Source organism: Lytechinus pictus, chromosome 13 (genome assembly GCF_037042905.1).
Source record: "Lytechinus pictus isolate F3 Inbred chromosome 13, Lp3.0, whole genome shotgun sequence".
Lineage (NCBI taxonomy): Eukaryota > Metazoa > Echinodermata > Echinoidea > Temnopleuroida > Toxopneustidae > Lytechinus > Lytechinus pictus.
The window spans coordinates 3,554,026-3,620,652 of NC_087257.1; the positions used below are offsets into that span (position 1 = coordinate 3,554,026).

At 37.7% G+C, this 66,627-nt stretch overlaps 1 protein-coding gene across 5 annotated transcripts; it reads left to right on the forward strand.

Moving 5' to 3' along the window:
* Positions 1 to 20,825: 20,825 nt before the first annotated feature.
* LOC129274935 (ketimine reductase mu-crystallin-like) lies at positions 20,826 to 48,595 on the forward strand. Of its 5 annotated transcripts, none has more exons than XM_064108619.1 (9): positions 20,826 to 20,921; positions 28,353 to 28,556; positions 32,790 to 32,940; positions 38,902 to 38,964; positions 39,928 to 40,029; positions 40,656 to 40,833; positions 41,657 to 41,778; positions 43,558 to 43,642; positions 44,598 to 48,595. In XM_064108619.1, the coding sequence occupies exons 2-9, from the start codon at positions 28,372 to 28,374 to the stop codon at positions 44,675 to 44,677; spliced, it is 966 nt and encodes a 321-aa protein (XP_063964689.1). In that variant the 5' UTR covers positions 20,826 to 20,921; positions 28,353 to 28,371; the 3' UTR covers positions 44,678 to 48,595. The 5 variants fall into 5 exon arrangements, with proteins under 5 accessions (XP_063964689.1, XP_063964690.1, XP_063964688.1 ...); XM_064108620.1 differs by having other exon boundaries at positions 28,356 to 28,556; XM_064108618.1 differs by lacking the exon at positions 32,790 to 32,940 and adding an exon at positions 34,524 to 34,677 and having other exon boundaries at positions 28,356 to 28,556; positions 44,598 to 44,779.
* Positions 48,596 to 66,627: the final 18,032 nt, after the last annotated feature.

The following is a 66,627-nucleotide window of genomic DNA, read 5'->3' on the forward strand; positions in this document are numbered from 1 at the left end:
TTTTTTTTTTTCTACCAAGAACTGAAAACATTGGATTGACAACTAATTAGTGCATTAGATATTTATTGCTGCAACTTATTTCGTTATAAAGGAGACACATTCACACATGTATAAAAAAAAATGAAATAATTATGATTTCATGCAATAACGTGAGAACAATAAGAAATAGGAAAGCGGGGATGTGACACCATCAGCCCAAATAATGAATTTTCATGATGATGTGCATATAACTATTTTCACAAAATATTGCTCAACTTTTAAATTCAATAACTTCGTTATTAGTTGTCTGATTTTGATGAAATTTTCAGCATTTTGCAATGTGAATTTTACAATGTGAATTTATTTAGATAAAAATATTTTTAGCCCGGAGTACCCTTTTAAGAATATCCTGATAGAGGGCATGATCGAATGACCTGTTTATCTTTCAAATTAATCATAGAGATATCGAGTTACACGGCACAGATCTCTCCTATTCATACTCAATCCCAGACTTTCTCCTTCCGATCTCATCACTTTAGAGAGATAATCAATAATACCGCCATTTTCCATTCCCGCAAAAAAATCATCCACTCCTCCCTTTCTTGTCAGCCATCTCGAAAATTTCATATTTGGTTAACCTCTGTTTTATTTCTTTATTTCTTTTTATTTTAGCTTATCGAAATAAGGGCCTTTCGCATGCAACCACTTTAGTTCCATTTTGTTCACACGATCGCATCTTTATATTGGCATATATGACTCTTATTCAAACAATCGATGACATTGCCCAATGTGGCATTCTAAAAATGCAAAAATTTCTCGCGCGGTCGTCATGGTCGTACCGCTCCCGCGCTCATTCTAATCTTACAAGATTTGGGCCTTGGCAAATCCCTACATTAGCGTATTGCAAATGGGAAAATGTTATATCCCCTGCATCATGAGAGTAGGCCCTATGGTGACAATACGTCAATTTATGAATTGTATGATACCAATGACTGGTTTTAACTTTGATCATAAACCAATCAAAACATCCTTTGAATACACTGGCGTGAATTGGAAGGGAAGTGGGGGGGGGGGTTCATATCCTGGAATCTTCCTGAAAGTGGAAGATTTAAAAAAAAAAAAAAAAAATTTTCATACCCTGTACTTCAAGTTAAGTATACGAGTAGTAACTGCTGACATACCAAATCAATGTCGTTAATAAAACACAGAGGTTAGTTTGGACAGCAATACTTCTTCACACGTTACAATTTCATCCATTATTTTATAGGAGACTTTGAAAGACATATCACTTCTATAACAATAAATATTTCTAAAATGAAATTAAAAATGAAGTTCAATATTTTTAACGTTGCATCATCTCCCGATGTAATCATAAAGTTTATTAAAAATCTTTCCTTTCTGCAATATATTTCTTTTATTTTCCATCATTGTGCTATTTCCACGTTTTAGGAAATTATATAATGGCCTCTGATGGTCTATAATAATTTCATTAAGCACCCTTAATCCAGATTATCATGATCCCATTTTTTAAATTCATTCTCATCTCAACTTTAACCAGTGAGTAAATGTGTTCTCATTGAACCAAATATGGACTTTTTATACTTACTTATGGCGCAGATAATCTACCAAATTAAAGAGCACCAACTTAACTCCAACACCAACCAACCTTACTTCCCCGTGTGAACTGTGAACACACTGTGAACACACGGTGAACACACGGTAAACACACTGTGAACACATTGTGAACACACAGTGAACACACTGTGTATACACTGTGAACACACTGCATAAACACGGTGAACACACTGTGAACACACAGTGAACACACTGTGAACATACAGTGAACACACTATGTATACACTGTGAACACACTGTGTAAACACTGTGAACACACTGTAAACACGCGGTGAACACCCGGTGAACACACTGTGAACACACGGTGGACACACTGTGTACACCCGTTGAACACATGGTGAACACACAGTGAACACACTGTGAACACACGGTGGACACACTGTGTACACCCGGTGAACACACTGTGAACACACTGTGTACACACGGTGAATATAAGAAAGTTATAGCATTTCAAATTTTCCCTTAATGTCACGAAACAGTTATATGCACATCCTGGTCAGCTGCAGCATGCAAATGAGGGGACTGATGATATCACTCACTTTTTCTTTTGTTTGTCATTATATGAAATATTTCAATTATCTCCTCATGTGAAACAGAATTTATTCCTCCCTGAACTGTGGAATTACGATTGTTTAACTATTTTTGGTTCAATCAAGAGGTTCCTTATAGTCAAATCTGTAAAAAATGAAATGTTGTATAATTCAACAATGAAAAACAAAAGAAATAGTGAGAGAGGGATATCATCAACTTTCTCATTTGCATATCACCAAGTTGTGAATATAGCTGTTTTGTCATAACTTTCTTATTTTACATCCGATTTTTCTCTATTGATTCAAATCAACATTTTGGGGGGGTGGACTTGACCTTCTTTATCGACATCAATTTCATTTTTTTACTATTCTTTTACATCTCATCAGGTTGCCTTTCATCTCCATGCCAACATTTTGAGGAGTGCACGGAAACCAAGTCTGGGTTTGTCTGCAGCACTACGGGTAGGCGTAATCGCATAAAATAATTGAAACATTATTTTCATATTTTGAACAAGGGAAATATTTTTTTCACATATACTTTTGTTCATATTTAATAATCCCCTGCATCCTTAAACCATTTGCTTAGGCAGCAATTGCTCAGATAAAATCGAAATGCTTGATACGGGCGCATATTCTTAATGCAATACATGCTTTGGCCACAACACACTCATGTATCATCGTTCGTTATTACTATTATTGTATAATGTCCTGTTATCTTGTAAGGACAACACCGTTCTTGTTACCAAAATGAATTAATTTCATTTTCGGAAATACGAACCTTATTTAATTTTCGGATTAACGAACCTTATTTTGTTTTCGGACTAACGACCCTTCGGATTAACGAACCTTATTTCGTTTTCGGACTAACGACCCTTCGGATTAACGAACCTTATTTCGTTTTCAGACTAACGAACCTTCGGAATTACGAACCTCATTTCGTTTTCGGACTAACGAACCTTCGGAATTACGAATCTCATTTCGTTTTCGGACTATCGAACCTTCGGAATTACGAATCTCATTTCGTTTTCGGATTAACGAACCTTCGGAATTACGCCACAAATGTTCGGATTAACGAACCCTTTTTCGTTTTCGGAGTAACGAACATCGAGGTATAGGCAATTTACGTGCTTCGGAATTACGAACCTTCGGAATAAAGAACCTTCGGAATTACGAAGTGTAACCGAAAATATGACCCATTTGTATGGGTGTCCCACTCTGAAGTTTTCGAGGACGCGGCTGCATTGTAATATGTTGGTTTTTTTTTTTTATGAACTGACATTATGCATTGGCGTCATCGTGTAGCCATTCTAACTGTCTAAGGCTGATGTCATTGCCAAACCGTCATGATTAAAGTCAAAGAGTTAATTTCACAGATTTAGTTGAAGTGAGTGAAGGAGATGTAAGAAAGATAGTTTCCAATTCAGATAAGACCCGATGGTAACTGGGAATGTCAACCGTAATCTAGATGTTCATCTGTCTTCTGCTACGAAGATGATTAATATCTCATTGCAGTCTACACTCTAAAAACAAATCAGTCAAAAATGACTAGTTAATAGGGTCAGATGGGAGCAACTGTTATTCTAGTCATATTTGACTATTTATTGGCAATATCATCAGGAATTACAATACCAAAGTCTTATTAATGCTGATGATATTCAAAATTATCATAGTGTTTATCCTATCATTCATGATACGAATTAGTGCTTGATGATGAACAAAGGCATTAAGGCAATGTAACCAGTCTCTTCATCATCTTCCACGTACTGACAACAGTTTTCTCTGTCTATCGGTATGATACTTCAACTCTGTAAAGGCTTTAATTAGTTTAGGTGTAGGGGAAGGCGGGGTAACTTGTGACACTTTTTGCATTTTGCATGTTAGAATTAATATGAATAATAATATTGTAGTATTAAGTACCTTGCCTTTAAATTGGATTCTTGGGAAATATTTTCCCCCCTATATATAACTTTCTACCCCCACACTGAAAGTCATTGTGACCTTTGAAAAAAAAAGGATGTCAAATGGCTCAACTTGCCCCATCTGTGGGGTAAGTTGTGCTACCTTCTGGGGTAAGTTGAGCCACAAAAACTATGTACAAAATGTATGCAGGAAGAACCGGCATGTCAACTTTTTATTTAAAGACTTTTCACTTGCTAATTCTCTATAAATGCAAACATCCTCTAACAGTAAAAGAACTGTCATGTGAATTTGCTCTGTTCTGCCTCCATATCAATGGCTTTTAAGGTTTTTTTTATATTTTTTATTATACATTACCATAAGAATTACCATGGCACAACTTGCCCCATGTTGGCTGGCACACATGACCCCAGTCCGAACTTAATGCGATATTTTCACATCCACACATTTCTTATGCATCCATCATGTAAAAGACTATGACAAGAATGAGAATCCATACCTGGACTAACAATATTGTTCTTATTTCTTTGTTATATTTAAAGACGTGTGTGGGTAAAAAGCACTTTTCTATATCACACCATTTTTTACTTTTTTGGCTGAAATTTGTATTTTTCCCTCTATAAAAGTACTTTTTGTTTCAAAGTTGAAAACAATGTGGTGGGGTTAAGGGTTATGTAATGGGTCATCAATGCATGACACCACCACAATGTCCGACTCATTCATTATTGGCCTGGGGGTGGTGGCTCAACTTGCCCCTATGCTCAACTTACCCGCCTTCCCCTATACATTTATTTTGTATGTGTCACCGGGTAAATTCACCCGAATACCTCTTTATTTTAATGAAATCACCACACTAGCCACGTTACCATGGTTATAGTCTTCGTTCTAGTGATGACACATGCCAAGAGTTTTTTTTTTCAAAAATGCCCGGGGAAGCTAGCTTTGATTTTTATTGTCCCACATCATAGAACAGTTTACCAGCCCATTTACTGTCTAGTACATCGGTGGGATTGAAAGACATCTAACAACATATTTTATTTTGTAGTAGTGTAAAATTTGAGTTGTATAATTATGTAAGCGCATATGATAGTTTTTCAATAGGACCCTACGCTGTATAAGCACCTTAATTAAGTAACATCAGACCAACAAGAAACTATTACGTTATTCTAATTTCGTGCTATGGCTTGGTTTGGAGTCAGTTACGTTAGTGTCACAACTTATAGTGTGACGTTCGCATTATTAGCTACGGCTAAGTCAGTTTGGTTACGTCAGATCATTACAATATTACTAGTATTTCAAATGAAATTTAGGATCTCACAGGAGTCATACGACAGATAGCCGAATTCATGGGGAAGACCCTCTCTGATGACATCATAGATAAAATCGCAGAAGCTTCGACGTTCAAGGCAATGAAGAACAACCCTTCATCAAACCCCGATACTCTGATAATGGCGGGTATAGAGCAGGCTGGTATTGAGAAACCAAAAGACAAGTCATTCATGAGAAAAGGTAAGAGCTTCGATAGTGCCAAGGGACTAGTTATTTTGATGGAGGTGGGGGCGCATGATGACCTTAAGTTAATCGGAGTATTTTAGGGTTACAAGGCTCAGATCTATATTTTCATAAAACAATAAAAACGAGAAAATTATCAAATTAACGACATTTTCTGTTCCATCTTAATAATATTCTATTTCGTCTCTTATTTCTTCGTCAGGTGTGGTTGGAGATTGGACAAATTATTTCACTGATGAACAGAATAAACGATTCGACGAGCTATATGAGAAGAAAATGGCAGGATCTGGACTAGAATTCGAGTTTAAGGATTTCAGTTTTTATCGATAGGCAGCAAGTTTCAATTCGTTCCATGATTGATACAGCCCATACAGTGGAAACGGTACTTTGCATTTTTAACGTTAAATTTGGAGCTTATATTATTTTCATTTTCAATCAACAATGAACGGTAATTTACGATGGTTTCAAGTATAGATTTGAAATACCATAATTATTATCATGGAGGACGCCTATATATTTAAAGTTGGAGCTGATAAAAATGTGTGTTTTACTATAACGATGATGAAACTGTCGTTGTTGTAACTCCTCGAACTATTATGGTCGAAGTTTGAGCTCCGAAAAGGGCGAATGCTCCCGCATTTTTCCATATTTAACTCAGTTATAGAAACGATCTATAATAATCACCCATACTAGTATTTCAAAGGAAATACAAATAAATAAAAGAAATAAAGTTCAGTTCAATTCTGAACTGAAAAGAAATGAACGATTACAGACCCATAACTCGATCTATACAGTGCAGTGTAATTAAACGTTTAGAGAAAAGTTTTAAGGTATTTCATAAGCAGTCATTGTGACGTCGATCCACGGTGCGTAAAACATGAGCAATCAAAATGCGCATGAAACCCATTTTTAAACGTCTCGGAATGGTTACCGTGTTTACACTTAATCGGCTTTGGCATCTGCTCGCGGTTCTGAACCGCGAGCCGATGCAGCATCGGCTTTTTCATAGCGTGTAGACGCGATTAACTTGCATCGGCTCGCGGTTCAGAACCGGCAATTTTACACCACCAAAGTAGCAGGTTTAGAACCGCGAGCCGATGCAGAATCGGCTTTTTTACTACGTGTAAACAGAAAGTCGATTCTGCATCGGCAATTGGTGCGCATTTACTTTACCATTGTGAAGTAATTGTAAGCGCACGGATCCAGCGTTGTCTTTATTATGACGTATATTGTTGGTGTGGGTATCATTTCAGGTTTTTGACACGCGAGCCGATTCTGAACCGCGAGCTGTAACAGCGTGTAAACGCAGTGCAAGATAAACCAAAAGCCGATTCTGCATCGGCTTTTGGTTCTGAACCAAAAGCCGATTAAGTGTAAACACGGTAGGTATTACAAAAAAGCGCGCCAAAACATGAAAAAGCGTAATGGACTAGCGCGCACCCACATTCATTTCCATGACGTGACGTGAATGAAAATGTAAACAAATGCATACTTTCTTGAAGCTGCCTTTTTTAAAGCCGTTTTCTTGAACTTTGAAGTTGATTTGAAGATGATGAACATCGATCGAGAAGCAAAAAACTCTTCACTGTCAGTGATATAAGCGCCGTCATATCCGATTGAAATTTTGAAGATTTTAAAGAAGCAGTCATAAGGTAAACAAAGAACAAAACAACAAAGGGTCGGCTTCGGGCAATGGCTAGCCACGAAGAGGATGGGCCAAGCAGGCATCAGTTGGAAAAGAACCTTCGCCATTCAGCGCAGGAGGTTGAGAAAAGCGGGCGTTGTGATAAAAGGGAAGCAAGCCCAACGGTCTCTGTCAGAATGGACGGAAGTGAAGATAGTGGTCAGGATGTACCGCAATTAATTCGTTGTCATGATAGTCAAGTTGATGCGAATAATCTAAATGACACCAGTCCGAAGACAGAAGACGACCAGCCGGACGCTGGCAACACCATCGGCCGTGTCATCATGATAGACGGTATCAAGTTTGTAGCCGTAACCTGCCTTGAACCACCTAAAGGTGAGATGAAATTCTTTAGTTGATCCCTTAATGTTTTAGATGAAGAATGTGCACTTAAGCTCGTTTTAAAGTTTGCTCCGACGTTGCATAGTAGGCCTAGGTATAGTTAGTAGTGTTAGCCATCTGAATCCCTCTCATATCCTATTTTCTTTTAAGACTTCATGTTAGGCATTGCATATCTAATTATTACAATCTAAAATGTGTTTTCTTCTTGATTTCGTTTTGTGTCTGATTCGGCTTCTATTCTTCTTTCTACCTCCTGCGCATCCTTCATAGGCCCGTATTCTGAAGTCGGGTTTAACTTAAACTCAGGTTTAAAGTTGTGGTTTAAGTATGGAAAGCCAAAAGTATCAATTTTTGTATTAAGTTGTATGTTTCTTATGTTTACTGTGCTCTTTCCTGATTCATCGATGGTGAAGACAATAATCTTTTTATACTTCCTAGACAACTATGAATGATTTGAGAGCCAAATGAGCTGAAGTATGTTACTGTTAGTACCGTATGGGTACTAGTATTCAACCCGGCATAATTCAAAGATTTTGACATATTCCCCAAAATATTTAGAAATAGGGAATTTATCTTAATTTCACACCTTTGTTATTTCCAGGGTAATCTGTTGTCGATATTTTCTTTGTCAATCTGTTGACTGTATGCGCGGAGGATCGAATTATGCGGCGATGGCCTTTTGCACTGAATGGTACTAGTATTCAACCTAGTGAGGATTGATAGCAAATCTCAGAAGGGTTTAGATTGCTAAATTAGATCTAGATCTATGTAAATCTCTGGCTTCGATTAATTCCCTGTTTGGTCTCATCTCAAATGGTCTAGTCCATAGTCGGATGGGACAAGGGCAGATTGAGAGATAGGGCCATCTTTCATCGCTAGGTTGAATACTAGTGCCGACGGGTTGAATACTAGTACCAAAATCCGTCGCCGTATAATTCGATCGCCCGCGCACACAGTCAAGTGGTTGAAGAAAAAAATAACGGAAAAAGAATAACCAGCATTTGCTCTTGGAAATCAGACGGGTCTGAAATTCAGGTAAATTCTATATTTCTATATATTTAAGGAAACTCTCCAAACGGGTTGAATACTAGTGCCCTTACGGTAATTTATGTAACAATTGGCTCTCCATACTTAAACCACAACTTTAAAGCTGAGTTTAAGTTAACCCGACTTCAGAATACAGACTTTCTTCCATGCACCTGTCCATCTCAATGTCCTCCTATTTTCCCTACCCTCGATCCTCTCCGCCACCCATCTCTTCTGCTCGTATTCTTTTCTCTTTTTTCATTCTTTTTTCCTTCTATTATTTTATTCGACTTTTTCTTCTTTAATTTATTAATTATCTTCTCCCTCTGCTTCTTTATCATTCTTCTTCTTCATCATCATCTTTTCCGGCCTTCTCCCCATGCAATCATGGCTAATGCCGCTTTCTCCTACATCTGTAATCATCTGTTGTTACCCTACAGCTTGAAGGATGGGGGGTCGGGTGTCCGGACAGTTTATCTTTTTGAAGCCTAATTTTTTGTCTTTGGACTACACTAAAAATATGAATTCAATACTTGTAATCATCTTCTATTTTGTTCTTTATAATATTTCCTAAAATTTTGTACTAAAAATTGATGAAACTTCGCTTGTAATTTTTTCCAAATGACTTTCTAAAATTGATCGTCCGGACACACAACCTGTCCGGACACACAACAACTGGGTATCTAAATGAAAATTTCCAAACATACTTGGGAGTTGATCAATCTTTGCTGTTTATTCGTATTTAATAGGCTGGGGTGGGTCGGGTGTCCGGACATTTTAAAATTTTGAAGCCTTCTTTTTTTATATAAACTCAATACTTGTAAATCATCTTCTATTTTGTTCTTTATGATATTGGCTATCATTTTCTATACTAGACATTGATGGAACTTCGCTTGTTAATTTTTCCAATTGGCTGTTAAAGATTGATTTTCCGGACACACAACAACTGGGTGTACTTAACATGGACATATTTTCCATAGCTTAATGCTTTTTAAATGTGACACATACTGTTCACACACAAAAAATCCTATTCGGTTGTTTGTATTTTCGCCAGGTCATTGCAGGACTTGTAGCATCTTTGGTTCCCTGCTCTACTTCTCGGCTCGGTCCTGCTACATCCTCGAAGCAGCTGAGAAGTTCTGCTCTGTGCGGTGCGCCAGGAAGTTCATCAACGAGAAACGCTCCTGCCATACCCCATCTCGCCAGCCTTCCGGGGATATCGGTAGCAGTGTGTCGGTTCCGAGATCACGGGTAAGTCACAAATAATCCGGGGAGAGTTTCGTGAGACATTAAGATCGTCTATACGTGATTTCACTATTTGTTATAAGCTACTGACATTATTGTATCTGATTGGATCAGAGCACTTTAGTAAGTGAAAAATCAGTGACCAGGGTGACTATGAAATCACAAGCACCTCTATATTATTTGTAAAGAATAACTATTGGTACATCGACAATCCAAAGTGGTCCGTCGTTTGCGGTCCACCGCCTTTTTTCTGTTAGTTAAACAAATCGAATTTTGAATTTTATACTTAAGCTACAGAATATAAGAGGCCTATCTAGGGAGCGTTTCGTGAAATGACTTGATCCGACAAGTCCTGCTTTATCCGACAGTTACCATAGTAACAGCGGTTCTAAGCCAATCAGAATCAAGGAAAGTTGTCAGATCTGACAACTTATCGGATTAAAATATTGATGAAAAGCTCCCCTGACATCCCTACCCCAAACCAACAATAAGTCGGTCAAAGTGAATGTTTAAATATTTAAAGAATTTGAAAGCCGAATCTTGATAGCTTATTGATGTGGTATGTATTTTGTCAAAATAGATCAACAATAATTATATAGCCACTCTAGCTCTTGGTAAAGAACCTAGAAGAAATTCAGTGAGAGCTTCAAAGAATAAAAAGAAAACAAGGTTTGACCGTATTCAGTCCTCGCAAAAATATTTCCACACTACACCACTCTAGTAATGAGTCAATAACAAGTTGCATAGTTCCAAATATATATCGCTGAGTTTTAATTCAAGATCTAAAAAATTAAAATGTATCCTCATTTCCTTATAATTTTGCAGGTCGTAAAGGACCGCCGAGGTAAAAAGAATGTTACAAAACTTTCAGATTCAAAAGACACGAAGGGGCGAGGCATGAAATCCAATCAGGCTTCCCGCGATGTGGCGACTCTCACAGGAATATACGTCGATAGTTTGGTCATCGAGACTAACAAGAAGGTTGGAAATTCCATGAAAGGAATACGGAGACGAGACCACAAGAGCGGAGGTACAGATGGACATCTTACCCCACCTCCTTCTGAACAACTCGACAAAGTAAAACTGGAAGTAACGTCGGCAAGGGTCAAATTTCCGAGATCTATTGACCAAATGGAGTCGGCGTCTTCTGACAGGAAAGATGTTAACCCTGATCCATGTCAACGTGAAGATATTGGAGCCGCTCCGAAAGTAATAAAAAAGGAGAAAGAGAAAACTCTGCCGAAAATGACGTCGAGTGGACCGGGGGCGTCCTCAATGCCTTCAAAAAGTGACGCAGCAAAAATAGAAGAAATTTCGGTCAATGGGAAAACAAAAAGGAATAGCTTTCCACCAATATCATCATCAGTATGGAGGAATAATGACCTTTCAAATGTGTTTATGACCGGACAGAAAGGGGGACAAAAGAAGAAATCTAAAAGTATCCCATCATCGAGAAGGCCGTGTATAGTTGAGAGATTGTCTTTGCAGCAAGGCCACGTACATATAGGAGGAAAGGATCCAAAAGCAACAAATTATGTCTCGACCAAACCTCTTCGGAACGAAAAAACAAGAGGCCCGTGGAAGAAGTACGGTGCAAAGTATCAGACACATTCGTGTGAATTTCCTCAAGAGGAAATGACAAAGGAAGGCCTCTCTCGAGATTGCCACACGCCTGATCCGACTTCCAATGGTTTAGTGATGTCCACCAGCACAAGGAACATGCCAAGGGAAAGGGAAGACACCGCCCGGAGTCTGAACCAATTTCACGAACGCAGGAGATCACTCTTCAAAACGATGTTCCCCTTTCAGGAAACCCTTGGGACTAGAGCTGCTGATGATCCTAGCAAATCTAGCTCTCCTGGAGAGGAGACTCCATCAGAACCAAGCGTTGTCGAAGACTGCGGAGACGTCTCGACGCTAGTCCCTCTTATAAAATCTCCGGGAACACCCTGCGCTTTTAAAAGGGAGGATGACGCTAATGACAGACAGGGTGTTTCTGATTGCAAGACTGCCCAAAAGGTTTTTGGCAAAGACAAAGAAAACGGGGGAAGTCAATGCTCCAAATGGGCAAATCTCTTTCAGCTTATGATTGAAGCATCCGATCGGGAAGACGCGCAGAAAAGTACAGAGTCAAGTGACAGTAATAAGCACAAGGAGGATAAGAATTGTGTAAAAGATCAGTCAGAAATTGCAGATGTGGCAATTCCCGAGTCTGGAACCTTCGGTAGTTCAGCGGAGGCTGAGGTACGTATAATTGAAGAAAAGGTTGATAAAACGAAAAAGAAGAAAAAGAAAAGAAAAAGGAAGAAGAAGAAAAGGTCACAGCAGAATGTTGCTTTAGAATTTCTTACAACTCCAACTATTGATGACAAGAAACATGATGTCAATAAGCACCCCGAACAAACCCCGACTAGAAACAACCGGAAGGGAAAGGATAAGAACAAACAGAGCGGACAGAAACCAGAAAGCCCTAACTCTCCTGTAGATCCCGACGATTGGCCTAAGTGGAGAGGAGACGGCAAGAAAAGAATGGATGTGATGACCAGCATTGATCATCTAATTTGGACCTTGAAAAACAAATTTCAGCCCATCATCGGAAGGTCTCCGTGTTCTAAAGTAAACGGCAACTTGTACAAATCGCCATGACGTACACAAACTGAGAAATGAAAGCATCCTAAATGAAACACTATGGCCCGTATTCTGATGGCAGGTTTAACTTAAACTCAGGTTTAAAGTTGTGGTATAAGTATGGATAGCCAATTGTTCCATAAATCACTAACAGGAGAGATATCATACTTCAGCTCATTTGGCTCTCAAATCATTCATAATTGTCTAGGAAGTATAAATAGATGATTATCTTCACCATCAATGAATCAGGAAAGAGCACAGTAAACATAAGAAACATACATCTTAATAAAAATGTTGATACTTTTGGCTTCCCATACTTAAACCACAACTTTAAACCCGAGTTTAAGTTAAACCCGACTTCAGAATACGGGCCAATGTCTTGTAGTGCCTTTTGGGGACGCAATTGAAAGAAAGGATGCAAAAATGCGTCTTTTTGTCGTTGCTTGCCCTCGGTAATGTTCATTTGCGCCCTATAAGCTAAGGTGTGCAACTTTGCACCGTTAGGGCACATAATTCAATATTTATAAAGTTCGCATTTACATCTTACTTTGAGGGTTCATCTCTGCGCCTTGGGCATGTTGGGTACATGGTGTTGCTATATGTACACCATTACATTGTTAAAGGGGCATAAATTATTTTGCATTAACGTGTGCATTAGCAACCCTTAATAGTATTGTCATTATATTTCAAGCTCTTGCCATTTCACGCTGGACAAGCAAAGATCACAGTTGGTGAAATTGTGGGACAAAGTAATATAACGTTCAGATCGAGACGATTAGGGTGTAACTCTTTTCCAAATACGAAACTTGGGGAAAAGCATCGTCAAACTGTATTTATATCACAGGGGTATCGATATAGTGTCGATCTCAGCTGCTGAAACCAACTAGATGGGGATTATTTGGTTTTTTTTATTTCACATTGGAAACAATTTACCACTAAGAAAAAGGCACATAATTAGAACACATACTTCCGGATAATCACCCGGGGATAATCCCCTAATATTCGCTGGAATTTTATGAACAGAAGCCGTCAACTCAAGAGATCACTGATATTGAGAACACTGCCTTAATTGAGTTTGATGAACAAGCCTGTCAGGCTGTCACAGTGATTTATTTTTCACTGATCGGGCAGCAGAATTCGAAGTAATATAAACGCCGATGCCGCAAATTTTGCGGATTTTTCGGAGACGATCTCCGAGTTGGGACGCATTTGTCCCCTTTGTGGAATTCCCTTTGAGGAATGACGGATGCATTCCGCGCATTGGTCGTGTTCATTTACCGCTTTGGGGCCAGAGAAGCTCATCAGTACGTGGCAATGTTGCATTATTCTGAATTGAATTTATTACTAAATCTAATTGTCAAATAAATTAACATAAAACAGTGCACATAATGAAGAAGAAAACTTTTGATAATTGGAGCTAATTGCATAATAGCAAATTGCTATTCTATAATGGTCCGATGGGTATTATGAAGGGGATGTTGACAATGATAATATCGAGTATGTTTTGGGGGTATTTGCGTATACATGAACAGGACATAGAGGTGCAAACACATTCACACTTTTTTTTACCTGGTTGTCGTATCCACGACTTTGATGAAATAAAACATGATCAGGCAAAGAGATCATTTCATATGAAGAAATAATTGTTAGAGATTTACCTTATTCACGATCGACGTATTCTTTTCAGCGCATGCAAAGAAGTATCGTGTAAACGCGCTGGCGGGGGATAAGTCTACAGAAGATATATTATGCATGGCTCATCCTATTACGTCGTAAATCAAACGAAAATTATGAATCTTTACGCCGTTTCATAAAGCTGTTCGTAAGTTAAGAGCGACTTTAAGAACGACTGGTAAGCCTTTCTTACGTGCTAAACCATCGTCAATGGTGTATATTTACCAAAAGAAAGGATCACGAGTCTTTCTTAAAGTCGCTCTTATCTTACGAACAGCTTTATGAAACACCCACCTGATCTTGAATGTAGGTTACAGTATATCAACTGAACTTGGTCAAAATTATTTATTAAAATTATTTTTCTGACAAAGAAATCTCTGCATTAGTGTGAAATATTGATTTAAACTATCTCTACAGGGATTCTTTTACATGTATAATTTTTTTAGTTTAATTGGCCGAACGTTTTTTTTTTTCTGTTTGTTTTTTGTGTTTTATTTTAGTCATGCATTTGCTTTATGAAACGATTTGAAACAGTAATGACCCGAAAATTTTGATGGGGCCAGAGATGGTGTTTCGGGCAAAATTTATCCAAAGTTGCGAGCGAGTGAAGTGAGCAAGCAAAAATTTCGGAATTTTCTATTACAAAAATCCAATTGTTTTCATAATACAAAATAATATTTTGACATAATATTCATTAAATGATAATCATGTCACCCTTCTGTCTTTCATTTTCGTACCCTTTCCCTTTATTTTCTTGGTAGTGAATAATTTAGGGGTCCATCATGTCCATTGTACCCCTAGCCCCCCCCCCCCCCCCCCATCTCTACGCCAGTGGTTTGCAGATGGGAATCTGTGGTACGGATGTAGGAAAATATCCCCAGAAGAAAGGTTATTACAAACACACACAACGCAAAAAAGAAAATTAAACCCACTCCAATCTGATACAATGTAAGCGTTAAGGAGCCCCCCCCCCCCCGGAAAAAAAAAATCTTCAAGCGTGAATTATTTCTTGTTTTTCCGCACAACTAATCACTGAATCAGTCCATTTATCAATACTGACATCATAATTGTTATGTCACAATTTTGATCAACAGCGTCGTGGACGTTATATAATTATAATTGTGCTTCACTTTCTTTCGTTATGTTTATCTCGCCCATCTCTCTCTCTCTCCCTCTCTCTCTCACTCTTTCTCTCTCTCTCTCTCTTATTCTTCTGGGGTCCGTTGCAGAAAGAGTTGCGTTTAAACGCAAGTCAAAAAATCAATCGCTAGTCCAAAATGTGCGCTGTTGATTGGTTGAAAATCAAGTTACGCGTAATTTTTGGAGTTGCTTTTGATTGCAACTCTTTCTGCAACAGGCCCCTGGACTGTTAAAAAATATTTCTCCATAGCGCCATACTATTCACAATTATTTTTTAATTGCCCCCATGAAACGTGTTAATTTTATTCATGAAATGTTATTTAATTAGCCATTGTCCATTGCAATCAATGTTCTTCATAATTATATCCATGAGCACAATCAGAATCTGCATATCATCTTATGGGATCTCACAATCTCCCCCAAAATCTTCCCATCCTTTCCCACCAGATAATCAGGGGTTCGTTTCATAAAACTTGATATTAAAACAAATTTGCAAATAATAGTTCAAAGCTTTTGAAATCATTCAAATTGATTGGCTGATAGTAAACTCGTTATATAGAAATTGTTAATTTGTTATCATAACGGCTCTTTATGAAACGTGACCTAGTTGAAGCTCCTATACCAGAGTGCATCTTCTTGTGTATCCTTCCTCCGTTGTTTCAGAGATCCACAGCACGACTGTGTTTAAGAATTCTTCAAGAATTCATCAAAAATTCCTCACAGAAATAGCATAACTTTATGAAATATTCCTTATTTCATTAAAAAATATATTATTGACTCGGTTTCTGTTTATCCAAATATACCTGGTTATCTTACGAGTTCCCTGAAGGGGGGCAATCAAAGCCCCCCCCCCTTGTAAGCGAAGAGGAAGGGAAATATAAATGAGAGGGGGGTTAGAAAAGAGGAGAAGAGAACGTCTGGGGACATAAAAGTTGAAAAGACGAGGTGAAGGAAATTGGTAGTATAAGGGAAAGAAACGAAGAAAAAAATTAATGAGAAAATTGAAAAATAAAGATAAAAAGGCAAAAGGTCGAGAGGAAAAAAGGGGGCAGACAAGAAATTAACAGAGAGGGAGGAATGAGCAGAAAAGGAGGAAATGGGAGAAAAATAGCTCATGATTTCCAACATGGGGGCGTCAAAACTTTTTTAAGGACGTTCCACAGTTAAAGTGAAATCCATGTCATTTTCACCAAACTTTGCACATAGATACTTAAGAACCTTAATATTCGAAATATGCAAAAATTAACATAGGTCCATGTGCTTGATTTTTTGCTATAGAGCTTCAAAGTTCACCCAAATTGATGTTCTTAAGAATTGCGCATTCAAAAGAATTTGGCATTTTTAGACCTCGCAAGAATACTACAATGAGTTTAAACCTCTATTACTCAGTCAAAATACATGAAAAAGTCTTCAAATTTCGCAAGAGAGTTAATAATTGTATCATTAGAATAGAGAATCTAATTATTGTGCTATTTGTTTGCAACTTTAAGTCTAACAACACAGTCAGTTCTTAAAAATGGCGTAAAAGATAACAAAAACCCAATCTAAAAAATGTGAAATTTCAATAACAGACTACAAAAGTACAATAAATGCTGCACTTTATTCAAAATCCATGTCATTTTCACCAAAATTTGCAAAGTTGTAGAGGAAGCTATACTTAAGAGGTACAAACATTAAAAAATAGGGGTTCATGTGCTTGTTTTCAAACTATCAGCATTTTTATTAGAGCAAACGTGCTTTTTAAAACACCAAAATGCGCCAAATGCTTTGTATCTATGTGAAGAAAAATCAAAACCACTTTACCATTTATTCAAACTCGGGGTCATATTCGTGATTCTTGGCAGTACGGCAGAGTAAAGTATTTTTAAATTGTAGAGATATTTTTTTAAATGGTCCATGGAATAATTCAATTTTTTAGCTTCATAAAATAACGCATCGGATATGCAGTTAGGATGCAGATGATGAGAAAAATCAGCTCATACCCACAGCTAATTAATCACCTGTTCTTCCATTGTGACGTCAGCGCGCGGAGTGTTAAATATACGCAGATCATAATGCGCACAAACATAACTGTGGAACGTAACGTCCAACGAACGTAGAGGGCAGCAACACACAAGCGTGTTGCTCTAAGGAAGGTCAACTCCGCTCGAATTTTGTGACCATTTAAAAAATAAGGTGGGGATTTGGGAAATTTGTCGAGTTGATTTTTTTTCATTTGTTAATTTCAAATATTTTTAATGAACAATTATTAGATCGGTTATTCTGGGTATAAATATTAAAAATATTACTTTTATTTTTAAAGAAAATATTTAGCTTAAATAATCATGATTTTGACATTTTTCCTCATTTTGGAATATTAAGTCTATGACGAGGATACCTCATATCTCTTATTTTCTTCTGCTGAATTTCGCTGCACCACTAATAAATGCATAGACAACCACCGTAATAATCGAGGTCATTTTTCTGGCCTGGGTGCGCCGAGTCTGGGCCGGTCGCGCAGCTAGCTAGCTAGTGACGTTGATGATGCGCTGGGGCTTCAGGCGACTCGTCATAGATCTAGCAACTTAGACAATGACGTCTAATTTGCCTGGCCTGATTTGAAGTGTAATGGCTTCAGGGCTGATGTTTATCAACGGTGATTGTTCAAGGTTAGATTTCAAATTTTAAATGTCATTTGACTTTTAAGTCTATAAATCTGAAATAAAGGCGCTGTATCCCCGAAATCCGGGTCTAAATTTCAACTCTGAGTCCGAGACCATGGCATGGACGGCGAAAAAACAACCCATGCATCGGATGCATTGCATTGGCTGCGCGCTGCGCTGCAGCTGCACTGTGATGATGGGTTCAGCGAAGAGCTCAGAGAAAATAAGGTGGTTATATTCAATCCCGAAATGCTTTGCGAGTGGTCACAAAATCGTCTCGACGCAAATCACCTAATACAGCCGTCTGGTGAAATCGCTGATAACAACAATCACCGATTTGGTAATGATTTTAGTTTCCTGAAACTTATATTTGTAAAGTTTTAAATATCAAAGTATATGTTTTTATATGTATGTATATTCCTCAACATATTTTTAAAGTTATCTTTGATATTGTTGTAGTCATATTCTTTCATATTCGTTTTTTGATCGCTATACTAATTTGTTGTTGTATTGGATCGGCATTTGATTTCGTTGGCATGAACAATAAAATACGCGCGCAGCTCAGCTGCATGCGCGTATCGAGTTGACCTTCCTTATAGCAACACGCTTGTGTGTTGCTGCCCTCTACGTTCGTTGGTAACGTCCTTAAACTTCAGGGCGCTATAGCGATCTTGAAATTGAGGGATGCCAAATTGACCTTGAGTTAAGGGGTACAATATTCATCTTAAACTTTGGGGGTGCCGTATTGGTTATGAGGAGGTGCCAAATAGAATTGATTGTGATTAAGGGACGCCAAATTGGTTTTAAATTAAAAATAAGGGGGCGAAAAAATTGACCTTAAATGAGGTTGGCATCAAGTTAATATTGAACTCGGGTGCGCCAAATATTTTTTATTGTTTTAATGATACAATATTTCATTTTTTCAGAATTGACAATAATTCTGTAAATTGACTGAACCTTCTTCTGTATCCTTCCTCCGCTGTATCGGAGATCCGCAGTTTAATACTGCATTAATATTAGCGTTAACTAATAATAACATAATGAACCACATAATGTTATGATGAACCACATCAATAACCACATCATAATGATGAATCACATCATTATGGTTCATAATGGTTCATTATGAACCATTATGTGGTTCATAATGAACCACATAATGTTTAACAATATTAATTTTTAATGTTCAGGGAGGAATAAAACTCGATTTCACTTAACAATAAGGAAAAAATTAGAATATTTCATATAATAAAATGCAAAAGAAATAATGAGTGGATGACGTCACCATGCAGTCTCGTCATTTGCATACCAACCAGGATTTAAATCCGGTCGTCTTCTCCTTTCACTACCTGAACGATGGTGAATCATTTAGGACAGGGGGTTCTCAAACTACGGCCCGCGGGTCGATCCGGCCCGCGGAGCTTCTCTATCCGGCCCGCGAGACTCTGCTGTTTTTTTATCACTTTTAAGTCACAATATGAAACATAGCTCAATATGCATGATTACATTGTATATCCATGAAACGGTAATAAAAGTAATGGCAGTCAAATTAATTTGACTGTAAACAAAGTTTAGTGGAGTCTTTTCTGTCTGTTCTACTTTCATATTTGATGACAAGCGCGGCGCTACATTGAAAAAAAAAAGTAGTTTCACGTCAAACGTTGATAACACGTTGCATTAAAACATTAACTTATTGCCGGTTCAGTTTTGCGGATCTTCGCAGGGGTACATTAGTCATCACTAATTGTTAGCCAGGTAATGATGGCATCAAATTCTGCAAAGAAAAGAAAGGTTGATGCTGGAAATCGTGTTTTCCATGAAGAATGGACAGACAAACATGCATTCATTTTGCCGCAATCGAGCACAAGGCCAATGTTTTGGCCAGTCTACTTTGACTACAAAAAATATTGATAGGCCTACTACAAAACATTATCTGTCGCTTCAATTCCAAGTATGTGTTAAGATTGACAGGTAAAATATACATTCGTTTTAACAAAGTACTGCAATTTTGTTTTCATTACTATGCTCTCGCTGTATTTTGAAATCTTTTAAAAATTAGTCTGATTAAATTCTCCCAAAGTAAGGACCAGATTGCACCAGAGAGCATCTAGAACCCGGGCACAAGGGTCTTCGCGCTTCGCGCACAATTTTTTGGTCTAAGTATCCACTTCACCCTGGCCCTTTCAGGTTTATTTCGAGTCTCATCTGGCCCTTCAAAGAAAAAGTTTGAGAACCCCTGCTTTAGGAGGTATAACCTTAATTTTTACCATCCATCCGATTTTGATGAGATTTTTCAGTGTTATGCTTGTTGGATTTTTCTCTTTTTATTCAAATCAACTTTTTGTTGGGGTGGACTCGTCTTTTAAGTGGCATATAGGTCCTACGCATTTTCTTCATGATTTTATAACATTTTGGTAGTTAGTGGGAAATGAATTCCCCCCAGCATATAATCTAGGCGGAGCAGCCATAAATTCCAAGTTTTTGCTACAGACGTATCGCTTGCGTTCAGCATAACAACAAAGACAATCCAGTGCAGCCTCCTCCTATGTAGCTATAGGCTACCCCCCCCCCCCCGCATTGCCCCTTGGATAATAACACAGGTCAGGGGCCGCGGAACGGATTTCAAAGTGGGGGGGGGGGGCTGCATGACCATGCAAAAAATCACAATCATATGGTCATTTTTACGGTTTTGAAAAAAAGTGGGAGGGGGGAGGCTGAAGCCCAGCCCCCCCCCCCCCCCCCCTCGCTTCCGCGGGCCCTGCAGGTCGCCCTCTGCAATGTCAATCGCACGCTAAAGTGGTACGTGTGTGTGAAAAAATGAACATCACCGAAGCTTCAGTCCAAATTTCTAGTTCTGTTTGCCTTCACGGCGATACCATGATATTTTTCTTATCTGAGGAAGCTGAATTCGGAAGCAGACTACATCGAAAACGAGAAATAAATCAACTGGTTTTTAGAGCCTATCGGGTATGTATGTCACTGAGAGATTATGAGAAATGATTAATGGAATGATGAGGCACAGTTCGTAATATTGAGATATTTTCCGCTTCTCTCATGTTTAACAAATAGGTGGAATTCGCGGCGCTAATGCAGTTTCGCACCGGCCGATTTCGAGTATATGCCCCACCAGAAAATTGTTTTCAAATGGCGAGTCTCTGTCATATTTCGAGGTCAATTTTTTTAGTTTATAATAGAGTCAGAGTGGTGCTCATATTTAGTTTATGTTTCTGTTTATGGGATATGGTAACTCCATAGCCATCACTCACACAACATGCGAGGTTAGTATACTAACCTCGCACAACACATGTGATTTCATAGTGCATTTTGACGTTTTCATTCATCACACGAATGTGAGGGACTAAACTACGCCAAACCTTTCAATATTTGTCCACTATGTTAATCTTGATCGTATGGTTTAAGTTTATTTGAAAAAGAAATTATAAATTATTTATTAAAGTGTTTTTATCGCTTACCTCCAAATCTCAACCAGGATACTTCGCTCGGTCCGTCCTTAGTCATCCTTTGTACTGCGGTGGAAATTACGCAAACAACAATCGAAATGCGAAATTTTCCTATCGAACATTCTCGATTCAAGTCGTAGGGGAGGGAGAAAGGAAAGAAAAGAAGGGAAAGGAAAAAGCGAGAAAGGGAATGGAGGGGGCGGGAAAGGAAAGGAGAGACAATGAAAGACAGATCAGGGGAGGGGGAAAGGTAATTGAGAGAGAGGGAAAAGGAGACCATAAAATAGAAAGAAAACAAGAAAGGAAGAGGGGAAGGGAGAGGGAAAGAAAAATGGAAAGAGCGAGAAAAGAGTAGGGGAGGGAGAAAGGAAATAAAAGAAGGGAAAGGAAAAGCGAAAAAGGGAAGGGAAAGGGAGAGAAGAAAAGAAGGGAGAACGAAAATGGGGAAAGGGAGAAGGAGAGGGGATGATGAAGGGGATAGGAAAATGTCAAGTTTGAAGATCTGAATATTAACACTAAAACAAAATTAGACTTCCATGTTTTATTTATAAAAATACCATCTTTTTCATGATTATAAAGGTTCAACGTCCCTGTTCTAGGTCTAAACTTCAACATAAATCTACTGGCGCTTCGCGCTTGAATTCTGGAGGTCATTCCTCTTTTAAAAGTATAGGTAATCTGTCGGACTTTTCAAATCCCAAATTTAAATCTTAAGCGCAAAAGCCCTCGCATTATTTTTCATTTAGATACAGTCCTGTCATCAATATCAAAAACTCTAAGCGCGAGCTTCGCGCTGGCATCATTTTTGTAAGTGACATTTATGATGTTGTTCATATTTTAAAAATGTCCATTTGTTGAGGTTTAAATGTCCAAAAGTTCAGCGCTCGCATAATTTGTAAAGTTTAGGCCTACCCTTTTAATTGTTATACAAAGGCGCTTATACAACGTCCAGAATGCAGTTCGGAATATTGAAAATAACTATTGGTCCCGCTATTTCTGCCCGTGCGACAAGCATTTATCATTTTGAATCATGAGATTCACCTTTAAAATATGATGAAAAAGTATCGTTAAGACTGAATTAAGAAAAAAAGAAGCTCACGTTTCACGCTCGCATTTTGATCCGTTAGCTTGTGATAATAATGGTGACTTCGTTAATATATCTTAGCGGACATGTCCACCTTTTGGTGCTTCAAGAAAAATAAACACAACACACAAATAATAATAGAAAACGAAAAAGAATAGAATAGATAGTTACCTATCCCACTCATGAATTCTTATTTAACAGTCCCCAAAACGTCTTTTTTTCGTGTTAGCTTATTTCATATACATATATATATATATATATATATATATATATATATATACATATATAGGTCTCCTCATCATGGTTATAAAAAGTGCTCAGAATGTTTTATTTTCAAGTCCTTGTATCAGAATTTTCAGCTCGGGCAGCTCTATCGCATTTTGATTACTATCCTGTTGATTTATTTACTTGAACAAAATATTTAAAATGTCCAGCTTTTAGAACAGATATCAAAAAAAGGTATTCACCTTTGATCATAGATGAAGAAGAAGAATAAAGTGCAAAAAAATAGGAAACAAACTTACGAATTACTGTGACATAATTTTTCTTCATTTCAAGGCGACTCTTTACATTTCATCATCGCTGATGGCGCTACAATAGAAAATACCGCTTGACAGCAAAAAAAAAAAAAGAAAGAGGAAAATAATGCTGAGCGTCTAAAATGCAGCTAGCATTACAAGCTGCAGAACCGTAAACAAACATCTTGTGAATAATATCGCGCGCCCTCTTTAAGCAAAAGTTTACAACCACAATGACCCTGCGGTATCTACGTGAAGATCACGAGAAAATGCTTTTTTTTTCTTAAAAACACACCAAAGAGAAGACAAGAAACGATCCATATGGTTCGGTAAGTGTCATAGCACAATTAGAAACATTATTTTAAAAGGAATGGCATAGTTATTTTAGTAAAAAGGGTGTGAAAAATTCGCGTGCACCATGTGCATATGAATCCTTCGCACGCGAGATGCATTGATCCCATGAGTGGCCTATGCCATACTCCCATAGGCATAAGCACCGCTCTAAAAAAAAAAAAAGGCTATGGTTATGTACCTCGAGCGATGTTCGTGCAGGCTCACCCAAGGGCTCATTACATGCCGCCGCGCACAGAAAATTCAAGCCATAGAAGTCGTGTGTTGTGGACCCAAGAAGTGAGATCCCAGCACGCGCGACCCACTAGTTAGAAATCCACTGCCAAACGCGGTTCGTGGTGCGAGGTTAGTATACTAATACTAACCTCGCAATACGTTAACCCAGAGAGCTCCCGCCCGCTGTGCGGGCGGGAGCCCAGAAGCTTACCGTGTATTTGACCGTTGTCACCGGACTAGGGTGATTTATGGTCTAAATATTTCTCCAAATGAATTGTGAAAACAGAAAGTATACAATTACCACGATTATATGGATGAAGGTCTAACGAGTGGCAGTTTCCTGACATCTGGGCACAGACTGGAACCTCAAAAAAACGAAAAGTTCTCTCCTCTACCCCAGTCTCGATCGGCCATTTTGTTACGATTTTTAACAAAAATGGCCGATCGAAACGGGGGTAGAAGGAGAGAACTTTTCATTTTTTTGAGGTTCCAGTCTGTGCCCAGATGTCAGGAAACTGCCACTCGTTAGACCTTCATCCATTTAATCGTGGTAATTGTATACTTTCTGTTTTCAAAATTCATTTGGAGAAATATTTAGACCATAAATCACCCTTGTGCGGTGACAATGGTCAAATACACGGTAAGCTTCTGGGCTCCCGCCCGCTGTGCGGGCGGGAGCTCTCTGGGTTAGCAATACGTGTGAGTGGTGCAGGCTCCACTTCACTACTACGGCCTACGCTACGCTCCACCTACCCCACTCACACATCGAGACGGTGAACCATTTCGGATATACCGAGTCACAAAGGTGGGATGGAAATCATGTTTATCGTAAAAATTAAAGAAAAAAAATATAACAAGAAAGATGAATAACTTAATATCTTACTCTACACCCGTATTTCAGTCCGTGTCCATCCTCCGATTATCCTCAAAATTGGTGATTTTGGGCCAGTATCTTTTTCCTCACACGTATTATTCACGGCCGATTTCAAAACCGCATGCGATCGCGATCGGTTTGACCTGCGACCGATCGCATGCAATGTTTTGAAATCGGCCGTGAATAATACGTGTTTTGTGTACACCCTCTATTGGTGGAAAGTATGTATGGCAAGAAAATTTTCATTTTTCAATCTCTATTTTAAATTAAGAAAAAAATAATTAAAAACCAAATTTATTGAAGAGCCAAGTTGTATGATGAATAGGTGTAATGGAAACTTGTCAGTGTAAAAAAATCAAGCATTTGTCCCAAAGAAAAAGAGAAAATAAGCCAAACACTGCCACCCTTATTTTGCCACACATGGAGATACAACAGAGAACAAGGTTATATTATAACCTTGTTCATTGAATGAGTGCCACGTCCCACCGCTCTCCAAAATATCGGGAACGGCTGTTTTTTTACTCCGATCTTAAAGTTGAAGTTAAGTGTTGAATTCTCAGTCAGACATCTTCCCGCTTCCCTGTCTTGGCTGCGCTGGAATTTCGATATGGACCAAAGTTAGCGACAAAAATCATGTAAACCCAAAACAGGTGAGCTGCCGCAGGCAAATCTTTCGGTCGCTAACTCAGTCCATATCAAAATAATTGCGAAGCGCACTCACACTTGTGCGAGGTTAACGCAACAACAACGTGCGAGATTAGTATTAGTATACTACTATTGCCAGGCACAATGTCTAATTTGAACTAGTATGTAGACGTTGAGATCAAAGCCGAAATACAGCCGTTCACGTCCCGATCATGAATTGCATGGGCATATCGACCTTGAAAACTGGCTATGGAATGTAAGGAAAATTTGCTCGAAGTCAGTTGGTATGAAACTGCATTAGCGCTGAGTTGGAATTAAAAAAGCACAAAGAAAAGAAACTTTCAACTTATGTCAGTTATATATAAAAGGTCCCATCATTTTTCCATGAAAAGAAAATATAAAAAATGGACATCCATTAAAGTTGCATCCACTAGATCCTGCCTGATAGCAATAGCCTAGATGTCCAAGTTTTTTTTCAAGAAAAAATTTAATGGCAAGATTGTTAATGTTTTGAAAGAACACGCATGGGGATGAGAGACACAATTCCACATAGACCAAAAGCTTCGGTTTCTGTTAATTTGTTATGTTGGTTGTTCCGCTGAACTCCGTTGGCTCCACTCAGAGACTCAGAGACCGAAGTTCTAGCTCGATCTGTACAGGGGACTCAATAGCCATATGTTTATGTATTAAGTTCAGATAAAACAGGGAAGTGAAGTTGCGTGACTGCCGTGAAGTAAGTCACTGTTTTTTCCCCTTTTAAGTTTATTTTCCCCGTTTTGGTGCATTTCAGGCCAAAACGGAATAATAATCTTTATTTTGGTACAGTTCTTTTTATATATTTTTTAAAAAATAAAGCAGGGCGCGACAAACCCGCTTGCCCGGGGCAAGTGAAATTGACGTGCGGGCAAGCAATTTTCAAAGTCAATTGCCCGGTCGGGCAAGTGCTTGTTTTGAAAATGAAAAAGATAAATTGACAGTAAAGTTTAATAATTTTTTGATAAATTGCAATTATCGGCCAATTATCTCTCATACAGTGTCATACCAGTAAAAAAACAGTGGAAACATGTCAAATCAGCGCCAATTTACCGACATTTTATCGCCAGTGGTCCCGTTCGATGGGGGCTCCCATCTTACTTTCTAAACTACACTGTGCGCATGCGCTACTAATCGACAAAGGAGCTAGCTGGGGAAACCCCTCTCTCACCCTCTGAGCGCATGCTCTAATACATCGGCGCTACAGTACATGTACGGACGTACACGAGCAATCGCGGGCCAGTCAACTCTCAAGCTAGATCGCGCTGAATGCATGCAAGCTTCGGACTGACTCGGCCAGGACCAGGGTGACCAGACGTCCCGTATTTTATTCATTTCTAAAACATTTTAGTTTTTTTTTTTTTTTTAATATATAAAAAAAACACCAAATATCATTAGGATTTTTGTTATATGATTGGATTGTTTTTATTTGCTTGAAGTTTGAACTTTTTCCTCTTTCTTTTCTATCCTTCTATCCTTCCTTCTTGCCCTTTTTTGTGACATATCTATTTTTATTTCCTGATCCTTTCTCTCTCTGTTCATTTTCTTTCTTTCCTTCTTTCTCTTACTTGCCTTCTTTATTACATTTCCTTTTTTTATTTCCTTCATTCCTTCTCCCTTCCACTCGTTTTTATTTTCGTTCTTTCTCTCCTTCCATTATTTTCTTCTTTTTTTTCATTCTGGCCTCCCTTCCATTCTTTCCTCCCTCTCTATCCTCCTTTCTTTCTTTCATTATTTATTTCATTTTGTCCTTATTCTTTTCCCTTATACTTTCTTTCCCTTTCTTCCTTCATTCCTTCTCTCCTTCCTTCCTTCCTTCCTTCCTGTTTTCTTCTTTCTTTGTTTCTTTCTTTCCAAGAATGAAGGAAACATTGTCTTTCCTTCATTCTTTCTTTCTTTCCTCCTTTTTTCTTACTTTCTTTTTGTCTTTCTCTTCTTTATTTTGACTTTCACACATTTATTCATCTTCCCTTCTTTTCTTTTCTTTTTTCTTTCTATATTCAATTCAAAGAATGACGGAAACCTTTTTATCTATTTTTATTCTCTCTCTCATCCTTCTTTTATTAGAACTTTCTTATATTGTTTATTATTTCCTTCATTTTCCCCTTCATTTTTTCTTTCTTTCTTCTCAATTCATGTCTTTTCTTTCTCTCCTTCATTCTTTCGTTCACCCTCCCTTCCAATTCTGTATATTTTTTTCACAAGTCTAACACTGTGTAGCCTTCTTTCTTGATCTTTTTTTTTGTCGATTGTCCTGTACTTCATTTTGTGAAATCTTGTCACCCTGGCCAGGACTCGGCTTCAACTGCAAACCAAATAAACAATGAGTCGTCAGACTAAAATAAGCGACTTTTGTCGTCGTGATCGTCGACCAGAACAACTTGAACAAGAGTCAAGAAAAAGAAATGCCAAGGGCAGCGCCAGTAAATCAAGTTCAGCCAGGACAGAAAAGAATAATTAAGAGCAAAATAATTTTTGAAAAAAAATCAGGCAAGCAGTTTTTTCTATCGGGCAAGCAAATTTTTTTCGGGCAAGTGATGATTTTTTTTTTGTAGAGGCCTGAATAAAGACAAAAATCGATGAGCCCCGTCGGGGGGATTTTGCATTGTTAACCCCCTAATGGTGGCTGCACTGTAGCAAGCCGTCTGTGTACGAGGAGAAATTAAAAAAACTTAAAAATGTTAAAAAACTCCTCGAAACAGACAGCTGCCAGCTGTCTAAATTCCACAATGCTTTTTGATAGTTGTATGAATATTACAATAAAATATGGAATCCCCACTCTTGGTGCTAGGCTACGGGGTAGGGGGGTTAGGGGGTTTGACCCCCTAACCCCTTGGGCTGCTTATCCCGTTGGAGACTAAGCTCGCATACATGCGGTCTGGAGTCTATGACTATGGAAAACATGTGTTACATGTAGATCTGTTGAAAAATTATCCATTCTCCAATGGTTTAGTAAGAAAAGCATTGGAACATACGCAAAATTACATTTTATAGTGATTATAGTGAACCTTTTTTTTCTCTCTTGCTTGTAAAAAAATTCTTGCTACCAAAATGACCTTCATTTGGTAGTGATACCCTTTTTTTTTGGGGGGGGGGGGCTTGCCAAATTTCTTGGAAAAAAAAAGGTAGATCCGCCCCTGACTCTATCATGCTTTAGAAGTTTAGGCATTTGTATATTGTCTGATCACTGAACTTATTATTGGTTTTTCTTCCCAGAAGTGTTCTGAATGCCAAGATGGCCCATGCATCGCCTCAACCACGCTTGATAACCCCCGCTCAGATCGTTGAAAGTCTGAATTATGAGGAGCTCATACCAGCAGTGGAACAAGGTCTCGGGAACTTTTCCAAACGGAATGAAGAAGGAGGCGGAGGAGGAGTATATCCACAGAGAACCATGATGAATATTGAAGAGCACAATGGGCAAGTTGTATACAATTAAATTATGCACTGTGTGTGTGAGGGGGGGTTATTTCCAATTCGTCTAATGCCAATTCATCCAATTGCCAACTCGTGTACTATTCATTTGGTCCACCATCAGTTCGTCCACTATCTGCATGGTCTAACTGCCATTTAGTCCACTCACTATTTCGTCTAATAACCAGTTGATCCAATAGCCGTTAAGTCCATATACCATTTGGTCTAATTAGACTAAGTGTTAATTGGGAAAAATGAAATAAAAATGAAATGAGATATTAGACCACCTGGTTATGAGACGAAATGGTGATTAGACGAAGTGATCGATGATTGGACCAAATGGTTGTTAAAGACAAAATGTTGATGGATGGAATGGCATTAGAGTAAATGAAAGTAGACCAATTGGTGAGTGGATGAGTTGGCAGTAGACGAATTGGCAATTTATCTGTGGTGGGGTGTATCACAAAGAGGTATGCTTAATACCGATTGTCACTTATTTTTTACACAGAGAGTAGAGACGTAATGTTACAGACACATTATGTTTATATGAAGTCAATCAATCAAACAATTTCATGCATAAAAGTAATTGACCAGCTAATACTAGTAGTTACTTTCATTTGCTTGATTGTTTTCAGCATCATGATGGTAATTACTACTGAATTGCAAGTAACTGAAATAGTGATAATTAATACATGCAACTTATAATTATGATTATCAAAGGAAGCAATCCTTACCTTCATATATTCCAGGGTCTTATTTCTTAATAACAATTGCACAATACAGGTTTTCTGTCAGTCAATCGAATTGAATGATTTCAGTAGCTTTAAACTGCTAATGGCAAGTTTTATGAAACAGGACCCTGTTTTTTTTTTAATTGTTGCGATGATTCATTTGGGAGATGTATGTGGAACCGCATCAAGTATCTAATTTAGATACTCATTAATTTTGCCGTTTCAAAAATTTTACTGATGGTTCATATGAGTTTCCCCTTTAAATTGAATGCCATTTAAAATCTATGCACCCCCCACCAAAAAAAATCTTTTTCATCAAGAGAAAAAAATACCTATGCTTCTTTTTTTTTTTTTGCTTTTAAAGCACTTTTATTGTCAAAGTAAAAGGCTACATTGTACATGTACATGCTCCATAATCATTTTCTTTGTCTTAGATTGGGCCCCGTCTTACAAAGAGTTACGATTGATCCAAGCAATCGTACCTCTATGGAAATCCAACAGTGTCATATTTTTTTCTACAGGAAATTTGCAAAATGTCCTTTGTAAACGAAGGAGAACAAATCAATTGTCAAGAAATCAATGAATTTATGGATATACATCAATATCTATAAATTTTTTGTTAAACAATCATGCATGTTATATGTTGACGTTGCTGGCTTTCCATAGTTGCGATTGATTGGATCAATCGCAACTCTTTGTAAGACGGGACCCAGATGTGTGCAGCTCTGAAGCTGTAGTCATGAATAAAATAATAAGAATACCCACCTTCATTGCCAGTGCTTCATCCACACATTTTTACATGCATGCAAACTTTATCATCTTCACTTGTGTTCAAAAGTTAGTGAACCCCATTAACAAATGCACACCTTCATGCTGAGTGTTGAATGAAGACAACAACACTACAATGTTTGGCAAGCACAGAGAAACAAACTTTGATAAGTATGTAATATTTCATCGCCTGACTTTACAATTAAATATCTAAAACATGGCAGAACTTGAACACTAATAAATATGCTCATTTTTGGGGGTTCCCTAAACTTTTGAGCCCCACCGTAGGCCTATTTCATAGAAATTGCTCTGAGGATAAACGTGTTCAGGAGAAATCTACATTGCGGAGAAAATTGATCGTAGGACAGTGCAACAGTGTGAAGCGTTGTGGCCCAGTGGATTAGTCTTCTGACTTTGAAACAGAGGGTAGTAGGTTCGAATCCCAGCCATGGCGTAATTTCCCTCAGCAAGAAATTTATCCACATTGTGCTGCACTCAACCCAGGTGAGGTGATTGGGTACCCGGTAGGAAGAAATTCCTGAAAATGCTTGAGCGCCTGGGCAGCCCAGCTAAAGCTGGGGTAATAATAATAGCAGGGGCCGCTGGGAGAACAGTTTTCAGAACTGAAGTGGCTTCCCTGGGTAAATATACCTAGATATTATTATTATTATTACAACCTGGGTAGAAAATGATTTGTGTGACTGAAACGAGAACAATCAGAAAACCAGAATGCTTAGAATTTTACAGAAATTTGGACCAGGGGCCTATTTCATTATAAGGACTTACAACTACGGTAACTTTACCATTATTGGCAACTACCCTGGTAACAGGGCTCTGCAGCCAATCGCAATCAAGGTTTTCTATGGTAATTACCATAATGGCAAAGTTTCCATAACTGTTTAATAGTCTTTATGAAATTGGTCCTGGGAGTTAGAAATTTATGGCCGTTCAAAAAAATGAGATAGCTGTTGGACTGTTAATTTCAAATTGGCACTTTGGTGACTGGGATGATTGGTATGAGTTTTGATTTGTGGTTTTTCCCCTTAACACGTTCATTTTTGGAGCAACAATCAAAATATGACATTTGTAGCTCACTTCTGTCACGTGTCATTAAGAAAAATTATGATTCAATCATTACACACTTTATGTGCTTCTCAGATTCTCCTGATTTTCATTTTACAAGAATTCATGACGGTTGGATTCCCCTTTAATTCATTTATTTAATATTTGTGAAAATCTTCACTCATTCTAGCTTAAAGATGAATGAAGTACATTTATTTCCAACGATTAAAGCATCAATACATTTTATGAACTTGACCAAAACAATGGAGGTAGCAACTCAGAAAGCACAGCTTGTGATGAGTGCACTGTGACATAAACAATAAATATACATAGTAAAAGAAAGAAACTTATCTAAACAGAGTACAATACAAAACAAGGGGGGAAAATGGGGGGGGGGGGGCAGGGCAACTTTATATAAAATACTAGTATGTCATTTGAAACAGAAAATAAATCGTCAAACCAATCATCCCATAACTAAATATATAAAGCAAATCACAAAATTTAGTGACCAGACGTAAGTTTTTTCTTTTAAAGTTTTGTCTTAAGTTATTTAAAGTTGATGCATTTCTGATGTCTGTAGGTAAATTGTTCCACTTATGAAAGAAACATTTTAATCATTTTAATCATTTCGAAGCTCCAAGAATATTGTTGGTAAAAGATTTTTGAAATTCATTTTTTTTATCATTTCATATTTTCACTCATTGTCATTTGAGGCCAGTTGTTCTTCATTTTATTCAGCATAGTTGAAGACTATTTTCTTTGAATTTAATAATTTTGTTTTTTCCCCAATTGTTTTTTATTTATGTTAAAAAGGAGACAGTTTGAAGTACATCAGCATTATATTATAATGTATGTGAAAAAATAGAATGAAAAGCAAAATTTTTGGAAGACACACTTAATCTGTCTCTCTTTTGTGGTCAAAATTGAACAATTTAAGAAGATATTTGATAAAATTAAGTTACACATATTTTTATTCATTAATCATCTACTGTAGAGAAATGATCTTTGTGCAAAGTTGTCACTTTCACCCAGGGGGCCCACTTCCATTGACGAGTGGATACCATGCGTGACCAAAAAAAAACATGTAAAAACAATCTCTTTTTCAAGATAGGTCATGTTACGTATGTAACGTAATAAGGGTGTAAAAAACACTAAAATAATGAAAAAAATGTATATATTTCGCTAGGAAAACTACTTGTTTAGGGTCTGATTTGAGCGAGGTATGTGGGGTGGTACTAAACCCAATGAAAGTGTAAAGGTAAAGCCGACGTCCGTGATCACGTCCGTGACATAACAATTAAGATATCATTGTACTTGTTTAGGAGGTCAATTCAGGAAATACTTGTCAAGGGTACTGTTTTGTTTCCAATAAAGGGTAGGGTTACACATGCCCATACTTGTTTAGGGGTGCATTTTCAGAATATGGAAAATACTTGTTTAGGGTGCTTTTCGAGACCTCATGGTCGCGCATGGTATCCACTCGTCAATGGAAGTGCCCCCCAGGCACTTTCAGCCTCAAACTTTCGAACTGCAATGATTTTATGTTCGATAATGCTTTAATAACATTCTTCGTATGTTTTTGTTCTTGGTCATTATTTCATCTGCATGTTTTCACATCATTTCCTCATTAATTTTGCTTTGCTTCATGCTGTACTTTGATTTTCTTTATCATTTATAGTGTTGTGTTTGTCATGCCTGCATTCAGTTCTGCTGATAGTGTCATTGTAACAAAATTAGTCAGTCGTTACCTTGGCAACGCAGAGCATAACCTTCCCACCCATGCAGGAGCAATCATTTTGCTCGCTGCCCAGACCGGAGCACCTATCGCCGTAAGTCATGACCATCGAGGCCTAAAAAAAATGTTTGCCCTAACGCAGCAACACATAGGCCCGCATTCTGAAGTCGGGTTTAACTTAAACTCAGGTTTAAAGTTGTGGTTTAAGTATGGATAGCCAATTGTTCCATAAATCACTAACTATAGAGATGTCATATTTCATCTCATTTGGCTCTCAAATCATTCATAATTGTCTAGGAAGTATTAATAGATGATTGTCCTCACCATCGATGAATCAGGAAAGAGCACAGTAAACATAAAAAAAGTACAACTTAATAAAAATTTGGACACTATTGGCTTCCCATAATTTTAGCACAGAGTTAGACCGTGGTCTAAGTTAAACCTGACTTCAGAATACGGGCCATAGGGTTTATTAGTCAGCTGGAATTTAAAAAAAAAAGGAAAATTGAAGTAGGATTGAAGTTGAAAGAGGTCCTCGATCTATTTTTCATATAAAGAGATAAACAATTTTCAGGAACAAAAATTATGAAAATTCAGTGTATAAAAAAAATAGGGTCGGTCGGCCCATTTTGGGGGGATGGGGTGGGTCAAATTTGACTGCAAAAATAAGCGCATGTTTTACCACGGTAGATTAGGTTATGGCAAACATTTTTTTTTAGGCCTAATCTTTCCTTGCTCTTTCAGATACACTTTCCAACTAGTGTAATTAAAGAAAGAGAGACAGACTACAAATATCAGAATGTTATTAGACAGAGAATAAATCTATATACAGGGAACCCTTGCCCCACCCCTTACCCCCGGTTTGCCCCCCCTTTTTTTTTTCTAATGGCAAGTTTTTACAAGAGATCCTTCAACCTGAAAATGCATGTACCTACCCACAATGCCCCCTTCCCCTCCTAGCCCCCATTCATCTCAGTTGCCATACCGTGCTTTCATGACTATTTCACATATAAAACTTATACCACCACCACCCTTCCCCTTGAGAAATAAGAAACCTGTATGCAGCAATTCGGGGGCCCGTTTCATAAAGGACTTGCAACTGTTGTAACTTTGCCATAATGGCAACTACCATGGTAACAGGGCTCAGCAGCCAATCATAATAAAGTTTACCATAGTAATTGCCATAATGGCAAAGTTAGAACAGTTGCAGGTCCTTTATGAAACAAGTCCTGGAATCTATTGTTCAGTTAGAGTCGAGGCAGGAACTCTTTCTCTCTCAGAGCTCTTTGAAATGGCTTTGATTTTACAATTAACTCTGCTAATATTGATCAAGGTCTTTTTATGTTAACGAAGAACAGGGCCCCCGTCTTACAAAGAGTTGCGATTGATCCGTTCAACCACAACTATGGAAAGCCAGCAATGTCAGCATCTAAAATTTATGTTTGTTCAATAGCTTTTCTAGATATGATGTATACTCATTGTTGTCTCGACAATTCAGAGTGCTTCCTCTTCGTCTGCAATGGACATTATGAAAATTTCCTGTAGGTAAATTGATTGATGACAGTGATTGATTTCCATATAGTTGAAGTTGACGGGGGATGAATCACAACACAACGGGACCCTGGGGAGAATTATGTGGAAAATGACTTTCTCGTGTTTTATATCCTCCTCTCTCAGTCATGTGTTTGTAATGCCCGTTGTCAGTTCTGTTGACAACATCATAGCAACTAAAATTGTTGCTACTTACCCCTTCAATCCCGCCAAGAAGAAGCTATCTTCCCACATGGGAACGATCATTTTGAATGAGGCATCAACAGGAACACCAAGAGCTGTAAGAAAGGATTTATTTTTTTTTACCCTCATTCATCTGCAAATTCTGCATGCATTTTCATTCTTGCACAAAAATCCATAAAATGTTCCCATTTATAATTGTTTATATATGCACATCTTCGAGTGAATTATATGCACAAGATACCTTTGGAACTTTTCTGACACACCAGAGGCATAGCCAAGGGACATTATTTGTGTACAAACATATCATAAAAAAATAATACATGTCATCAAAGGCATTAGTCAGAATGATATGCACAAGTCCTTTTGAACAGTTCTCACATGCTTGAGGAGTTGCCAAGTGAGTTCGGATGGTTTCAAAGGTGATTTGTGTGTAATTATTCTAATGCTGCTTAGTAAAAAAAATCTAGTTAAAAAAAAATCATGCATGTACCCATTTATAGGCCTATGCGTCTATCATTGTTTATTTGTGTACAAATATATTATACACCTACATGTAATGCACATCATCAACATCAAGGGCATTAATGAAAATTATACGCACAAAGTACTTTGAAACAGTTGAGACAGGTCAAAGTTCGTATCGATATTTAAAAAATAAAAAACATCACTATGGTTTTGATTTTGTCGTTTTAGATCATTTTAAAAGTTTAAGAGTCTATTCCTAAATGATAATCAATTATCAGCAATATGAATGATTGTAATGTCAGGTCACTAGGCCTTGGTCAAAGGTCATTTGAGGGTCAAGAAACTTATCAACTTCAAATAAACAAAGGCTAAGATTTTTTAATGTAATTGTAAGTCTACATTCAGGTAAACTTGGACAAACATACAGTTGAGGCCAAAAGCTTACATACACCCTTGGAATTCAGTAAAAATTGTTCGCTTGCCAAACATCGTAAAATTTACTATATATCTTCATAAATATAAATACTACCATGACGAATTTGGTATCAAATGAAATAGCTTGTTAAGCTCTCTCACATAATTGGGATGCTGTTGGGATCAAAGCATATTTCAGGTGGAATTTTCTTAGAAGAAAAAAGTAATATTCGTGCCAAATGTATTCTATTGTTTCTTATATTTTCAAACATCATTTCATAGAAATATATAAATGTCAAATCTATGATTTATATTACATTTTCTATCATGATCACCACTGAACAAAAAAGTGTAATCTGAAATGTTTGTGTTGAGAAGTAACTAGCACAAATATGAAATGATTTTATCAAGTTTTTATTATTAATTTGTCTAAAATATGAAGATTTTCGGGGGAAAATTACATGTACACCTAAAAATTTTCAGCTCCTGATGACAAAGCAATGTGATGAAGGGCACGACATACTCATTTGTGTTTGATATCAAATTCGTCACGATAGCACAAATATTTTATAAGATACAGTAAATTTTATGATGTTTTGGGTGTATGTAAACATCTAGCCTCAACTGTAGGTACTCAGGGACTCAGTTTTATAATTATGAGGGGAGCAATAAAAAGCTCTCCTAAAACTTTTAAGGGGAGCATTAGCGGAGCACTACAAAAAGCTCTTCTTCGACATACAAGGGGAGCTCTCTTGTCTAATTTCAAAATGGATGGAGGAACGTACACTATAAAGTTACAACCCACAACCAAAGGAGACAAACAATCAGATATAGATCTGATCTATGCAATATTTATCTCATTGAACTTTTTAATGTCATTCTTGCAAGTATGTTTAATTGCTTTGATACAATAAAATTATAATTTGCAAAACCTTGACAGCCAATGAAGTTTTCAAGGATGACTCAAACAATTTGATCATGGACTGACTCTTATTAAGCAATTGCTGAGGCGAGTGATAAATCGCTCAACCAAAGATGGATTAAGGAGAGCGGTAGCGAGTGATCACTCTCACTCCCCTTAAAACTGAGTCCCTGAGGTACTGTTATCAAATTCCCTTCGGATGCGCATACGTGTAGAAGCCTAAACTTGTATGTGATATATGCACTATACCAGAACTGAATATCATTAAAAAATATCTGTAGTTATCCAGTATCATCAAATCAATTACATGAATGCACTGTTAAGTCATTGGTTCATGGCAGAGGTCATTTTATATCCATTTCCTGATGAAATATGTACTTTGTTTGTATTTTAAAGCTAATGAATCAAATTAAATGAAACTCATGTGAGGTGGTCATTAAATAAATGATATTAAGTAAGTGTGAATACCCTCTTCGTAAAGGTCAAAGATCATTTAAAGTCAGTGAAGTTACTGTTTTATTGTCTCACCCGCATAGCAGAGCAAGACTCTAGGTGCCACTTTTCCAACAGCAGCGGCGTCGTCAACATGAAATCTTAACCAAGGTTAAGTTTTAGAAATGTCATCATAACTTTAATAGAAAGGGTAATGGTGTATCACTGAACATCCTGCCTGAGTTTCGGGTCAAATGATCAAGGTCAAAGGTCATGTAGGGTCAACGAAGTTTGGCCATGTTGAGGTATTTGTTGAATTGCCATCATAATCTAGTTCCTGAAACTTGGACATAAAAGCAAACAAGTATCACTTAACATCCTGTGAGAGTTTCTGGTCACATGTCAAAGGTCATATAGGGTCAACAAACTTTGGCCATGTTGGGAGTATTATTTGTTGAATTGCTATAATAACCTTGAAAGTTTATGGATCTAGTTCATGAAACTTAGACATAAGAGTAAGCAAGTATCATTGAATATCCTGCATGAGTTTCAGGGCACATGACCAAGGTCAAAGGTCATTAAACTTAAGGTCAGTGAGTTTTAGCCCTGTTGGGGTAATTGTTGAATTGCCATTTTAACTTTGAAAGTTTGTGGATCGATCTAGTTCATGAAACAAGGGCATAGGGGTAATCAAGTACTTATCACTTATTGTTTTACATGAGACTTATATAGGTCGCATGATCAAGGTCAAAGGTCATTAAGGGTCAATGAATATAGTCTTTGATTATCATATGAGTGGTGTTTTTTGTTGATAATTATTCAACAGTCATTTTTAAAATCGACACTGCACTGCTGTAATGAATCGCGTAATGCAGGCGAGACTACCAGAGGCGTTCCACTTGTTATCAAATTAATGATTTCTTTTCTCTATTTCTGAAATTTTGTTCATCTTTATTAGTTATTACATCAAGTTTGTATAATAGGAGTATCAAGATCCCAGGCCAATGAGAGTGGCATTGTCCCCTTCCTGGCCTTAGATTATTGTATTGCATATTCAAAGGGTAATCAGAAAAAGAGAAAATATTTTTAATGTCATAAACTGAACACCACTGCTGTATTGAATTGCATAATACAGGCAACACTGTCGGGGATGTTCCAATGGTTACATTTGGAGACAGAATTTCTACTTTGGATATTTTACAGAAAAAAATTCCCTGGCAGCTTATTGTTGGATTTGGGGGCAGTAGGTCACATTTTATGAAGACAAATCATCTTCTTGTTTTAGATATCATTTCCTCCCCCAAATATGCAATTTTTGCATCATCTCATCATGTCTTATAAATTTGATCTACAATTGTGTTCCGAATTCCATCCAAAGTCATTCCAGTCTATAGGCAGGGCATCAAAAATTATATTCACTCATATTAAAGCACATAGTCATACTGTACAATCACACCTGGCGAGTGCTTCATAAAGCCCTTCATAATTCAAGGATTGGTGAACCTTTCTTGTGCTAAACAATCGCCAATAAACATTTTGGTGTATATAGCATTTACCGACCACAAAAAGGATCAGCAGTCGTTCGTAAAGTCGCTCTTAAGTTACGAAAAACTTTATGAAACACCAACTAGACCCCGACGATGACCTGGATCACAGTCCCCCAAGAGGACAGCTTTACAGGATGTCACCCCCCCCCCCGCGATAAGTACCTACCTGACAACGACCTTGATCATGGTCCCCCCCCCCCGATAGGTACCTACCTGACAACGACCTTGAACATAGTCCCCAAGAAGACAGCCTAGCAGGACGACCCCCCCCCCCCTGATAGGAGCCCACCTGACAACAACCTGTATCACAGTGTCCCAAGAGGACACATTGACAGGATAACCCCCCCCCCTCTCTCTCCCCAGAAAAGAACCCACCTTACAATTACCTGAATCAAGGTCCCCCAAGTGGACAGCTCTGCAGGAGGAGGACGCGTCACCCCAACCCCCTCCTCGATCCCTGGAACTGCACCGGTCACTTGGGAGCCCTCGATTCATTTACATAAAATCTTCTTGACTATCAATGTATACTTCTATTCCTCAGGTGATGGATGCTGAACACATAACAGGAATGAGAACAGCGGCAGCATCAGCAGTAGCTACAAAGGTGAGAAACTTTGGGAAAGCATCACTAAGTCTGCACATGCTTTGTCTTCTCTTCATCAGGGATGTACCGTAGTTGAGGCAGGCCACGGCCCAAGTCACTTGTACAAAGTGTATTGGAGAAGGTTTTCTGCAGCGGCCTCGTCACTCGGGTACCAGCCTTTGTCTACATCCCTGCTTTTCATATTCCTAGCTTGTTGACAACCAGTTCATCCACTAACCATTAACTCTTTGCATGCTGAATTATTTTTGGAGGATAATAATGACAACTGTTTTCATTTTATTTTCTTTAATTCAAGATATCCATATTGCACCAAATATACTTATTATTATTATATAGATGTCATCCAAGAACTACTGCCTTTTATTAGCTTATCTAATTTGAAGATAGGGGAGAAAACTAATTATAACATTGGTTGAATTTGATTGTATGAATGTGCAAAATTGCAAAATCAGCGCGCAATTGGCAGTCCATTTACCTTTTTGTCTGGCCATACCCATTTCATCTAATGTCCAATTTCTCTAACACATCTAGTCTGCAGGATTAGATGAACTGTTTATGGCCCAAATACTGTTGACAAAGTAAACAATAAGTAGAAACATTGGGCATTAGATCATTAAATTAGTTGACAGTTAAAGACAAACTAATGGTTGGATAAGACCTAACGGTAGACCAACCAAACTTTTGTATTGCTGAATTGAAAGATAGGTACATGTTAATGAATAAGTGAATAAAAGTGATTACATGTAACTCATCAGTTGAAGTAATTAATGACTGATTAAATGATTAAATGCATCAATGGGTGTATAAATGGATAGATGGACATATAAATGTAAATAAATAAATAAGTATGATAAATTCTCTGATTGGTATTACAATGTATGATTAACTCCAATTGTACATACACATTTTATTGCTATAACCTTTTATTGGAGTCACCCTGGATTTTTGTTTCCTATTTAATAGTATCTCGCAAAGGATGACTGGCAGACTGTAGCGCTCATAGGAGCCGGAGCCCAGGGGGAGTCTCACCTTCATGCCTTGAAACATATGAATCCATCAATAGAGGTATGTATCGTCAAGGGTAATGGGCTGTTTCCATGGCAACCATTTATCCGAAATAAAGTGTGAGCCAAGCTTAATGGCAATATCTCATTTAATACTATTTATGTAGGAAACATACTTTATCAGATGTATACCAAAGCTGGATGCAAAAGGACAATTAATGATATCTGGTGGAGGGAGGGAGGGCAGCTTTTCCAGCCTCCAAATCTCCCCAGTTTATTCATTTTGGGGATTTGTTTTCGGAATTTCTGTTATGGTAGCTCCCCTAGGAACTCGGCAGGACAAGGTTTTGGTGGTATAGACCCAAGCCTGAATATTGAACCAATTTATAGGAAACATTTTTACGTCTAAGTTTATCATACATAGTGGTTCACCTTATAGACGGCAGACATTACTCTCGGGTCTTTTTTATCAAAGTGGGGAAATTGGCAGAGCATGGATTCAAACTCACAATTTTACGATCATGAGTCCAGTGCTCTAACGACTAGACCACACGACCCGTTAAAGGGTAATTTTGAATAAGGTCCTCTAATGCGCTCCTTAGATGTCATGATTATTTCATCTTCAAATACACTTTTGTAAACTGCTCATCCTCTAGTCATATTGTGAAATGAATTTATTTGATGCAGGTTCGAGTTTGGACAAGATCCTCTGAGAAGTGCCAGGCTTTTGCCCAGAAGTTTAATATAAAATCATGTGAAACAGCTCAAGAGGCAGTGACTGGAGCAGATGTAGTTTGTACATGCACATCTTCTGAAACTCCTGTATTGGAGTCTAGCTGGCTGAAACCCGGCGCTCATATTAATTGTAAGTGCCTTGACATTCTCTCTTTATATTAAGCAATCCAATTTTTTTTCTGTAATTTCTGTTTTATATACATGTACATTTTTCAGCCATGTTGTCAGTGACGAATTTTAAAGCAAGTTCTGGTTTTAAATAGGTAATTTGGTCTTTCATATGTAAAGTCATGTTAAACAGCTCAAGAGGTAGTGACCGGAGCGTTGTTGGCTCAGTCGGTAATGCGTCAGCCCTTCGATCCAAAGATCTTGGGTTCGAGTCCACACCGGGTGGATGACTGAAGCCAGTGCGTTCTGTGTAAACGTCTCTCCCATGTTTCATAGACGCAGGCTATGTTACAATGGAAAACGCTCCGTCCCTCGGATAGGACGTTAAATGGAGGCCCCGTGTAGAGGAGAGTCACCACCTTTGCACGTTAAGAACCCACTGCACTATTCGTTTAAGAGTAGGGGGAAATCCCGGTGTAGTGGTCCACCTGCACTCCCCCCAATCAGTTATATCGGGAGGACAGACCTGTGGGTCATAGTGATTCAGTTCGCTTTTCGCCTCCCAGGCACAGGTGACGTCAAACAAATAATAATAATAAGTCTTTATGGAATATCTCAGGCAGGGGTGTATGGATGATACCAGTTAATGTATCAAAGTGAACATGTATGTATTTGTTTGAGTGTGAGTCTTGTGGGGGGGGTGTAATAGTGGTATTGTAATGCAGATAAAAAAAAAACATCGCCCTACCTACCCTATCTTTCAATAACCCATTCTCCGATAAAACATTTTTTTGCCTTTGTGTAATACATTACATTATTTTCTCGTCATCTGTGTATTTGTTCAGGTGTTGGGGCCTGTGTACCGTGGGCCCAGGAGTTGGGTTCAGAGGTCATGACGAGGGCTGTCGTTTACACCGACAACACACCTGGGGCGTACAAGGAGTCTGGAGATATTCTGCATTCTAAGGTAATCATTAGTATGAGGGCATCTTGGTCTAGTGGTTGTGAAATTGTCTTTGAGTCAGAGGGTCGTGGGTTTGAATCCCAGGCGTGTTTTCCTTCAGCAAGAAATTCACCCACATTGTACTGCACTGTAATTAGCTTATTGAGATGAGCCTGCGCCTATGGATGTTTTTTAACAGAAATATGGCGCAATATTAATACTGTGGATCATCATCATCACTCAACCCAGGTGAGGTGAATGAGTTCCCGGCAGCATTAAAGGAGAATGAAACTCTTGGAGCAAGTTAGCTTTTGTGAAAGCAGAAAAATCAAAGAATAAGATCAACAAAAGTTTGAGTAAAATAGGACTAGCAATAGAAGAGTTATGAGCATTTGAATGTTGAGATCACTAATGCTATGGAGATCCTCCCATTGGCAATGCGACAAAGATCTATGATGTCACAGATGAACAACTCTCCCCTTTTGGACACTGAAAATATACCCCAAAACATCTCTTTTTGCTCATTCTAATCATATGACAAACGATTCATCAATGATATAATGTTGTGAAACCTCTGTACTTGTCCTCTCATAAAGAGAACACCTCACCTTGTGATAGACTCTTTAAAAGTGAGAATATAAGTGAAATAAGTACTAAAGTAATGAGGGAGTTGTACGTGTGTGACATCACAGATCTTGGTCGCATTGCCAATGGGAGGATCTACATGGCATTAGTGATCTCAATATTCAAATGCTCATAACTTTCTTATTATTCATTCAATCTTCCTCAAACTTTCAACAATATATTTCTTCGATTTTTCTCTTTGGTATGGATTCAGCTGGTTTCAAGGGTTTCATTCTCCTTTAATTCTATTAGTGCACCAAGCGCTGGAGGAACTTTGTAGGCGTCAAAACAGCCTGGTCTTTTGAGGGTTAAAGGGATGAATTCAAGTTGGGTGTTGGTATTGGTGTAAATTTAACCACAGCAAATTTATGTCCTCTACTAGTCCAGTGTTGATATTAGTGTATTCTATGTGTGACCTACAACCACAAAACCACCAATAAGTCGCCAGGTACGGTTCTCTGTAAGGTTCTCTCCAAAACAAAAAAACAAAAAAAATAGCTTATCTGAAAGAGCAATTATTCTTCTTCATACTGTAAAAATATGAAGTCATGAAGTTGAATAAAAGGAAAGATACAAGAGTTCTTTGGACACTATTTTTTCAGACTGCTTGGAAGTTTCACTGAGATTACACAGTATGCACATCTCACGCCTTGAGTGAACCCCAAACTTCAAACCTTGTTTTCTCCTTATTTTTTAAACTCTTGCTGAATTTCCTCTGCATTCAATCAGGTACATGTAATGGTTATTGTTGGTCAAATTTAACATATCATATATATATCATTTTAAAGCTTAGGAAATGAATTTTCAAGCTCAATAAAAATCTTAATATTCATTTGGGTTGACTTATTGATGGTTTTGGGGGTGGCATGTCACATATTCTCGGTTAATTATTGTCAGGTGGTAATTTGGGCTCCGTAACACAAAGGTTTGCGATGAATTACAACTATGAAAGAACCACACTGATTGGTTCCCGGTCGGTATTTTAGACAGAGTGCACATGCAGCGATGATCGTGATTGGTCATTGGTATTTAGCAATTGATTGCAAACCTTTGTGCTACGGAGCCCTGATCCAAATGACGAGATGAGAAATCTTTCTTTTTTCACACCTTTTGAAATTTTATGTTTTTTATAAGCTCTCTGCTAATGCTTTATTATTTTTTTTCTCAAATATCTTAAAGGTGACGGTTTTTGCAGAGATAGGTGAGGTTGTTAATGGGACCAAAGAGGCCAAAAGAAATGATCTTACTGTCTTCAAAAATCAAGGTAGTATATGTTGATTGCCAGGCAGGGATCCGGGGAGGGGGGGGGACCAGGGGTTCAGAAGGTTGGTTCACCCCATAAAAATGACTGATGACCTTTTATTTTTTGTTTCTTGTCACATTTTTCGGAAACCAAACACCCTTAATCTTTGAGTGATGACCTTTTTGTTATAATGGGGAGGGCTTGCCAAATATTTGGGATGAATAGCACCTCCTTCAAAAACATCATGGATACGCGCCAGATTGCTGTATATCATCTTGCTATACTTGTAAATATAGATTCATTTTTTAGTGATAACTATTGTAGATTTCATGTATCATTTAGCACATACTTAGCAACCATTGCAAAAGCATGCATCTGTTATTGGGCATCACTCAATAATGCCTGAAATCTGCACCTTCGATGGTTTTGCCCCCTCGCCTTGCTTTGGCAGCCATTTTGGACGCCATCTTGGATTTTTAGGTACCCTGGTCTGCTTATTTTCACTCTAACCTATATCACTAGAATTTTTTACCTCTTTAAACCATGAAATATGCACTGAAATCTGATGTCTAGTGTGAATAATGAGTGAGTTATGCCCATTTTCTGTGAATGGCGGCCATTTTGGACGCCATCTTGGATTACGGAAAACCCCCATGGAGGATTTATGAGGACTTTTAGTATGTTATTCTGGACACATTCCAGGACCTATCCTGAAAAAAATCAGCTTGTTACCAGAAATGTCCATGTTAAACCTAATGCTCTTGGCCTATTATACCGCTTTTGTAAATTAGGGCTAACGAGTTTTCTCTCTGCACTTGGATGACATTATTATTATTGTAGTTATTATATTATTGTTATTGTTATTTTTGGGCACAGCAAAATACGCCGACAAAAAAACTTCATATATATCCCTGGACGAAATGAAGTAATTTTTAGAAGATTTAACAATTTTGTTTACCTTCATATCATCTTCTAGGGCTGGCTATTGAGGATGCTGTAGCTGCTAAACTGGTCTATGACAAAGTCAGTGATCTAACCAACGTAAAATCGGCTTGATAAGCCAGGGCTTCTATCCGAACTTTAGCATGAGGGGAACGCACAAGCCTGTCACCATTCCAGTTACGTTAAAACTTATACCTGGTTGTATTGCTATATTACCCCCCTCCTCTCTGTCTTTCTGTCCCTCTCTCCTTCTCCCTCTCCCTCTACATGTATATCTCTCTTTCTCTCTGGTAATGCACTTTTTTGATGTTTAGTTTTACTAGTGACTGGTTCATTTATTGTCTATCTATCAGTATAACAAGCATTTAAGTGTGTGAAATGTTTTGATTACATCGGGAACTTGATACGATTGTTCTTTCCTTGCGATACCTATTTCTCTATCAAGAAAGTTTGATAACTATTATTCATGTAAAAAGAATTACCATGTTGCTGTAATTCATTCCTTCATCCCAGTAGAATTTTGTATTCTGTTCAGGAGCAACATAAATATGAATGTATTTGTAAAAATGAATATATATGTATCTTGTAATAATGCAAGCACAAAGTGCCAGCTAAAATTTTTTAGTATACTGACCCTAAAAGGGAATGTTTTAAAGGACAAGTCCACCCCAGCAAAAAGTTGATTTGAATAATAAGAGAAAAATCCAACAAGCATAACACCAAAAATTTCATAAAAATCGGATGTAAAATAAGAAAGTTATGACATTTTTAAGTTTCGCTTAATTTTTTAAAACAGTTATATGCACATCCTGTTCGGTATGCAAATGAGGGAACTGATGACATCACTCACTCACTATTTCTTTTGTATTTTATTATATGAATTATTCTAATTTTCTCCTCATTTTCAAGTGAAACTACGATTTACTCCTCCCTGAACATGTGGTATTACCATTGTTATAACATCTTATGGCTCAGATAAGTTGGTCCTTAATGTCAAACTGGTGAAAATTGAAATATTGTATAATTCAAACAGTAAAAAACAAAAGAAATAGTGAGTGATGGACATCATTGACTCTCTCATTCGCATGTCACTGAGTTGTGCATATTACCGTTTTGTGAAAAGTAAGCGTAACTTTGAAATGTCATAACTTTCTTATTTTACATCCGATTTTGATGAAATTTTCAGAACTATGCTAGTTTGATTTTTCTCTATTTATTCAAGTCATAATTTTCCTGGGGTGGACTTGACCTTTAAGCACTGTTTGAAGTGTGCGAAACTAATGAAGATGTTACAGATGTAAAAAAAAGTTTGGAAATCTGAGTTTGGCCATTAATTTCTCCCAACTCCCAATTTTACACAATGTATATTTGATATTCAAAAGATCATGTAATTATCTTTAAAATGATACCATGCTTGTTATGATCATGCCATCAGGAAAAGAGCAGGATTCAAGAGTTTTGGATGAGGTCTGAATGGAAAAGCTGCAAAACGAGCAGAAATAGTCATGAAGGGTCAATAAAGAATATGATTCTTTTGTCTACGTCTGTGTCAATAGAGATGAAAAGCCATTCAAATCAAGCCCCTGCTTCGTAGGGTATCATTTTAAAGAGAATTAAATTATATATATTACGTTGGTATCAATCACACATTAATATTCACTACAACGGAGGAGGGATGGTCGATCAAAGTCAGTTTTCCAAACTTTTTTTGAGGAGTTTATACATGTATAATATAGTGATTAAAAGAATCGTTTTCAAGTCAGTACATATATTATAAGTAGTAAATAAAGAGGCTTTAAATCTAGGACGAAATTATAATTTGTAAACAAATTTTCGGCATTACTCCTATGCGTTTAAGATCGCATGCTCGATCTGTAATGAAAATCATAAGTCAGAAAAAATTGGAACCAGTGGGATTCGAACCTGCCATCTATTGCTTTACGGGCAGCGACTTAACCACCAGGCTATTCTGGTTCACGGCTAAATCACGATGAACTGGAATTCAAATACCCTCGATCCTCTTCTTTCTGACTCATTAATATGCAAATGCAGTCCGCCGTGGACAATAGATAGTAAATAATGAGGCTTTAATAGGGGAAAATTATAATTTGTAAACAAATTGTTGGCATTACTCCTATGTGTTTAAGATCGCATGCTCGATCTGTAATGAAAATCATAAGTCAGAAAAAAAGCATTAAAAAAAGATTTTAAAAATGAGGGCGCTTTTACATTTTGTTGCTTCCAATTTACTCAAATTCAACCAAACCCCAAGTTCAAAGAAGAAGTTCAGATTTATTGTGAAGAACTTAGTTTTGGAATAAAAATATTGATTCAGCAAGTATTCTCCATTGAAGGCATTTAATTTTGTTACCTATGCAGACTGATTTATAGATGGGCCTAGGTATATGTTCCTGGGGGCCATTTCATAAAGCTGCTCATAAGTTAAGAGCAACTTTAAGAACGACTGGTGATCCTTTCATGTGGTATATGGTATATTCATTGGCGATGGTTTAGCGCGTAAGAAAGGTTCACCAGTCGTTCTTAAAGTTGCTCTTAACTTACGAACAGCTTTATGAAACACCCACCAGATCTGGCAATGAAGGACCCATGAATCTCAACTGCAGACAATCTATTTTTGTCTCACCTGCATAGCAGAGTGTGACTATAGGCGCCGCTTTTCCGACGGAGGCGGCGGCGTCAACATCAAATCTTAACTGAAGGTTAAGTTTTTGAAATGACAGCATAACTTAGAAAAAGTATATGGACCTAGTTTATGAAACTTGGACATAAGATTAGTCAAGTATTACTGAACATTCTGCCTAAGTTTCAGGTCACATGACCAAGGTCAAAGGTCATTTAGGGTCAATGAACTTAAAACATGTTGGGGGAATCATAACTCGGAAATCGTCATAACTTCGAAAGTATATGGACCTAGTTCATGAAACTTGGCCATAAGGGTAATCAAATATTGCTGAACATCCTGCCTTAGTTTCAAGTTACATGACCAAGGTCAAAGGTCATTTAGGGTCAGTGAAGTTTGGCCAAATTGGTGGTATCATAACACTTGGACGTAAGGGTAATCAAGTATCACTGAACATCCTGTGCGAGGTTTAGGTCACATGACCAAGGTCAAAGGTCATTTAAGTTCAATGAACTTGGCCATGTTGGGGTATTTGTTGCATTACCATCATAACTCTGAAAGTGTATTGGTCTAGTTATAAAACTTGGACACAGGAGTAATCAAGTATCACTGAACATCCTGTGCGAGTTTCAGGTCACATGACCAAGGTCAAAGCTCATTTAAGGTCAATGAACCTTGGCCATGTTGGGGTTTTTTGTTGAATAACCATCATAACTCTGAAAATGTATGGATCTAGTTCATAAAACTTGGACATAAGAGTAATCAAGTATCACTGAGCATCTCGTTCGAGTTTCAGGTCACATGACCAAAGTCAAAGGTCATTTAAGGTCTATGAACTTTGGCCATGTTAGAGGGGATTATTAAATTGCTGTCATAACTTTCAAAGTTTATGGATATAGTTTATGAAATGTGGACATAGGGGTAATCAAGTATCACTGACAAGTCTTAGTCTCATGATCAAGGTCAAATGTCATTTAGGATGAATGAACGTAGTATTGTATCATTATATGAATGGTGTTTTTTGTGAATAATTATTTCATAGTAGTTTTCAAAGTCAGCACTGCTGCTATATTGAATCGCATAATGCAGGTGAGAGAGGCACTCCACTTGTTTCATATTTCATACAAGGAGGAATTATTAGTTTGTAACCTTTTTCAAAAACTTTTTTTATGAGTCAGTGGAGCCAGGCATAAGCCTATTCTCTGGGTAGCATTGCCACTGAAGTTTTCAGACTAAGTATTTTTTTTATTTTTAGATTATTGTTTTTATAAGTAGTTGATTGTGTGACAGTACTATATGTTGAAAATTTGAACAATTGTGTGATGTAATCACAATATCAATGTAATGAATTTGATCTATTCTTGGAAATAAAATGTCAATTATTTTGAGAATATTTACAATGTCTTCACTTTTTTGCATGAATAGGAGGCAAATGTTCCTGAGTTTACTTTAAAGTAGTTGTTTCTTAAATATTATTGGAATTCCCAAGTTGAGGTTACTTCTTTTTATGAATGAAAGAAACATAGCAGCCATCAATATACCATTAAAATTTACTGGCAGAAAAATAAATGTGTCCATCAGAAAAGGGTATGGTCCACTTCTAAGCCAAGTGAATGTGAAAGGACATAGGCACATAATTGATATGTCAGATGCAATTTCGGGAGTTTTAATAAAATAACTTTGACTTTCTCCTTATATCTTTTAGGGAGAGAGATAGAGCGAGCGATAGATAAAGTGGGAGAGAGATAAAAAGAGAGCGATAAATTAAGGGGAGGGAGGAGTGTGCGTGTGTGAGAGAGGGCAAGAGAGAGAGAGTGATAGATTGAGGGGAGGGGAGCAGTGTGTCTGAGTGTGAAGAGAGGAGGGGCGAGAGATATAAAGAGAGATTGAGGGGAAGAGAGAGAGGAGCAATGTGGATGTGTGCGTGAGAGATAGAGTGATAGATTGAGGGGATCAGTGTGAGTGAGTGTTTGCGATGAGAGAGAGTGGGGAGATAGAGCGATAGATTGATGGGGGAACAGTGTGAGTGTGTGATAGGGAGAAGAGGCGAGAGATATAGCTTGAGGGGAAGAGAGAGAGGAGCAATGTGGATGTATGTGAGGGGGAGAGTGATGAGGGGGCGAGAGATATAAAAAAAGATTGAGGGGTGAGGAGCAGTGTGAGGGTGTTTGTGATAGAGAGGGAGCTCAGTATACACAGAGAAAGATTGTGGTGAGTGGGTGTATCATATGTGTTAGAGAGAGAGGACGAAATTGAGGTATGGCAACGACACAGGCCAACAAATTAGTGATAATATTAAAATAATACTACAATTCATCATTAAAACAAAGATATTGCTAATGATTGATCAAGCAAAAAGTTTTCTAATTTGGAAATAAGTTTTTTTTTAATTAATGCAGGGGATCTCCCACCACTCTCTCTGTCCCCGATCCTCCCCCCCCCCCTCTCTCTCTCTCTGTCTCATGCACGTGCGCACACACACACACACACACCATCACACACACACGTACACCCAGCCTCACTCGTGATCATCATTTCTCTTGCTTTCTTGCTTTAAAAAAGTTTTTTTTTTTTACACTTTTCATGTATCTTTACAAAATTGAAGTTATATAAATCCCAGTCCATAAACACATTAAATGTTGTGGTGTTCTGGTTGAGTGGTTTCAAAGAAAGCAATATGATATTTTGACAATATATTCGTATATTCTTAAACTTTATACACGTATGACATTTTGAAATTGTATAGAGTTCACCACCCCACCCTCGGTAAAATGTTAAAAGAAATCAGACAAGCAATACGAAAGTTATGGCTATTTGAAATTGAGATCCCTAAAAAAAAAATTCAAATTGGCTAACTAGGTAAGGAATATGACAATAGGGACAACTTTCCCATTGTGGTTTTTTTCTGTAAGTACCTATTCTCTTGGGGCAGTAATCAAAATATGATACTGCTAATGAATTGTTTTATATCCTCTTGGAGAAGAAAAATATCATTTGAAGCAAAACTTTTGGAAAATTGTAGCCATTTTATGTATTTGGAACAATTGAAAGAGTAGTCCTTTACATCACGTACTATGACATCATCAATGCGGCCAAATTTTTAATTTCCTCTAAAACAACTTAGGCCTATCATATGGATTTATTTTATTCCCTGATTTTGTTGTCAATTGTTATTTTGCTGGGTATGCTTTCTCTGTTATCATTATCATTTTAATCACCATGACTACCATCACCACCACGTACCACCACCATCATTTCCATCATTATCATCATCATCATTACCACCATCATCATCACCATCATCATCATCATCATCATCACCACCACCATCATCACCACTACCATCATCATCACCACCATCATCATCACCACCATCATCATCACCATCATCATGATCATCATCATCACCACTACCATCATCACCACCATCATCATCACCATCATCATCACCATCGATCATCATCACCACCATCATCATCACCACCATCATCATCACCACCATCATCATCACCATCATCATCACCACTACCATCATCATCATCATCACCACCACGTACCATGCACCACCATCATCATTTCTATCATTTTCATCATCTTCATCATCATCATCACCACCATCATCATATCATCATCACCACCATCATCATCACCATCACCACCACCATCATCACCATCATCATGATCATCATCACCACCACCATCATCATTACCATCATCATCATTATCTTTATCATCATCATCATCATCGTCATCATCATCAATCACCGTCACCACTTTCATCAATCATCATCGCCATCATCATTTTACTACTCTAGTAAATTGCAAGGCCCTATATAAACAAGGTTGCGACACCGGAAGTAGCCGTCATTTGCTCATGGAGCTTTTGAATAGTTCCAAATTCACCTAAGTTTGTGTACAAAGTCAATGGGGAAGATTTTTCGACAGCAAATTTCAGGTAATAAAAATTGTTATTAAGAAAAACAAAATGATAGTTTTTAAAGAGAATTTTATGTGCTTCATTTTGATATTATTGGTTTGCAATAATTTTGAATTTTAACATGCTTTTTTACTCATTTTTAATAGTTCCAAGGCGTAAACATGACAGTAAAGATACGGTATGGGACTGGCAACCGTAGCCGGCAGTGCGGCTGGCTCAGTAGCCCGATATACGCTGTGGTTGTGTTTCCTGACGGGTTGGGTGTCCGGACTCACGACATCTCCTTTAATTTTGAAAAGTTTACAAAAAATACAAGCAATGTCTTTGATTTTTTTATTAGCTCAGAATGTAAGAAAATATTATAAAGAACAAATAATGATGGTGATAAGCATTATCCAAGCTATATTTTTTGCTTTATTTTGCTGAGAAGTGAGAATTGAGATAAAATTAAAAAAAATGAAAAAAAGTCAGTGAGATAAACAACAGCAAGCCTAAACTTCTACAAATACAAGGCTTCATTTTTCAGTGTCCGGACACCAAACCCCTCATCGATGTTCCACAGATCCAAAACAAATTTCCTGAAAATGAATCCCAAATTTTCTGAAATTCATAGACAATTCCTGGAATTTTCCATTTTGATTTTTCAAATCTGGCAATAATAATTAATACAGTGAGCCTAAATTTGGTCCAAGAAGTGACCAAAATCAAGAAATAAAACATTTTTGTTTGTCATGTCCTCTTGAAAAATAGGAACAAAATTACGAAATGACGAGGGCAGAAAATTTTGAGCTCCGACGACGGAGCCTATGTCTGGATCTGGAGGAAGATCTAATGTTAATGTAGTAAATTTGCCATGTACCTGTAGTACCATATATGTATTAGTCTGTGTATTAGTATATATGTATTGATCTATGTTCATGTATATTAAGTCTGTGTATGTGCTGTGTGTATGCGAGGAGCGCTCCTGATTGGAGGAGCCTTTATATGCTCCTACGCCTGCTACGTGTGTGCGTTGCACAGCACGTACACAAGCTGGTGCTGAGAGATTGGATCCAGAGACCAGAGAGAAGGAAGACCCCGAGACGCCATCGAGTGAGGACATCCCAGTAGCTCCCCACTCGGCGCCATGGTCTACAACTAAGTTAGAAGTATCTACCGAACCTGTGATTAGTATACATGTTCCTGTTTCTACCGTGTGGCATCCTTAGTACAAGTGTCAGGTGAGTATTAGTTGTTGTCGCTGTCTTGTATCGTCGGTAACCCATTCGTGTAATTAGTGAGTAATAACCCTTGTCAGTGTCGTACTTGTAATTAACCAACCACTCGTGCCATCGGCATCGTATCGTATGTGTCTCGTGCCAGCACATCATCTGTAACCCACAACTTTCATTTTTACAACATTAGATCTAAATCTTTGTAAAATATTACATGAATATTTTAAAGTTGCTACGGTAAATTGTCATTTAATTGTAATCATGGGCGGATCCAGGATTTTCCAAAAGGGGAGGCACATTTTCCTGAGGAAAAAATTGACATGCAAAAATAAAAGGGACTTCACGGTCAAAGGGGGGGGGGGCACACTTCTGCATTTCTACATTACAATTTTAAATTTTGCTTCTCAAGGGGCCCCCCTTGTAATTTTTGGATTTCCCTGAATTTCCTGGAATTTTTTTCATTTCTGGAACCTTTCCTGGAAAAAGTAAAAGTTTCTTGAATTGCGGGAAGAGTGGAAGCACCCCATCCTCTTGCACTCTCCAACCACTCTTTCTGTCTTGAGTCTACGCAACATTCATGTACAATGCACACTCAAAAAGACAGATCCATTCAGTTATTTGTTTTCATTCTAGACTTAGAAATCTTTTTTTTTATTCACAAGAGCGCTCAAAAACTTTTAATTTTGAGCATATTTTTGTGAGGCCCTCTGTGACTGATGCAGATCTTCATCTCCACAGACTCTCTTTTTAATCTCTTTTTAATTAGAAAAAAATTATAAATTTCAAGAATTCAATTTAGTTTTGTGCCAAGGCATTTTTTTATGATGATGAATTCACTGTATGGTCAAAATTGACTGTTCCAAAATATCAAGTATTCATCCAGTCTAGATCAAGAGAAAATTGACAATCTTGTTGACAATCTTGTTCACCACACAGGTTACTAACTGTGGACAAGGTTATCACAACCTTGTTATAAAAGTGGTGTTAGCTTAGCACTGCATTTTTTAAAAGTGGTTTAAGACCACATGGATGTTATCACAACCTTGTAGTATTGGACAAGTGCCCCTATCATACCACTAGTTGCATGTCCGGACAGGTTGGGTATCTAGACCAAAAATTTCTTCGACTAGGCCAAGTAATTTGAAATGGTTTGGAATTAAAATCAATTCTTTGTAGTTTTTCAAAGAAACTTTAAAGGCCTAATTTAGCATACATGCACATGTAGACCTCTACTCTGTTGATATGTATGGTTTGATAACTAAGTAATTACAAAAGCCAATGATAATACGTGCTTAGTTGACAAGATAATCATTGATGCACCAAACTTATCTAAGTTAGATCTAAATGTAGATTTTTTTTTCAATTTGATTGTGGAAAATAAAATAGGCCCTACATGTAATTGCTGCCGATTGATCTGTTTTGGATGAGAGGAACTACTGGATAAGCCAGTAAGCTGTGTAAGTATGATTGTTTGATTTTCATCATGATTGTAATAAGATGTGATTATATTACATACATGTAGGGCTACATTGTGCAGTCAATCTTTCTTATTTCCTTGAAATGTTCTCCTTTAAATCTTTCATCATGTATCATTCCGCCTGTCTTCTGACCGCATTTTGTGCAATGTTGGATGAGTTCGACTCTCATGAAGTTCCAAATTTAAATTAAGAACTTTCATTGGTGGCAACAGCATAAAATGAGGGTCAATCTCTCACTCTCTACCTATTGTTTCTTTTATTTCATATTTAGTGTACATGTGTAATGATAATATAGTTGGATCATGCGTTAATTTAGATAGTTGTAAAGAGGTTGTTTTATTAAGCAAATACATTTTAATGCCAATATGAACTTTATATGGCATTGGATGGGTGAGGAGGTGCCATGGCCACATTAGTTTAGTCTGCAGGCACAGACCAAATGAAACTTGTTCTAAGTGTGGCTCCACGTAAGGACTAGCACATACAATACTTGCTGTCTGAGCGAGAGGGCTTTCAGTACACAAGGCATGAGTAGGACGACAAGAACACACTTGTCGCAACGTCAAGATTGGGTGGTCCTTTTCAGGACCAACATTTGCCCAAGAAAGATACATGATGACCATGAAACCTACTACACTATCTCAGATGTTTTTTGCTACACTATTCTTTTTTGCCATGGAAACTTCCAGAACAACATCTGAGATGGTACAGAGATTGAAGATTTTTGGTCTAGAAAATGTGCAAAGTATTGGCAGTGCAGAAATGAAAGTAATATTTAAAAAAAAAAGGGAAGCTACATGCAAACCAACTGGATTACTAAACTCATTTGTCCATGTACTGACACCATGAAAGCATTTAGGGTTATCATAGACTTGGTGGTCAATGATGTTCGAATATGCCTCGTGAGAATTGAACTCACCCAGTACACAACAAAGAATTTATAGCCAAATTGGTACTAGGCTAGACAGGAATAACCATTTCTAGGGATTTATTTAACAATTTCTGACGTTTTACTAAGTGAGAGAAGCCAACACAGTTCAGCAAAACAACCAAATACAGATACTAAAGCTTTTGGTCTAGTACTGTACTAGGCCTTCTTGGGTATTTCACTTTCCTTCGGAATAGTTTTACATCACGGTGGCAACTATAAGGATAACCCTGGCCTGTATCATATATGAAAATAAAATAAAGCATGTTGATCTCGAGAGCAACGAGGTACATGTATGTAAGGCATTGAAATTGTATAAAATCCAAAGAACACCATGGTATGTTTTTACAGGGCATAAAGGGTAGAAATATTAAGAACGCTATGAAAAATTCTGTAGCGATAGGAATATAAGGGGAAACTAGCACTAGCCTTATTCTGGTGACAACTGACAAGACCACTTATCCAATGTAAAATTTTATGATATAAGTAACCTAACGTTATCCTCATTTAGTAAATCTTGTGCTGTGTGGTGATTGAAATGAATAAATATTTATTTACTTTCTTTTTTTTTATGTTCTTTTGATCTAAATTGGATAAAGCACTTCACTATTTGGTACAGTCCTGGTTGTAAATTCACTTTATGCATTGGCCCCAAGCCCCCAAAATAAATTGAATTCTTGAAATTAATTTTGTTCTTAATAAAAATAAGGTTAGTAGAATTGAATATCTGCATTCTGCACAGCACTTATCTCTCTTTCCATCAATTAATAGGCAATATATGTTTCATCTTCAAAATCTAAATTCACAGGATTGATTCAAATTGTCATAGTTGATTTTAATTGAACATAATTCCCAATTAAGGATACCAATCATCTTTCCTATAACATGTTCGCATACATTTTTTGCCTACATTTTGTCATGTTTATTTTAACTCACTGCAGCTGCATGTAGATCTAACGTTAGATCTATTTGGTATTATTAATAGATCTAGTAACATTTTTTGCTGTACTTTTTTGTTAATAGGGCCACATGGAAAACCACCAAGTTGATGATATGTGCCGCCCTGTGGCCTATTTAAATATCAGAAATCAAAAATAAATAAATAATTAGGCCTAATTAATGATTAAGGGGCCCACTCAGTCAAACTCAAACTAAAGACAGGCACAAAGATATGCTCAAATCATTCATGTTTTTGAGTGCTCTGGTAAAAAAAATCAAATTCAGCTAAATTTACTACGGCAAAAAATCTACAATAAGAATTTAGGACATGAAACTAGTATTTATGGCACCACATGACATTCCGGTACATACTCACCTCTCGCTCTCCAAACGACCCGTGGGGGCCAGCAGAACCTTACATCCAGCCCGACAGTTCCGGGGAAAATTAGTGCAGCGTTCCGCTCGCTAACAGCAGCAGTGAGCATTTGCGGCTTGCGACGAACTCGGTTGCCATTTTTCAAATCAACGATATTTCACGATTTTTGTTATAAGATTGTACAAATTTGATAAATTTAGGTGGCCGCTAATATATTGATATGGATGTGCAGTGTGAAAATAAATTCTTAACGTCGATTTCCGATATAATTACAAAAAATTATTCAAAATTTTACACGCATTTCCAATGGTAGCAGTCGACAAAAAGGCCCGGTTGGAACTATTCGAGATCCTTCAAATTTGACCTTTGACCCCTGTTGTCGCAACCTTGTTTATATAGGGCCTTGGTAAATTGAATCTGGCGCCATCTCTAGCGTACCGGCGAAATTGGGAAAATTGAGCCGATGGTCTAAACTCCTGTTTGCGACAGTGAGATGTAACTTTTTATATCCGGAACAAGTTTGACAGAGTGACATCGCCTATGTCAAGTGAGCCAACAATAAGCTAGCCAACAGCAAGCCAGCCAACAGTTCCAGCCAACAATATCGCGATATAAGATAGATCAGATACAGGATTTTGCGCACGAAGAGAAGCGTGCATTCTTGTACAAATCAAACAAACGGGGTCAGGTGGGGTTTCCCTTCTTTCAATTTGTAAAGAAACACAACGGGCTAGTGCTTTAATTTTAGTAGCCCACACCCCTATATACTCTATGTGTTTTCGTATATTGAGGAGTAAATTTCAACTAAAAAGTCCTCTTTATAAAATACAATTGGAAGATTGCTCCTGAAATATATTTTGGGTGTGTAGTAGGGGGGTTTCCCTTCTTTCAATTTAAAGAAAAACAACGGGCTAGTGCTTTAATTTTAGTAGCCCACACCCCTATATACTATATGTGTTTTCGTATATTGAGGAGTAAATTTCAACTAAAAGTCCTCTTTATAAAATACAATTGGAAGATTGCTCCTGAAATATATTTTGGGTGTGTGTAGGGGGGTTTCCCTTCTTTCAATTTGTAAAGAAAAACAACGGGCTAGTGCTTTAATTTTAGTAGCCCACACCCCTATATACTCTATGTGTTTTCGTATATTGAGGAGTAAATTTCAACTAAAAGTCCTCTTTATAAAATACAATTGGAAGATTGCTCCTGAAATATATTTTGGGTGTGTAGTAGGGGGGTTTCCCTTCTTTCAATTTAAAGAAAAACAACGGGCTAGTGCTTTAATTTTAGTAGCCCACACCCCTATATACTATATGTGTTTTCGTATATTGAGGAGTAAATTTCAACTAAAAGTCCTCTTTATAAAATACAATTGGAAGATTGCTCCTGAAATATATTTTGGGTGTGTGTAGGGGGGTTTCCCTTCTTTCAATTTGTAAAGAAAAACAACGGGCTAGTGCTTTAATTTTAGTAGCCCACACCCCTATATACTCTATGTGTTTTCGTATATTGAGGAGTAAATTTCAACTAAAAGTCCTCTTTATAAAATACAATTGGAAGATTGCTCCTGAAATATATTTTGGGTGTGTGTAGGGGGGTTTCCCTTCTTTCAATTTGTAAAGAAAAACAACGGGCTAGTGCTTTAATTTTAGTAGCCCACACCCCTATATACTCTATGTGTTTTCGTATATTGAGGAGTAAATTTCAACTAAAAGTTCTCTTTATAAAATACAATTGGAAGATTGCTCCTGAAATATATTTTGGGTGTGTGGAGGGGGGTTTCCCTTCTTTCAATTTGTAAAGAAAAACAACGGGCTAGTGCTTTAATTTTAGTAGCCCACACCCCTATATACTCTATGTGTTTTCGTATATTGAGGAGTAAATTTCAACTAAAAGTCCTCTTTATAAAATACAATTGGAAGATTGCTCCTGAAATATATTTTGGGTGTGTGTAGGGGGGTTTCCCTTCTTTCAATTTGTAAAGAAAAACAACGGGCTCGTGCTTTAATTTTAGTAGCCCACACCCCTATATACTCTATGTGTTTTCGTATATTGAGGAGTAAATTTCAACTAAAAGTCCTCTTTATAAAATACAATTGGAAGATTGCTCCTGAAATATATTTTGGGTGTGTGTAGGGGGGTTTCCCTTCTTTCAATTTGTAAAGAAAAACAACGGGCTAGTGCTTTAATTTTAGTAGCCCACACCCCTATATACTCTATGTGTTTTCGTATATTGAGGAGTAAATTTCAACTAAAAGTCCTCTTTATAAAATACAATTGGAAGATTGCTCCTGAAATATATTTTGGGTGTGTGTAGGGGGGTTTCCCTTCTTTCAATTTGTAAAGAAAAAGAACGGGCTAGTGCTTTAATTTTAGTAGCCCACACCCCTATATACTCTATGTGTTTTCGTATATTGAGGAGTAAATTTCAACTAAAAGTCCTCTTTATAAAATACAATTGGAAGATTGCTCCTGAAATATATTTTGGGTGTGTGTAGGGGGGTTTCCCTTCTTTCAATTTGTAAAGAAAAACAACGGGCTAGTGCTTTAATTTTAGTAGCCCACACCCCTATATACTCTATGTGTTTTCGTATATTGAGGAGTAAATTTCAACTAAAAGTTCTCTTTATAAAATACAATTGGAAGATTGCTCCTGAAATATATTTTGGGTGTGTGTAGGGGGGGTTTCCCTTCTTTCAATTTGTAAAGAAAAACAACGGGCTAGTGCTTTAATTTTAGTAGCCCACACCCCTATATACTCTATGTTTCTTTCGTATATTGAAGAGTAGTCTAGAATGAATTTTCTTTCTGATAAAGATTGATTGGAAGATTGCTCCTAAATCAAATTTCGGGTGTGTGAAGGGGAGTTTCCCTTCTTTCAATTTGTAAACAAAAACAAATGGTTAGTGCTTTACTTTTATTAGCCCATTACATACGTTTATATCGAAAAATGTCAAGGGGGGCTTATTAAAGGTAAATTGTGTCATTGGTTTATTTCAAAACTTTCTTTTAAATTTCACTCTTTGCTTTCCACAATATTCATAAACAAGTTCTGAGTCCATACAATGTATTGCATTGGCCAGAAAGAACTGTTTTTATTCTCAAAAAAATATATAAAGATGAGAAGATTTGCCGAGTGAGTTTTTTTTATATTTATTTTTTGAACTAACATAAAAAATGAAGAGCGCCACCTTGAGACCAAATGACATCAATACCTGCTCATGAATATTCATATCTCTAGCTCTCGCCTCTGCGCGAGTCTCAATCATGTGCAGTGCCGATGCACGGTACGGACGCATGGACGGGTATGGAGTCTGTACACCGTGAATGCACGGGTTTCTTTCCCGGTTTCTATTGCATTTCGTAGAAAGCGTGTACATTGAAAACAAAGTCTGACGGCTTTTTCCTTGCTTTCATCTTTGCTTCGTTGATCTGTATTGTTTCTCTATTTCTCCAGGGTATGGAGGGAGGGAGAACGGTGCTTGCAAAAGGGAGAGAAAGGGCTATATTTTTATTTATTATATTTTTTCTAGTTTTTTACTATGTATTTTTGTTTTGTTTCCGATTCACTGAATTGTTATCATTTTCTTCAGGTTCTGTAATTTGATTTGTTCATTATTATCACGTGTAGTAATATACGTTGTAATTTCTTAATTGTTTAAATAATAGGCCTATGCTACATTTTTTAAAAGGAAAATTAGAAATCATTTTGTATCGAACTAGCTTGGCCACCAATTTCGTTATTTGCTTTGTGTGTCATATAGCTCTCCACCACTGAATTCGTCAATATACTGCCTCAACGTATTTATCAATTAAATTGGACAAATACCGCGTGGCCTATAGTGAAAATGTGCCCCCCCCCCTTTGGAAAATCCTAGATCTGCCTCTGAAGATTAATCATAATAAAACAAAATAACCATAACGGTACGTAGGGCCTATATGGTGCACTGGGTAGCCACTTCACAGCGGGCCATGCTAATACCCCGGCTTTAGCTTGGCTACCTAGTAGGCGCTCAAGCATTTGAATTAGTAAATGGTAGTTCCCTTGTTTGTTTTACCATGGACCTATAATAGGTCCATGGTTTTACTAAGGCCTGTTTTTGTTTACATTGATCAGCTGATATTTCTTTAATTTGATATGAATAATACCTTTTTATTGTAATCGCTATTTTACTATGTTTTATTATACAAGGACCAAGATGAAAAAAAAACAGTATTTACAACTCTGATCTTGTGAACCTTTTTAAATATGACTGAATGAATAAATAAATTAATAGGTAGGCCTATTGATAAATAGATATTCCATCGAAACTGAGGCAATGCGAACACGAAGCGCGGACTAAATATTGTTTTATGCAGTGACATGGTTCCCCCCCCCCCAAGTCTGAATTACCCTCACCTTATTTTATTCATTCTTCCCCCTTATATTTTTTCTTCTCTCCCCACCCTCTGCTTTCCATTCTATTACTTGTTTCCCTTTCTTTCCCCCTATTATGCGCCGCCAATAGGGTGGGGGCGCCCCGTTGGCCTCCTGGATCCGCCTATGATACCGGTACGTCAGGCCTGTATATTATAAGCAATTGATGTTTATGTAACATCGATTACCCCCCCCCCCCCCGAAAGTTTTTCTTTGTATTTTTCTTTTCAACTTGTTATGGTAGTATATACTAATCAAGTATCACGTTTGACTTTGTCCAACTTTGTGACCAAAACTTTAGTACGGTTTTCTCAGTGAAATTGATGATGACGTCTCCTGGGTGCCTCCCCCTTCACCCCACTCCTCCTTGGTCCTCTGGGCTTGGCGAATAAAATTGCGTACGTATCATGGAGAGATATATCGAGGACATACAGCTAGGCGGAATTATTTGGGGAAGGGGTCTTCCATTTCTTTGTTATTCAGCGATGGTTCAGCGAATGTGCTCTATGCAAAATCACGTTTTGGCACGACTTCTAAGCGCTGGGCATGTCAACGGACAATAACAAAATAAATGCAAACATGTCATGGATCGAAATGGTAAAAAATAAATATTTTAAAGAAAACCATCGTTATCAAAATTTGATGCAGTCAAACCAATTTTTTTTTGTTAATACCAGTTTCAACTTACATTAAAAATTATAACCCGAGGCCATATTAGCACCGGGGGGGGGGGGGCAGAGAGCACTTGCACCCCCCAAAAAAAATCCCAGTAGGAAATTTTTTTTTTTTTCAAAATGGAAAGTGCCCTTCTTTCAAAATGATGTGTGCCCCTTTTCAAAATAAAATACCTTTTTTGAAGTCAAACAATACATTTTAGGTTAGAAAATCACAAAATTTTTGGCTCGCGCTTCGCACTCACATCATTTTGAAAGAAGGGCACTTTCCATTTTTTCCCTACTTGGATTTTTTTGGGGAGAGGGGTGCAAGTGTTTTGGTTACAACTTCTGCTTACAATGTTCAATTTTCAAGTTTGAATATCGCAAATTTTCAGCTCGCGCTTTCCGCTTGCATCATTTATTGTTTATTCTTGGTTTCAAAACTTAGAATGTCCATCAGGTTAAAATATCACAAATTTTCGGCTCGCGCTCGCATCAATTATTATTTATTGGTTTCAAAAAGTGCTTATATTGTCCAGTTTTCAGGTTGGAATATCGCACTCGCGTCCATTATTCAGTTAGATATCCATCTTTTTCATGATAACAAAAACAATTGCTCGGAATGTTTGATTTTCAGGTCTTATTAGTACATGCAATGTCCAAAATTTTGAGCCCGCGATTTGCGCTCACACCATCTCGCAAGGATGCTCTTTTAAAGGGGAATCCAACCCAAATAAAAACTTGTTTTTGTAAGAAAAAGATAAATCAGACAAGTTGATATGTGAAAGTTTGAAATATAATGGACAAACAACAAGAAAGTTATGAATTTTTAAAAGTTGTAAATATTGGGAATCACTATACTCATGGAGACTTCAAATTGACCACATATGGGATGTCATAGTGGTGTAAGGCAAGGACTACTCTTCCATGTACTCCACTACATATTATGGCTAAAATGTAATTTTTCCGAAAAGTTTTATTTCAAATTATATTTTTCTTTCATGATGACATTAAACAATATACTATCTGGGTTATATTTAGACTACTGCCCCAGGGGAATGGGTACTTAGGAGAAAACCACAAATCCCTGATAATAAAGTACATGGCCTATGGGAAAGTTGTCCTTGCCACTTGTCATAATTTACTTACCCAGTTGCCAATTTGAAATCTATATACTATTAGTGATCCCAATTTTAAAGCAGCTATAACTTTCTTATTGCTTGTCCGATTTCTTTCAAATTTTCACCATTCTGTTTAATTCATTTTTCTCCTTCCCAACATAACATTTATGGCCAAGGCTGGATCCCCCTTTAACAATAATTTGCGCGGTAATAATTGACCAAAAAGCGAGTTTCACAACTTCAGATTTGAAAATGTTTCCAAACCGCTTGCTTGCTACGCTCGCTCCCGGGAAAAATAAAGCCTGATTACATATTTAATCAATCAGAAAAGACTTCAAAAAGACTTTGCTCACCTTAATTACTATAAAACGCACAACTATATAACGCAGATGATAATCTCATGGTGAAAATTTCAATTGCATAAAAAATACATATAAGTGCCCTCTTTTGCCCCCCAACTGAAAATACGTTCCGCCGCCCCTGATTATCACCCATCGCACTTGCTGGTATTTCTATTTATCGTCATTCCCCCCTCTCACAGAAAAAACTTATGCTTTTGCCCTTTATTTAGCCTGCAATGGAACTTGTAGGAAATTTTATTTAAACGCGAGCATATCAAACAGGATGCAAATGGAGGTCTATTCAGCCGGGCATTATTTATACGCTTTGGATTCTTGTTTGCCTAGAAAATGTAAAATATTTCAAGAGTTCTTATATTTTCATTACATCTTTGTCCTTATTTCTCTATATCCGTAGCTCCACCATGCGCGTATTCGAGGGCCCTTGGGGCACGCCCCCCCCCCCCCCGGGTAGGCGAAAAAGGGGCGCCAAAAATAGGGAGAAAAGGGGAGAAAAAATGAGGGAAAGAAAAAGAAAGAGAAAAGGGGGAAAGAAAGAGAGGAGGAAAACAAAAGAGCGAAAGGGGAGCGCCGAATTAATGTTCGCCCTAGGGAGGGGGGCGCCCAATTGATAATCGACCCATAGGGGCGCCGAATTTAAGTCCAACATAGATAGGGGAGCCGAATAGTTGTTCGACCTAGGGGGTGCCAATTGATGTTCAGCCTAGGTGGGGGGGGGGGCGAATTAATGTTTTACCTCGGGGCGCCGTATAGATGTTCCACATAGGAGGGGCCGCATTGAAGTTCGACATAGGGGCACCGAGGGGGCGCCGAATCGATGTTCAAACTAGGGGCTGGGGCGCCGAATCGATATTTTCCATAGTGTTGCCGAATTGATGTTTGACATAGGGGGGCGCCGAATTGATGTTCAACCTAGGGGGTGGCAAATTGATGTTCAACCTAGGTGGAGGAGGGGGGGGGGGCGAATTAATGTTTTACCTCAGGGCGCCGTATAGATGCTCGACATAAGAGGGGGCCACATTGAAGTTCGACATAGGGGCACCGAGGGGGCGCCGAATCGATATTTTTCATAGGGTTGCCGAATCGATGTTTGACATAGGGGGGTGCCGAATTGATGTTCAACCTAGGGGGTGCCTTATGGATGTTCACCACACGCGGGCGCCTATTTTATGTTTGTCCCGGTGTGCCAAATTCAGGTTCAATTAACCAAGGGAGGGGGGTGGGCGCCAAATTCATGTTTGCTCGCATCAAATACTCATCCTGTTCATGATTACCAAAAGTGCCTATAATTTTAGATCAGAATACAAAAAAAAATCATCCTACTCTACGCACTCGCATTAATTGTTTAGTAAAGTGACGATCCTGTTCATGGTTAGATAAGTGCTTAGAATGTCCAACTTTGGATCGAAATATATAAAAAAAATCAGCTCGCGCTTCACGCTTGCATAGACTGTTTTGTTAGTGCTCATCTTGTTCATGATAATCGAAAATGCTTACTCGAATGTCCAAATATTAGGTAAGAATATGAAAAAATTTCATCTCGCTCTTTGCGCTCGCATCAATATTGTTTAGTTAGATGACAATCCTGTTCATGATTACCAAAAGTGCTTAGTCAATGTCAAAATTTTAGGTCAGAATATCAATAACTTTTTAAGCTCGCGCTCCGCGCTCGCACAATTGTTTAAATAGATACCCATCCTTTCCATGGCTATAAAATATGCTTAGAATTTCCAGTTTTGGGTCGGAATACTAAAAATTTTACGCTCGCGCCTCTCGCTCGCATTAAATGATTTGTTAGATACCCATCCTTTTCATGATTACCCAATAATGCTTAGAATGTCCAAATTTTAGATCAGAATATCAAAAATTTTCAACTCGCGCTTCGCGCTCGCATTAATTATTTAGTTAGATACCCATCCTGTTCATGATTATAAAACACATGTGAAAAGTGCTTATAGTGTTGGGTTGGAAATTCAAAAATTGTCAGCTTCCACTTCGCAATCGCATAAAATGTTGATAGATACCCACCCTGTTCTTGATTACCAAAAGTGCTCATAGATTTTTCCAAATTCTAGGTAAGAATATGAAAAATTTTCATATTGCTCTTTTCGCTCGCATCAATATTGTTTAGATAATACATATACCCATCATGTTCACGGTTGCATTAAAACTCAGGATCCGCCCCCGGTTAAGAAATTACAGCTCCCGCACATAATTTTAGTATGGTCTACCACTCTGATGAGAAGTTGAACTAAATTGAAACCCCAAAATGCTTAAAATTCTGTGCTTTCTGGTCGCATTTATTTTTTTCAAAAGGTGGTTGGAACATATTCATGGATGTTTTTTTTTCATGAACACATTGAAAAGTGGTCTTCGATGCCTTTTTCCCGTGATTATGAAATACGATAATTCAAACTGCATTTAAGGCACCTATGATTGCCGTGCTGGGCGCGCGCGCGGGTCGGGGTGCCATTTTCCGAAAAGTTCACAGGGGCGCCAAAATAGTCGGGCTCAATCATGGATCCTGGATACGCGCATGTCCGTTGGGCATCGTTTCCAACACTACGTCCTTATCTATACCGGCGTGATACTAGGCGCTAGTCCATGGATCGGATCGGTTTACTTCCATTTCGTCTGATGCCAACTCGTCCAAATGCTAACTCGTCTACTATCATTATTTGGTCTACCATCAGTTCGTTCACTATCCACATGCATGCATTCCGTCTAATAACCATCTGATCCAATAGTCATTTAGTCCATATACAATTTGGTTATTGGACGTGTTATTGTGCAAAATGAATTGGATACTGGACTAACTGGACCAAATGGTTGTTCGATGAAATGTTGATGGACGGATTGGCATTGCATGGACTAAATGAAAGTAGACCATGTGATGAATGGACGAGTTGGCAGTTGACGAATTGGCAATTTACCAATGGACCTACTAGTACTAGGCCACTGAATTGAACTTGTCATGTGCCATAACACCTAAACTGCTTCCTTATATCCGATACCCCCCCCCCCCCCTCCATCCTAGCTCGGCCGCCCCAATAAAGGGAAGGAGGAGAGAGAAGAAAGGAAGAAAGAGATAGATTGTTGAAAGGGAATCAAAAGAACGATCAAAAGGGAATTTGAACGCAACATAATATTATACTCTGTTATTGTTTGAATCGTTTCTCTCTCATGAAATCTATATTTTTAATATATATCGTTTCAGTCATTCTCATTATTTTACTGCATAGCGAATTACAAAACGTCCTATCCTCGTTTCCACTGACCACACATGACATTATTTATCATTTTATTATTATCATGCAATGAAATTCATACTGTTTTACACGCTGCGTCGGCTGCCACTTGACTACCTTGTAAATATTTTTCTGATGATATTCAGTTTAAATCAGTGGCGTTCAAAATAAGGCTTGGGGCTGTATGGATTCCCAAATTTGTCACGGCCAAGAAAAAAAAAGGAAAGAGAGAAGGGAAACTATTATCTGAATATCATGTCAAAATCTATCATAGATTACAAAAAAAAAATCAAGATTTGTGCCCTATATGTATATCTGGCCCCTTCATTTTTTTTATGTTAATTATTTACGCCACTGGTTAAAATTAAATTCAACTTAAAACATTTTCCCTTTATCATTGCATTATACATTCATGAATAGTGAAAGCATGTTCATAACATCTTTCTGTATTTTTCGCTGTTTATACAATTCCTAACCTTAGGTTGTGTGTATTCCTTATGTTCGCATTCTCAATGTTATTTTTCTCTTTATTTCAATATTATTCTCACAAACTTTATTATGGTATGCCTATTCAAGAAAGTATTACTTGTTTGCTTGCCCCATGACAGCTTTTCCTTCATCTTTGCAGATCGGAGTGTCTCTCAGTCAGTATTCAGAGCTATTACTGTATTCTCCTTGACCCCCCCCCCCCCCCTGTGAGTTGTAAAACACCCATAAAGGCAAAATATTATATTTTTATCGGCAACATAT

What these genes read in the sequence shown, in the direction of transcription:
- LOC129274935 (XM_064108618.1), top strand. Translation starts at nt 28,372, where the DNA reads ATGGCCCATGCATCGCCTCAACCACGCTTGATAACCCCCGCTCAGATC. An exon ending in AATATTGAAGAGCACAATGG is followed by an intron (nt 28,557 to 34,523) that starts GCAAGTTGTATA and finishes CTCCTCTCTCAG; the next exon opens with TCATGTGTTTGTAATGCCCG. An exon ending in ACCCGGCGCTCATATTAATT is followed by an intron (nt 40,834 to 41,656) that starts GTAAGTGCCTTG and finishes GTATTTGTTCAG; the next exon opens with GTGTTGGGGCCTGTGTACCG.